Source organism: Tupaia chinensis, unplaced genomic scaffold (genome assembly GCF_000334495.1).
Source record: "Tupaia chinensis unplaced genomic scaffold, TupChi_1.0 Scaffold145093_1, whole genome shotgun sequence".
NCBI classification, from domain to species: domain Eukaryota; kingdom Metazoa; phylum Chordata; class Mammalia; order Scandentia; family Tupaiidae; genus Tupaia; species Tupaia belangeri.
In genome coordinates, this window is record NW_006204954.1 from 1,350,706 (window position 1) to 1,418,032 (window position 67,327).

The window sequence follows — 67,327 nt, forward strand, 5'->3', positions numbered from 1 at the left end:
CCATCCCCCATGGGGGGTGATTTCTCGCTTTCTGTCTGTCTCTCTGGCAAGTGCATGTGCCCTATAGTAAAAACCTCTAAAAAAAAAAAATAGAAAAATAAAGGAGAAAAAAGGAAAACACATAAGCAGGCTATGGTAGACATTGCTAGTGTTCATTACTATCTGGCTCTTCTCTTCTATATGGACACATGGATAAATACACTTCCCAGCCTGGATGTAGTTAGGTGAGGTATGTCCAACGGGCTGAAAGCATAACTGATGGTATGTCACTCTGGGATGGAGGCAGTGAAAAGCAAGCCCCTGTATCATCCTCTAGGTAGCCTTCCCTTTTCTTGTCAACCCTGAAGTCACATGTTTAAAAGGAGTGTTCATAAGATGGTGGCACCTCTATCAGTTTGGTATTGGCTTACAGTTCTCCCTGTGTCTCTCATGTTTCTGTACATCTTATAAGCAGAAGCATGGACTAGCTTCATTCTCAACTCTTTTTTTTTTTTTTTTGGAGAGGTTTTTGATATAGGGTGTGTGTGCTCACCAGAAAGACAGAGAAAGACGGAGAGACAGAAAATGAGAAATCACTCCCTGGGGGAGTGGTAGCAGGATGGCCATGCCACAATTCCTTCTCCTCCATTCTCCTCTTGGGATCTTGGGCATGCATGCACATGTGCCCTGCATGAGTTTAAGCTGCAAGATCCGGGACTTGAACTGTGGTCAACTACATGGGAGTCCATCGACATAGCCATTACACTAACTGCTGGTCACACAGGATTTTTTAACACAACCCACTGAATGTGCAGGTGTTACTGGGTGCTCTTCACATCTCTCTAGGAACTAGGGCTTCAAGACACAAATTCTGACACACTGTTTATTGCTACTGCTGTGAGTAATAAAATCCCTTTTCCCTCATCTAGAAGTGTCTTCTTCCAGCACCTATATCATCATGGTAAGCTAATTTGGTAGCCTGCAAGTAGGCTAAGCCTCAGCCCATTGTGATTCTCAACATCTGGGTTCATGCAAGACTAGGAACAGAGACCCTCACCAAGGGACATGCTATGGGAGCAAGAAATAGATCTTTTTTTATTTGCAGTGCATACTCACACTTAGGGATTATTTATTTGTCACTGGAAACAAAATAAAACAAACAAACAAAACCTAGTTTGTCCTGACACTAGGCTAACTGGCCTCCTAAATCCTTAACCACTAATCTTATGTAGGAACTCAGCACTGGCAGCTATCCTACCACATTACCCAAGCTTTCTATTCTCTAAAACTTCATGTCTTTTTCATTCTCCCAAAATATCTTGATTTATAAATTTGGCTAGTTTAATTCCCCTCACTAGCATCAACTAATTTTAAGCTGATAGCTAGCATTGCTTTGCAGTGAAAACAGAATAGGACAAGAATTCCCACATCTTCTCACCACTAATTCTTCCAGGCTACTAATATTTACATACACAAGCTCTCTGCTATTGTTGCTACGGAAGAAGCATTCCTATTCCTACCCAAGGCCAACCCCTACCCTTGGGTTCTGAATCCTATTCCCATTCATCTTTTCAGTGATTTCATATACCAATCTCCTGTAAACTAAGCCCGCTAACTCTGGATCACTTCCTCTCTCTCCAGTAGGTTATTCTCCAGCAATACAGAATTAAAAAAAAAAAAAAAATTCTCCATTGACCTTACATTCCTTTCCAACTGCCACTCCATTTTTCCATATCCTATTACCTCAAACATCTTATAAATGTTCTGTAATTGCTGTCTCCACATTATCTCAAAATCTTGTGCGAATCCATGCTAACCAGACATCTTTCCCATTATTCTACTACAACTGCTGTTGTAGAAGTCATCCATCTTGCCAAAATCCCGTCATCATCCCTCTGTCATGGGAACTGAACTCTTGGCAGACTTTGCAGCGAGGACCACGCCCTTCTTGTAACACGTCATTTTCTAGTCTTCTGATAAACTACTTGCTGCTTTCTAGTTTCTTTCACTGGCTCCTCTTCTTCTGCTTGATCTTCAAGTGATGAGTATGCTAGGGTTTTGAGAAAATAAGTAACCTGACAATGCAGGCATAGATGTTTGCAGTGGAAACAGTGCCAGACCAATGGAAATCATACAATCAACTCTAGAAAAATCCATGCCTCATCTATACAGATGAGGAAATTGAAACTTTTAAAAGGTCAACCTAGGCCCACTCCACAGTACTGTCCTGGTTTGATGATCCAGAATCATCCAAAACAGTGCTTTTCCTTCTGACCTACCATCAGAAGGCCAATAGTAGCCTGACACTATGTGACGATACCTGTCATTCACCTCACTTCATCTCATCACCCAGGCGCTGTATCATCTCTCGTCATCACAGGAGGGGTAGGAAAGATATTTTGAGAGCCCACATCGCATAACTGTATTACAGTATATTTTCATAATTGTTCTATTTTATTATGTTGTTGTTAATCTCTTACTGTGCCTAATTTGTAAGTGAAAATGTATCAGACATACATAGGAAATATGTATGTATAGGAAGAAGCATAGTACCCATGGTTCAGTACTGTCCCTGGCTTCAGAAATCCATGGCCAGAGGGGGGCTATCCTGGAAGGTATCCCCATGCATACGGGAGGACTACTGGATATCAACTTCATTGCTGTCTCCCATTTGCTATTGTTGATTGTCATGCTTTCCTCCCTGAACTGTCCATGGGTGACTCTTTACTCTCATTTAGGTATTTGTTCAAAAGTCCTGATTACTTTGGTCACCAAATCTTAAGTCCTCCTATGCCCCTGTCCTGTTACATCAACCTGTTTTATGGCCTTCACAGCACGTTATTACCTTCAACTACAGTCTCCAACTCAATATTTGCTTACTTTATTTTCTATCAACCCTCTACCATAACAGAATATAAAGTCCACTGGAAGAAGGGTCGTCTTGTTCTCTGCATCCTCACACTCAGAGCATGGCTAGGAAATACTAAGCCCTTGGAAATACTTCAGGATGGATGAATGAATGAACTAATTGCACATTAAGAAACTGTACAGCTCCCAGGGAGGGTCTGCAGGAAATGGAGTCACCCTAGCCAGCCAACTTGGATAGCGTGGCTGTTAACAGACTTGAATCATTCTCAACTTTTTAGGACTCTTCAGCAGCCTGCCTCAGTTTACACTATAATTTATTCCCAAGGCATAGATGATCCACTGCGTGCTTTAAAAACTTAAATGCAAGGACCAGCAGATGACCTAATGGTTAGGTCGTGGGACTTCCACGTTGTTGACCGCGACTGGAGTCCCAGACTGTGTAGCTTCAAACTCAGGCCTGGTAGAGTGTGCGTGCTTGCCTAAAATCCTGAGAGAAGAATGGATGATTGCAGCATGGCCATCCCCCTTGGGGAGGGGGGAGGGGTAATTTCTCGCTTTCTATCTCTCTGTCTCTGTCTGTCCTGAGAGCTCAGGCGCCCTAGAGCAAAAAGTTTCTCTTAAAAAAACCAAAATCTTAAATGCAGAAAGATTAAGTGACTAAAGTCACTAGTAAATCAGTGCATGAGTCAGGAGTTGGGAGATAACATTACATGAAACCCTTTCCTTATTTGCAAAATGGTTTAATCATTTCTTTAAATGGCTCCTCCTTAAATGGGAAGAGTAAAATTTTCCCTCCATCCACACTAAGGGGTGGAGAATGCGAACCAAAACTTGGGTAGAGGTGGATTCCAAAGTTGAAAATCATCCAAAAGTTAAGGATGAACCCACGGTTCCCAGAGCCAGGGCCGAGCCCCGACCTAGGTTTTCTTCCGGAGGCGCAGCGTTAGGAGGCGCAGCACTGAGCGCGTTCTCGAGTTCCCTGGGCCAGGCCCGCCCCGCGCCCATTAGGCGTCGCCACCATCGCCTGATTCCTGAGACCGGCTCCCGGGACTCACGGAACTCGTGTCCGGCAGCTGCCGCCTCCTCCTCCTCTCCAGGCTCCTCCGGCTTCGGGGTCCGAGAAAGGCCCCTCCCCTGCAGGGGGGCTGTGCCCCTCAGGTTTTCTCTAAGCTCCCGCGCCGCCGCCGCAGCCCAGAGCCGCATCCCACTCGCCGCGGCCCTGCGGCCTGGGGCGCGCTTGGCGGGATCCATGCATTCTCAACTTTTTAGGACTCTTCAGCAGCCTGCCTCAGTTTACACTATAATTTATTCCCAAGGCATAGATGATCCACTGCGTGCTTTAAAAACTTAAATGCAAGGACCAGCAGATGACCTAATGGTTAGGTCGTGGGACTTCCACGTTGTTGACCGCGACTGGAGTCCCAGACTGTGTAGCTTCAAACTCAGGCCTGGTAGAGTGTGCGTGCTTGCCTAAAATCCTGAGAGAAGAATGGATGATTGCAGCATGGCCATCCCCCTTGGGGAGGGGGGAGGGGTAATTTCTCGCTTTCTATCTCTCTGTCTCTGTCTGTCCTGAGAGCTCAGGCGCCCTAGAGCAAAAAGTTTCTCTTAAAAAAACCAAAATCTTAAATGCAGAAAGATTAAGTGACTAAAGTCACTAGTAAATCAGTGCATGAGTCAGGAGTTGGGAGATAACATTACATGAAACCCTTTCCTTATTTGCAAAATGGTTTAATCATTTCTTTAAATGGCTCCTCCTTAAATGGGAAGAGTAAAATTTTCCCTCCATCCACACTAAGGGGTGGAGAATGCGAACCAAAACTTGGGTAGAGGTGGATTCCAAAGTTGAAAATCATCCAAAAGTTAAGGATGAACCCACGGTTCCCAGAGCCAGGGCCGAGCCCCGACCTAGGTTTTCTTCCGGAGGCGCAGCGTTAGGAGGCGCAGCACTGAGCGCGTTCTCGAGTTCCCTGGGCCAGGCCCGCCCCGCGCCCATTAGGCGTCGCCACCATCGCCTGATTCCTGAGACCGGCTCCCGGGACTCACGGAACTCGTGTCCGGCAGCTGCCGCCTCCTCCTCCTCTCCAGGCTCCTCCGGCTTCGGGGTCCGAGAAAGGCCCCTCCCCTGCAGGGGGGCTGTGCCCCTCAGGTTTTCTCTAAGCTCCCGCGCCGCCGCCGCAGCCCAGAGCCGCATCCCACTCGCCGCGGCCCTGCGGCCTGGGGCGCGCTTGGCGGGATCCATGTTCTCCCTCGACCGCAGAGCGCTGGCCTCACCAGACCCGGGACGCCTGGACCGGAGCGAGAGGGTCGGCCGGGCGAGACCGCAGGGTCGAGGCTGCGCTCTGCTCCGGGCGGCTCACCCCGGCAGCTTTGCCTGGCCCTCGGGCCCTGCCCGGGAAGAAGCCGCCGTCAGGTGTGGCGTGCGCAGAGGTATGGGGCGTTAAAATCCTGGAAAACCTACAAGCCCTTTATCAGCTCTAGTTCACACTCCACCCATTCTATGTAGTTAGTTCTTCCCACCCGCCAGAGGTTTTTGCTATAGTGCGCATGCGCTCGCCAGACAGCGACAGAGAGAGAGAAAGCGAGAAATCACCCCCCAGGGGGGATGGCCACGCCGCAATCCCTTCTCCTCCATTCTCCTCTTGGGATCTTGGGCACGCACGCACACACTCCCGGGCGTGAGTTTTAAACCACCCGGTCCGAGACGCGAACCGTGGTCGACTACGTGGGAGTCCAGTGACATAGCCATCAGGCTAACTGCTGGTCCCTATGTAGTTAGTTTTTGAGAAATGTCGAGATTGGGCGTATAACATTATTGGAACTTCAACAGCAAGTCATTTCTAAATGACTCTGCACAAATTCTTTTGAATAAAATAGGACTCTTAGTTTCTCATGTGATAACCTTGCTATTATTCTTTTTTTTTTTTTTTTTTTTTTTTTCGCTATAGGGTGTGTGTGCTCGCCAGACAGACAGAAACATAGAGACAGAAAGCTAGAAATCACCCCCTAGAGGGGATGATCACGGATCCCTTCTCCTCCATTCTCCTCTCAGGATCTTGGGCACACACGCACACGTGCCTGGCGTGAGTTTTAAGCCACCAGGTCTGGGACGCGAACCACGGTCGACTACGTGGGAGTCCAGCGACATAGCCATTATGCTAACTGCTGGTTCCCATGCTATTATTATCTTTACTGGCTGATTCTTTGAGAAAATGAAATAATATGGAAGAAAGCCAAATAAATCTGGCCCTCCAAAACACACTTAAAAGAGCGATGATTTTCATTTCTTTTGTATTTTTATGAATTATGAAATGTGTTTGTTTTTGTTTTTGGTATAGGGCCAGGGCACTCAGCAGGAGTGACAGAGACAGAGAAACAGAAAGCAAGGTGGGGGGATGGCCATGTCACAATCCCTTCTCCATTCTCCTCTAAGGATTTTGGGCACACAGGCACAATGTACCTGGCATGAGTTCTAAGCTGCTGGGTCCTGGATCTGAACCATGGTCTACTTCATGAGAGTCTAGCAACGTAACCATTACACCATCTGCTGGTCCCAGTGTGTTTCATTTCAGTATAAATGATAAATTTCAATGTTTATATCAGACCTGTCAGCTTTTCCTTTCAAATTATTGTGCTCTAAATTTGAAACATTAATTTCAAAACAGTGGACCAACCCATGACATGATAGTTAAGTGGCTGGATCCCACATGGCAGATAGGCAGTTCAAGTTCCAGACCAGACTAGTGTCTTGAAAAACATCCCTGTGACTGTACCTGTGTGCCTAAAATCCAGAAGAGAGGGAGAAATGGAGGAGAGACTGTGGCATCACCATGCCCCATGAGAGATGCTTTATCATTCTCTCTCTCCCAGCTAGCACATGTGTCCTCTGGCAATTAAAAAAAATTCAAGTGACCAGCAGATGGCATAATGGTTACATTACTGGACTCCCATGTAGTTGACTGCGGCTCAAGTCCTGGACCCGGTGGTTTAAAACTCATGCCAGGCTATGTGCTTCTGTGCTCAAAATCCCAAGAGAAGAATGGAGAAAGGATTGCATTGTAGCCATTCCCCGGTAGGTGATTTCTCGCTTCCTGTCCCTCTGTCTCTCCAGAGAGTACACAGGTCCTATAGCAAAAACATCTCTCTCAAAAAAAAAAAAAAAATGAAAAATTCAAAACAACACATTCAATTAAAAAAAAACTGACAAAATGTAAAATGTTCTTTACTGTATTCAGAACATCATCTATAACTTCAAACTTTCCTTTAAAAAAAGTGAAATGAGGGAACCAGGAGTTAGCGTAATGGCTATGTCGCTGGACTTCCACATAGTCGACTGTGGTTCATGTCCCGGACCCGGTAGCTTAAAACTCACGCCGAGCGCGTGTGCGTGCATGCCCAAGATCCTGAGAGGAGAATGGAGGAGAAGGGATCCGTGACCATCCCCTCGGGGGGGTGATTTCTCACTTTCTGTCTCTATGCCTCTCTCTGTCTGTCTGGCAAGCACACGCACCCTATAGCAAAAACCTCTCCACAAAAAAAAAAAAAAAAAGTGAAGTGAAGTAAAAAAAAAAAAAAGTGAAATGAGACTAATGTTTTGTTACAGGGATGTGATCAAAACAACAGCAAGTAAACTGAACTGAATATTATAAAGAAATACCAGACTGTAATAACATCAAAAGTATCTATAATATGTAAATGGAAACAGGACTCAAAATTACATGTGTATATATAGTATATTCACAAGTAAAATTTTAAAAATCAGGGACCAGCAGTTAGTGTAATGGCTATGTCGCTGGACTCCCACATAGTCAACTTCGGTTCGAGTCCTGGACCCGTTGGATTAAACTCACGCTGGTGCCATGTGCGTGCGTGCCCAAGATCCCGAGAGGAGAATGGAGAAGGGATTGCGGCGTGGCCATCCCCCCTGGGGAGTGACTTCTCACTTTCTATCTCTCTGTTTCTCTCTGTCTGGCAAGGGCACGCACCCTATAGCAAAAACCTCTCCAAAAAGAAAAAAAAAGAAAAAAATTTAAAAATCAAAAGAAAACACACATGCAGAATAATGACAGTGGAAACAGTGCCAGACCCATGGAAATCATACAATTAACTATAGAAAGATCTGAATTATGTTACCCAAGTAATTTATGGCATGAAAATTGATTCCGAATTCTAAACCAAGAAACTTAATTTTGTTAAAATCCTATCAGTGCCAGGAGAAAATGTATCATTATTTTATGCTACGTAGCCTTACGGTAGTGTGTGGTATTTTACCCAACTCTAGCAGAAAAGACAAAAATCCCAAAGCATTATGTCGATCTGTGCGTGCGTGCCCAAGATCCCGAGAGGAGAATGGAGAAGGGATTGCGGCGTGGCCATCCCCCCTGGGGAGTGACTTCTCACTTTCTATCTCTCTGTTTCTCTCTGTCTGGCAAGGGCACGCACCCTATAGCAAAAACCTCTCCAAAAAGAAAAAAAAAGAAAAAAATTTAAAAATCAAAAGAAAACACACATGCAGAATAATGACAGTGGAAACAGTGCCAGACCCATGGAAATCATACAATTAACTATAGAAAGATCTGAATTATGTTACCCAAGTAATTTATGGCATGAAAATTGATTCCGAATTCTAAACCAAGAAACTTAATTTTGTTAAAATCCTATCAGTGCCAGGAGAAAATGTATCATTATTTTATGCTACGTAGCCTTACGGTAGTGTGTGGTATTTTACCCAACTCTAGCAGAAAAGACAAAAATCCCAAAGCATTATGTCGATCTTAGCCTTAGTTGGACCTGATTTCCTTAGTTTCCCTGAAGGGTTGGCCCAGATGAGAAGCTACAAAGTAATCTGTGGGTGATGTTTTCTTTTTCACTCTGCTTCAATAGTAGATTGCATCTCAACCAGACAGCTAATTGTCAGTATGGTGGTACATCAAAGACACTGCCCTATATGATCTGGCCCCGCTCATCTCTGTGACCTGGAACCTCATACCTCTCCCCATTCTTGCTGTTTCTCTAGTGTTTCCCACTACGGAACCATTCTGTTTCCATTTCCCTCTGAATTTTTTTAATGGTTTGATCCTCCATATATATCATTAAGGTTTCAAGTGAAATGTCACTTCCTTAGATCGCCCTGCTCTAAAACAGTCTCCCCTACTTTTACTCTCCAAATCCCTTGTTACTGCTTCCCTTGGTCATAGTTGTCACCATCCTTCCTGGATTGGGTTGTTGTAATTTCCCATCAACCTTAATCACAGGGCATGGCAATACTAAGAAATGCCCTAAGGGAGCTGCTGTATTCCAGATATATTCCTCCTTACTCTGTTAAGGAGCAATACTCCAATTTCTCCTGAGTAGTTTGGATCAGCCACCCCCGCCAGCACCATAACTCCCTTGTCTGTTGACCTGGAGGGATAAGGAGCCCCAAGTGGCTGGGTGGCAGACTTAATTTCCAGTTCAGTGGAGTGAATCATTGTTGTGTCTCCTGGTAGAAGCAGTATTCTCTCTGGAATTCAAACCTTTAGGCCATCAGAGCATGGAAGAGAAACAGGAAGCAAAATTTTTGCTAAGGAGTTACTAGGGGTAATGATGTGTGGTGCCACTCTCATTTCTACCCCTTCATTCCTGAACCTGTGAATCCCGGCCATTGGAGAAACAATACTATATATTAAACACTGATTTAGAGCCTGTAGAGCCTTTGGGAGAGAAAAAGAATGAATTTACCAGGATGAAAGAATAGAAAAGTAAATAAATAATCTCTATTGGCTAATAGGTCAAAAATTTTATTACTAAATATCAATTAAATGAATTGTCTATATGAAATAATTTACTCTAATGTTGAAAACTATAAACAAACTTGAGGCAAGATACCAATAGAAAACAACTCATTGTGGTGCTCTCTACTTTTCAATACATTAAATAATCAATATTTTATTTAACTTAATTTTGCATAGAATTTACATAAGTAAACACTAACAAAAACCATAACACTATTACTTTATATTTGCCATAGTATATAATATATGCTAATATGCCTAATTTTAATCTAACAATAAAAAATTAAGTTATCACTTTGGCCAAGGGCTGTTAAGAGATCCTACTTAAACCAGCTCTAAAATACTATTTCCTTATATATTTAGATAATGAATTAAAATGCAAAAAAGTAGGAAAATAGAAAACATAAATATAGGAGAACAAAAGACTCAGTTCCTTACAGCAGTAACAGAAAATGGCTTCCATCTTCACATTCCAATTAAATAATTAATTGCTTTTTGATAAGAACTTATTGATAGCACAAAAGTGTTGGAGCAACTACTTAAGCTAACTACTATTAAGCTTACTTCTTTTACAAATATTAATAAAAATGTGACAGAAATATAACTTAGTTAAGGGAAATGTTTTACACATTAATCTTTTGATTTGCACATTTTCTCTTGAAGATCATAATAAAAATAAAGTGACTATCTATCCTTTTAAATAGATTTGTAGAAGGTACAAATATAAAGGCCAAGAAATGAAATATTTCTATTTAAAAGTCCTCTTACATATTAAACAAAAAAAGTACTTTGAATCTTAAATTTAAAAAGTACTTTGAATCTTGGACTAAATATTTCTTAAAGTGAACCAAGTGCTTATTCAAAAGACAAAGGAGTTTTAAGCAGAGAAAACTAAATGAGTGATCATATGTTAAGCAAAAAATCCTTTTAACACTAGATCCTTTTAATATTGTGATATTTTCCTGGAGGTACCAAACCATTCATGCTAGCTCTGCTAAGCCAATATTCTTCATAGGACTGATGATAAGTTTTAATTATGAATGTGTGTGAGGCACCTAGGATCAAATATAGCAGCTCAATGTCAATAAAGTGACTAAGTGCTAAAAATTCTTATGCTAAAAAGATTTATGTGAACCTAGGAGCCTTTATACATATTCTTATATTCTCGATAGAAATAATAAAGAAATCACTTTCTAATCGCATTCCTAATTTTTCTTTCTAAAATTATCTCTAGGGGCTGGCTCCACAGCAAAGTGATCAAAAGTAATGGATAGAGAGCTAGATCTCAGACACTGACTAGTTCAAATCCCAGCTCCACTGCCTTGAAAAACAAACTGGGTGCATATGCATGCAAGCCTCAAATAACGACATGATGGAGAGGTGGAGGAAAAAGGGATTGTGGAATGGCAATGCCTCATTGGGAGGGCTTTCCTCTCTTTCTCTCTGGAAAGCTAACACACCCTGGCAAGAAAAAAATCTCTAACAGGATTGATTTCTCATTGATACATAATAGAAGTCAAATTCTCATGGTTCTTAAAGAAAGTATACATAAGTAAATTAGTATATATTCCAAGTCCTTATAAGAGGAAATGTAATTTGGGGAAGGACTGCCTTCACTAAATGAATCTGTTAAAGAAGAATAAATTCATTGATCATAAAATAACAAGTTTCAATTAAAAAGTAATGATAGAATGTTCAACGTTCATTTAAAAAATACATCAAGGGTGTGTCTGGGATTGTTTGGTTTTGTTTTCTTTGATGCTGAGTACTTTGTCATTAGTCCTGATCTGGAATGAAAGAGAAAACACAATTAAAATGCAGAAAGAAATTTTAAAAAATCATTTTGCAAATATTTTTTAAACTGTTATTTGATGATTTGTAAAAGCAAATTTTAGGGCTAGCAAATAATATGGTGGTTAAGGTGGCTGACTCCCACATGGATGATGGCATTCAAGTCCTGGGTCCAGCAGCTGGAAAAACACATGGGCACATGTATGTGCATGCCCCAAATTCCAAAAGGAAAAGTGGAAATGAAGGGATTATGGCATGGCTATCCACCATGTGGGTGCTCTCTCTCTTTCTCTATGTCTCTCTCTCTCCCCTCAATGAGCATATATGTCCTCTAACAAGTCTTTTTTTAAGGTTTTTGCCACAGGGAATGCATACTCGCTGGAGAGACAGTTAAAGGCAGTGAGAAGAAAGTGAGAAATCACCCCAAAGGGGGATGGCCATGCCATAATCTCCTCTCTTCCATTCTACTCCTGGGATTTGGGGCATGTACACACATGTGCTTGGTGTGATTTTTGAAGCCACTGGGTCCAGGACTTGAACCATAGCTAGCCATGTGGGAATCCAGAGCTTTACCCATCACACCACCTGTTGCCCCCAACTCCAAGCAAATTTTAAATAAGCAAAATTTAACATCTTTTAGAGACTACACCTCAAAGCATGACAGTTCTTAGCTAGCTCTATTAAAAGTTCAAATTAGCCATACCTCTTTGGTCTTGTTACATTCTTCTGTACTCTGTTTGAGCTACCTTTAGAAGGAAGAAAAATCAAACAATTCCATAATAAATAACATGAAATAACTGAAAATCTGAATAAAATTTAAAAAGTTAAAACTGACCAACTGAAGATAAAAACTTCCTTGGTACTATATAGTTAATAATGGGTTGTCAGAAAAATTAGAACTCTTTTCCTATATTTTTGTATGCAAAAAGACATCATGACTTTATACATACTGGAAACTAACCTTATAGCATAATTTCTTACACTTTATATTTGAAATATGGCTGGAGTCAGCACTACTAAAAATGTTAGAGGTTTTCCAACTGGAATTACAGTTAATTTGCCACTGTGCCTTATCACATGTTCTCTGAAAGAATTTCTTTTTTGATTAGGTCATTCAACTCCTTAACCTTTGAGTTCTTTCTATGCCAAATCAAGATCAAAACCAAAATTTTACCCTAAATCACAATCTACTAACTTGAATTGATTGTAACCTATGGTAAGCATACTAACATTTTCCTAAATAGCAGAAAACAGAAACTACCTCTAGCATGTATTTCAGATTTAACAATAATCTCATGAATGTTATAAAATATATTTCTAGAAAATCAAGTTCTTTAAAAAGACTATAAACTGGGAACAGTAGATGGTGTAATGGTTTTGTCGCAGAACTCCCACATAGTCGATTACAGTTCAAGTCCTAGGCCTGGTGGCCTAAAACTCATGCAGTGTGTGCGTGTGCATGCCTAAAATCCTGAGAGGAGAATGGAGAAGGGATTGCAGCATGGCCATCCCCCTAGGGGGTGATTTCTTGCTTTCTTTCTCTCTGTCTCTGGTGAGTGCACATGCCCTACAGCAAAAATCTTTCTTTAAAAAAAAAAAAAAAGACGAGGACTACAGACTCACCAGTACTTCCACTTTCTTTGGGTTGATTAACTGGATTAACTTTATCTTGTCTTAGTTCTTGGATAATACCTTTATTTAAGCAAACATCCACGTGCACATTGAACAGGGTAAGATCTGAAGTCTTTTGTTCTAAGTTACAAACAGGACAAACTAGAGCTTGGCCTGTTACCTCTTCGTGTAAATAAGGCTGGGGAGATTCTTGCCTAGTTAACTCGATGTCTTTATTTTCTGATGAAATAGTACAAGAATTCTGATGACAGTGTTCAGTATTAAAAGACTTGCTTAGAAGACTAGAACATTCCTCTTTGCTGTGCTTACTACTTAAAGCATCTATACTTTCTGCTTTGGGTAAGTTATCCACAGTCTCTACCAAATCTATACAATCTACTGAAGTGATTTCTGTATTTTTCTGATGGTTTTCATAACCTTGCTTCGCACAAAGTGAGAAAGAATATTGTACATTTTCTTTCTCATTAATTTTGGTAGATGAAACATGTGAACATGAGAGTATTTTGGAGTTTTCACTGATGGAAGGTCCATCAAGACACGCATCTACATGTTTATTAAAGGCTTCCAGACTGATGCTTCCTTGCTCCCTGAAGCAAACAGGACAGGTAAATATCTGACAACTATCTGAATTCTCCGATGCTTCTAAATTCTCACTCATTTTCTTTAAAACTTGGAATGGTTGTGATGTCTGTAAATTTTGTTTATTCACAGTTTCACATTTCAATGTATCTTGGTGGTTCCATTTCCTTTCTGATCGTTTTTTATCAAAGAAACTCTTCTTATGAGACATTTCAAGGGGTTTTACGAACTGATCTTTGTCAGTTTTCTCCATTATACACCCAGTGGCTGACGGCGCTTGGTTTCCAGGCTGTAAGAAGCCAATAATGCTCTTTTGTTGGTGCTTCTTATTTTCTTCATTTGGAAAACCAGATATTCGAACACCTAAATTAAACCAGCCGCAATTAATCAATTTCAATTCAACAAAGCAAATTCACTCATAGTGCATAAAAATATTTTACATAATACTGTTGTCACATATATATGACAAGTTGGTTTCAGAGAAATACTAAGAACATTAGATTTATTTCCTAAATTAAACAATGCTTTTTCGAAACTGGTATTAGAAGTGGAAATTTACTTCCCTTTATAAAATGAAATGTTGCTAAATTTTAAATAGCTACTGGAGTTGGCATTCCTTTTTTTTTTTTAAGAGGTTTTTTTTTTTTTTGCTATAGGGCACGTGCACTCGCCAGACAGACAGAGAGACACAGAGAGACAGAAAGCGAGAAATCATCCCCCAGGGGAGATGGCCATGCTGCAATCCCTTCTCCTCCATTTTCCTCTCAGGATCTTGGGCACACACACACAGGCGCCTGGCATGAGTTTAAGCCGCCAGGCACAGGACTCGAACCACAGTCGACTATGTGGGAGTCAGCAACATAGCCATTACGCTAACTGCTGGTCCCGGAGTTGGCATTCTTGTATGTCCCAGAGTTGGCATTTTTATATGTCCTGGAGTTGGCATTCTTATATAGGGCTGTTAATTAATATAGGACACATGCCTTATAGCAAAAAGAAAACTCTAAAAAAAAAAAAAAAAAAAAAAAAAAGAAAGACTAAGTAACTGGACTGGCCCCATAGCATAGCAGTGGTTAAGGAAGCCAAATCCCATATGAACAGCCATAGTTCAAATACTGGCTCTGGTGGCTTGAAAAACACACTGGGCATATGTACGTACATGCCCAGAATCCTGACAGGAAGCAAAAATGAAGGAAAAAGGATCGTGGTATGACCACACTCAGCTGAGGGTGGAGGGAGGGGAGTTGCTCGCTCTCTCTCCAGTGAGTGCATGCTGCTTCTGGCAATTAAAAAAAATACTAAATAACTACTCAGAGTCAATTATATAGACTATTTAGCTCTTTTTTAAGAAAAGCTTTTTTAAAGAGCTGTTTTAGGTTCACAGAAAAACTGAGCAGACAATAGTATTCCTGTATCTTCCTGATTCTACACATGCACAGCCTCCCCCACTAGCAACATCTGTGCCAATGTATGTTTGTTATGGCTGAGGAACCTACACTGACACACCTTTATCACCCCAAATCCACAGTTCACCTTATAATATACTTTTGGCATTATACACTATAGATTTGGACAAATTTATGGCATTTATCCACCATCACAGGATCACACAGAATAATTTCCCTGCCCGAAAAAGTCTCTGTGCTCTATCTAGTCGTCCCTCCCTCTCTACTAACCCTGACAATCACTAATCTTTTTGCTGTCTCCATGGTTTTGCCTTTTCCAGAATGCCCTATAGTCGGCATCATACAATATGTAGCCTTTCTGGATTGCCTTCTTTCAGTTAACAATATGCATGTAGGGTTCCTCCATGTGTTCTTCATGATTTAATTGCTCATTTCCATTATTTGCTGAATATTTTTCTATTGTTTGGATGTACCACAGTTTGCTTTTTCATTTACATACTGATGAGGATCTTGGTTGCCTCCACATTTTGGCAGTTATGAATAGGCTTCTATAGACATCTTCTCTTTGCCTCTTTTAATTAACATACTATAGTCAATTAATTTCAATGTGCACTATCTTTCATCTAGGAAAGGAAGGCTAATAATCCAATCTTAGTAGAAAAGTGGGCATCTGGAGTGCTATCTATAGTACATTCTCTCCCTTCGTTCACATTAGAAATGGCTTGTTTGATTTTTGTTTGTTTTTACCAGGTAGTGGCTGGAGATGTGATTTCATAGCATCACAATTCCTTAGTTGTAATTCTGAAGATAAAAAAGTTCTTAAAATTGTTAGGTAACAATGATAATCAATGAATGAATTACTGTGAGGTTATTTAGTCTTTATAGTCTGAAATTTTTTTGTTTTGCTACAGAAACATCAATGTATTGATACTAGAGTGTTGCTCTAGGTCTCTCAAAGATTATTAGATAATATATTCAATATGCACTGAATATACTCTAAAATCTGATAAGTTATGAATTCTGGAACATACCAAGCTTCATGGATTTTAGTAAGTAATAAGAAAAAGAATTTTAATTGGTTCTTATTGGACTTAAAACTAATGATCATGGTTTTACACATATCAGGTCTTAAGAATTAAGATAAATAGCAGCATAGTAAGACCTTCCCAAATAGCTTTAAGAAAGAAGATAGAGGGGTCAGCAAATGGCATAGCAGTTATGCAATGGACTCCCACATGGCCAACCGTGGTTTGAGTATGGGACCCAGTGGCTTAAAAATCACATGGGGTGTGTGTGCATGTGTGCCCATGATTCCAGGAGGAGAATGGAGAAGGGACTGTGGTGTAGACATCTCCCTGGGGGCGACTGCTCACTTTCCCTCTCATTGTCTCTGTCTCTGTCTCTCTTTCTCTCTCTCTCTCTCCCTGGTAAGTGCATGTACCCTAAGGCAAAAACCTCTTTAAAAAAGAAAAAAGAAAGAAAGAAAGAAAATGAAGTGCTGATTCCATAGCCTAGTAGTTGAGAAAGTGGATCTTCCATGGCTGATTGAGAAGCTTGAGTCCCGGCCCTAGTAGTTTAAAAGGCAAGCTGGGTGCATTGCATGTGTTCCCTAAATCCCAACAAGATGGAGAAACAGCGAAGAGGGATTGTGCTGTGACCCTGACCCATTAGAAGGGTGCTTCTCCCTACTCCTCTGTTTCTCTGTCTCTCTCTGGTAAATACATATCCCCTCTGGCAATTTAAATAAATAAATAAATGAAATGGAGGTAACAATATTTCCAAAGTTGATTATTTGGGAAAAATCTAGTAGATTTAAGGAAAAACAAGAAAAGGAAATCATACCCATAAGTCTTAATCTCAAGGGATGTGGAAAATCAGCATCAATTTCCGTTCTTAGCAACTCCTTAGCAATAGCAAATATTTCTTCTGCAGTAGAAATAACAGATGAAACTGTAGATGCACGAGTTTTTACTTCAAAATTCACATTCTTTAGCTTAATGGTAACCGTTCTACCCTATAACATAAAATACATTATTACAAATGGCATTGTAACTTCCAGAAAAAAGCTATTTACAGGTTAGAAAAATTCAGAAAGGTCTCATGGGCATATAAGAATATGAAAATTTAATTAACTATTTACAAAACATGGAAATGAAAACTCTCATAAAGAATAATGAAAATCTATAAGCAATCTAAAAATCCTGTTTTAGCCCATAATTATTACTGCCTTCCCCAACTGAATTTTTATTAAACACTTTTATTTAAAGGGTAAAGCTAATTGATCTTTTTTATTTTTAACTCTCTTTAGAAGTAAATTTAGTACCTAAAGAGACAGGGGAAAAAAATATTTCAAATCTTTGAAAAGGTCTCACAGACAGCTCATACTTGCTGTGCGCCTACTATTAATATGTCAGATACTATGCTACACAACCTGTAAGCAAAACCTCCCCTTACAGTTAGTGTTGCAGGGTACCCACTTGCAGCTGCGGATGATGAAAAGGTTCCGGAGATGTACCGTGATGCTTGCACAACAGTATGGATGTACTTAATGCCACTGAACCATGAACTTAAAAGTGGGTAAAATGGGCGCCAGCAGGTGGCACGGTGGTTAAGGGCGCTGGACTCCCACATGGCTAACTGTGGTTCGAGTCCCAGACCTCGTGGCTTGCTTTCTCACTTTCTCTCTCTGTCTCTCTCCCCTCTCTTGTCAAATGAAAATATATAAATAAGTAAAGTTAAATAAAATAATTTTTTTAAATGGGTAAAATGGCAAATTTTATACTATATGTATTTTAGTATCTCTTCAAGGTGAAACTTAATTCCTGCCCTCCCTCACTTGAAGATGGCTTAGACTCACTGACTCAGTTCCAAAGGGAAAAATAGTAGCCTCCCAGTGAAGAGGTGTAGCAAGGACTACCTTAACTAAATGATGACACGTGCCTATAACATGCTGCCTGAGAGGACGAGAAGGGGATTTCACCTGTGTGGCATTCTTTCTAAAATCCCATAACTCTGGTCATGAAAATACCATAAGACAACCCAGATAAGAGGGCATTCTGTAGGATGACTAGCCAGCATTCTTTAAGACTATCAAGATCATAAAAAAGAAGGAATGATTAAGAAATTGTCCCAGACCAGAGGCAATGAAATGTAGTCCCTGAATTGAATCCTGGAACAGAGAGAAGACATTAATGGAAAAGTAAGTAAAATCCAAATAAAGCCTGGAGTTCAGCTAATAGAAATACACTAATGACAGTTTTTAGTTTTGACAAATATACTATGGTAATGTAAGATATTATTTTGGAGGAAACTGGTTGAGAGGAATATTTTGAAACTTTATATTATTTTACAACTTTTCCATAAATCTAGTATGATTCTAAAAAGTTTACTTAAGGGGCCAGCAGGTGGCATGGTCGTTAACATGTTAGGCTCCCACATGGCTGGCCTCGGTTCAAATCCTGGACCTGGCATCTTGATTTCTCACTTTTCCTCTCTCTCTGGTCAAATTAAATGATAATAATAATAAGTAAAATTAAACAAATAATTCTTTTAAAAAGGTTTACTTGATTTTTTAAAAAAGCAGTCCTCTTGTATTCAAGGTATGATAGAGAAGGATTATAAGAAAAATGCTCATCAGACACTCCACTTTATGTAATAACTTTTTAATATTTTATAATATACTCCACCTCTAGTTTGAGGGTATTGGCAAAACACTAAATATGAAGTGTTTTGAGTGAAGATTATAAAATAGAAAGTTTAATGCCTTCTAGGCTTTTGTTCTCAATGTGTCAAGCAAACGAGATTAGAGCCTTGAGACAAAATGACTGTTCTAGAAGGTAATTGTCCATGTGAGAAAAACATTAAGGGATGATTGGCAAGGTCTTTTATAATATGTGAACAGAATTCTAGGAAAATTGTTTCCTTTGCCTTTGCCTTATCCTCTAATACCAAGGCAGCATTTTGTTATCAAAAAAAAAATTAAAAAATAAACACACCACATCAAAAAAAAAGTACCTTAAGTCCTTCTTTCTGCAGATCTTGAGCAAGTTCACTGCAAAGTTCTTGGCACAAGCTGTACTGTTCTTCTGTTTTACTTATCTCGCTGAATGTCCTAGAAAGAAAAAGAATGATGTTGATGTACCAAGTAAACTATAATTCAGGATCATTTGGGAATGATGTAGTGTGTTTAAATGACCTAAGATTAAGTTGAATTTTCTGTAATATGAAAGTACAAAATAAAGTTTTCAGATAATCTAAAATGTAATTAAATAAAAACAACATCTAAGATAATAATAAATAATGGAAAACCATTTAGATAGGTAGTCTGATTGGCCAAGAAGCAATTTTATGCTCTTGTTCTCCCTACATTATTCTTATAAAAGATGAGAAAAGTCACCAACAGATAATGATACCTGCCCAGAACTTATACCACAATGGGGTGTATGTGTATATAGAGTGCTACAGCAGATTATTTTAGGAAAGTACAGATGAGAACATCATTCCAGTTATTGTATATATATTTTCTGGATAGGAAATATTTTCAAATAGGCCTTAGGGGTTGGTTCACAGTGCCTAAACAGAGTTGTTTAATAAACAACTGAAAATAGAGAGCTGGTAAGATTAAATGTAGAAAGTTTGAATCTATCTGCAAACAAGTGTGGAAACAAGTTGAAAGATGATACTAACGTAGATGAAGAAGGAAAACACTGAAGACAGATAAGAGTGATAGATACAAAACTCCGAGCAAATTGCTGTTCTGTAGAGTCCCCTGCTAGCTACATCCCCAGCTACTCAACTATCCTCGTTAGTGGAAGTCAATGTTGGTAGCATCTCCTACTTATTAATTCCACCAGAAATATTCCACATACAAGCAAATAAGCAAACATTAACCCTCAGATACAAAGATTATATAAATAATAGAATATCAGACATACAATTTAGCACCTCATTTTTCACTATTTTGGTAAGAGTTCTCTATGAGTAACTAATTTTCTCATTTTTACATGGCAGCATAATACTCTAAAGATGTAAGTTTCATTTAAACAATTCTTTACTCATGGATATTTATTTTCAATATTTTGCTATCTTTTATAACGTCTTGAATAGCCTTGTATACATAGAAAATGACATGTGATTTCATTTATGGAATGAATGCCTAAAAAAGAATTATGGGATTGTGTAACTGATCTGATTCTATCTGTGATTCTGATAGATATGAGGGTCTTGAAAAGTTTGTGGACAACGTATAATATGAAAAAACCTTGGGACCAGCAGTTAGTGTAATGGCTATGTCGCTGGACTCCCACATAGTCAACCGCGGTTCAAGTCCCGGACCCGGTAGCTTAAACTCACTCCAGGCGCGTGTGCGTACGTGCCCAAGATCCCGAGAGGAGAATGGAGGAGAAGGGATTACAGCGTGGTCATCCCCTCTGGGGGGTGATTTCTCGCTTTCTGTCTCTCTGTCTCTCTCTGTCTGGTGAGCACATGCGCAAAAAACTCTGAAAAAAAAAAAAAAGAAAAAAAGAAAAAACCTTGCATGTATTTCAATTTTTTTGTACCAAAAAAACCCTTCATACTTTAAATGTTTTCTATGAACTGCAAGGCATGCCTCCATCAGGGTCCCCATGCTACAGTTCATCCCCAGCCCCAACCAGCCTGGATCATGGACGTGTGCGTGTGCCAGGCATATATAAAGTAGCCCTGGGAAGTGAATCTGGAACCTTCCTATGTGGGTCCAGTTGTATGAACACTATTCCACTGTCTGGTCACTCTACGAACTTTCTGAAGTCCTTGCATACTATAGATTTCTTGTTTTTGTGATATGACAAATAATGGATCCCAAAGATGTCCAATTTGTGAACCTAGTACCTTACACTGTAAAGGTGGCTTTGCAGATGTGATTAAATCATGATGGGAAAAATATCCTTGAGTATTTGAGTGTGCCCAGTGTAAGCCTAAGGGTCCTTATAAGAAGAAAGCAGGAGGACTGGAATCAGAGAAAGAAAAGATGCTGGAGACAGGAGCCAAGGAATACAGGCATTCTTTAGAAGCTCTTGGTGGAAATGATTCTTTCCCAGAGCCTCTAGAAAGAAAGTAGCCCATAAGCAACCTTAATTCTAGGACTTCTGACCTTTGATATGGTAAAAGGATATGGTAAGAGAATAAATTTCTGCTATCTTAAGCCATTGAATTTTTACTATTTTTAAAGTAAGAGCAAAAAGAAACTCTACACCTCCTCTAGAGTTTACATCTTTTTCACTACCATAGTCTTGCCAACAGAATATGTCAGAATCTTTACCAAGCTGATTAAGTAAAAAATGTTATCTCAGAGAACTTTCAATTTATATTTTTTTAATTATAAATGAGGATAGGAATATTCACTTGTTTTAAGAGCTGTTTGCATTTCCTTTTCTGTTGATCAATTATATCTTTATTCCTTTTTCTTTTGGTTTACTGGCCCTTTCTTATTGATTTTAAGAGTTCTTCACATATTAGTAAGCTCTTCGTGTGTGATATGAACCTCAATTTCCCTCTAACAAGCTCCATAGTAAAAATGATGTTCCAATGCAACTTTCAGAAAACAAAGGAAATGGGGCAAACAGCTGATGTGGTGGTTAAGACACTGCACTCCCACATGGTTGACTGCTGTTAGAGTCTCAGGCCTGGCAGCTTGCTTTCTCACTTTCCCTTTCTCTCTCTTTCTAGTCAAATTTAAAATAGTAATAATAACAAATAAAGTTAAATGAGTTTTAAAAGAGTTTTCAGAAAGGAGAAGAGAATATATTTGTGTATATCGAAAGCAATGTTCTCAACAGAAAACAATAAAATGGAAGAAAAAATTTCCAACTAGAATCTCACTTTAGGAGGCTTCTTTTTTTCTCTCGTCCTTTGATTTCTTTTATATAAATCACAGCTTAAAACAGGAATTTTTAGCAAACTCATTTACTGAGTGCATTGCCTTATAATAGTCATGCATGATGATCACTGCAATGATGATCACTATTGTGAGCAGCGACTCTGATCACAAGTAAAATATGAGACATACAGATACAACCTGTGATGATGGCGAAACGTTGCTGCTTTGATAAGATCATTGAGAGACTTTACAAATAATGATATATTTCCCCAAATAAAGTTCCATTAAGATCTCATGTGACTTCTAAACAAAACATAAACCATTAAATCAGATCATCACTAAGCTCTCTTTCAACAACAACATTTTATTAGTTGATGCCTCTGCTTATTCACCAATAGCTGTGTCTTAAATTTCCCAAAGGAACACTCAACATAATTGTTCTTGTAAATAAAGCTAGAGATTTGGAATCACAAAAGGCTTAATTTCCACTGAATAGGATTAAGCTAACATTTAAAGAAATAGTTGCAGTCAATATTATAGCAAACATAATGCAGCACTGTACTGGGATATTCAGAAGTGTGAACTGCTGACAACGGTCATTGAGGTTTGACATACATTTTAAAATTTCAGGGTTGCTTTAATAAAAATTAATTTAAAACTTAGTTTAAAATAACATGAATTACAGATATTAAGTAATCAAACATTACCTCTCAACGCTCATACTCTTCCTCTCTCCATCCCTTGAAATAATAAAAAAAAAAACTTTATATTCTTTCTCAAAGAAGACTGAGTTCTTAATCAACAAAGAGAATTTAACATAAAAATTACCATTTAGAGATCTCAATTTTTTCATGAACATTTATACATCCTAAGAAACAAAGGAGTTTTTAATCTGAAAATAAAACTATCACCAAAGAACAGAGATAGGTAAGATGCTAGTACAATTATACATATCCCAAATCAAGTCTATATCTTTTGAAGAGAATAAACTTAATAAATAGGTAGATACTATAAATTGCTCCGATTAAAAGCCTGAATATCGGGACCAGCAGGTGGTATGGTAGTTAAGGTACTGTATGATCCCACATGGCCGAACATGGTTCTAGTCCCAGACCTGATGGTTTGCTTTCTCACTTTCTCTCTCTCTCACTCTCTGGTCAAATTGAAATAAATGAATGGGTAAATAAAATTGAATAAGTAAGCCTTAGGGAAAAAAAGCCTGAATATCAAACACTACAATACAAAACCAAGAGGAAGCGGTAATGTAATAGCTTGCAGTTAGAGGGTACAATTATAATTCCATCAGTTATCTAGCTTTTGATCCAGTACATTAACTTCTCTCTCCTGTAGCCTATTCATTGTTCATTTATAACGCTATATAGAACCTCAGTCAGAGTTTGGTACACAGAAATAAGGTGAGGATGGGGAATCTGAACCAACTAGTTTGGCTGGATTCTAGCCACTCTTACAGGAGCAGTAGAAACCAAAACGTTCAAACAATATGTAAATGATTCATTTTCCAAATAGTTACTAAACCTAAGAACTGTGCTTATTACTCAAGCACAGTTCTTTTTTTATTTGCCTTTTTTTTTTTTTTTGAAAGTTTTTTGCTATAGGGCACGTGCGCTCACCAGAAAAAGAGAGACAGAAACAGAAAGCGAGAAATCACCCCCTAAGGGAGATGGCCACGCTGCAATCCCTTCTCCTGCATTCTCCTCTCGGGATCTTGGGCACGCACGCACACAGGCCCAGCATAAGTTTAAGCCACCGGGTCCAGGACTCGAACCATGGTCGGCTACATGGGAGTTCAGCGACATAGCCATTACGCTAACTGCTGGTCCCTCAAGCACAGTTCTTGAACTTGGGGATATAGTAATGAATAAAACAGAGTGTCTGTATTTAAGAAATTTATATCCTAGTGGAGAGAGACAGATAAATACATAAATACATATGGAATATTTTAGGAGACATAGTCAGATTTAAAAACAAAGGAGAATAAGGAAATAAAAAGAATATGGATAGAGAGGAAAGCAGACTTTTTTATTATTATAAATTGCCTATATATTTCACTTAAAAGCCTTCCCTGCATCTCTAAACACCACAGGTTAGTATATATTATGTTATGTCATAACTATATTCTTTTCAGGCATCATGGAAATCAAAAAAGGATAATTTTAAAAAATTATTTAACTATTTATTATTAATATTTTCCATTTTGATTAGAGAGAGACAGAGAGGGAAAGTTAGAAAGGAAGCCACCAAGTTTGGGACTCAGACTACAATGGGCTATGTGGAAGTACAACACTTTTAACTACCAGGCCACCTGCCAGTCCCAAAAGAGGACTATTTTAGGTTTAATTAAAAAAATTTTATTTACCAGCAGTTAGCATAATGGCTATGTCACTGGACTCCCACGTAGTCGACCGCGGTTTGCGTCCCAGACCTGGTGGCTTAAACTCACACCAGGCACGTGTGCGTGCATGCCCAAGATCCCGAGAGGAGAATGGAGGAGAAGGAATTGCGGTGTGGCCATCCCCCCTGGAGGGTGATTTCTCGCTTTCTGTCTCTCTGTCTCTCTCTGTCTTTCTGGCAAGCACACGCACCCTATAGCAAAAACCTCTCCAAAAAAAAAAGTTTAATTTCCTGTTACCTTCAAATACTAGATTATGTATGGTGCTATGATATCTTTATGCTTCATTATAGCCACTCAAGATCAAAGTCACCTAACTGTGTACTCAGAAGAATGAAGAGCAGGAAGAGATAAGTTATCAATACAAGTCTTGCAACTGCTGAAGCCCAAAACATAGGAGTGATTCTTTTACTTTTCTCCCACATCCAATCTGTTGACACTAATTTAAACATTATATTCTGAATTAAACTAGACTAAAACAATTTTAAAACATACTATCTTTATAGCTTTCATTTCAACAGTTAAAATAGTAGTTACAACAAATGATAAAGAAAAAACAGAATGACTAGATAGATACATAGATAGATAGATACCTTGCCAGGTGTGTTGAACCTAGACCCAGGGAAATATGAAGGAAATAATGCCAAGATGTTTCAGAGAAGAGGAGAGAAAGTAATGCCCTCTGTTGGTAGAGGTCTGTGCAAGTAATAATTCCAAGAGCCTTTAACATTTTCTCTGTAACTTTTCCTATTCCAGAAACCTAGAAAAGAATATTTACCATTAATAGATTTTTTTCATTAAGAACTGAAACAATAATCTCATTATACTTTTTATCATCAATAAAGGAATAAATAATGTAAATATCTTCACAAGTCATGCATGAAAACGGCTTTTATTATGTCTTAATCAATTTTCTAAATTAGCATTCCATAGAATTTTAAAAGGAGTCCTTGTGGTCATATCAACTTGAGAGGATTGGTGGGATGAACAAATTTAAATGGAACCTTTTAGTATTAGATTTATGAATCTTTAATATACTCCATATACGTAGTGACCCATCAAGGGGAGGTATACTCCAAAGTTATTTGACCCTAGATTTTTAGGTTTTTGCCACAGGGCACGTGCACTCACTGGAAAAAAATAGAGAAAGAGAGAAGGAAAGTAAGAAATCACCCTCGGGGTGGTGGGGTGGGGGTAGCCATGCCATAATCCCTTCTCCCTCATTCTCCTCTTGGTATTTTGGGCACACATACCTGGTGTGATTTTCAAGCCACCAGGTCCATTCCTTGAACTATGATCATCCATGTGGGAGTCTAGCACCTTAACCTCCACACCACTTGCTGGCCCCACACCCTAGAACCTTTCTTAATAGAAGGAACTATTTGTATTTTTAAAAAACATATTGAAAAGGGAGGCTGGTAGGTCGCGTAGTGGTTAAGGGCGCTGGACTCCCACATGGACAACGGTAGTTCAAAGCCTGGACCTGATGGCTTGCTTTCTCACTTTCTTTCTCTCTCCCTCTTTCTCTCTCTCTGCCTGCCTGTCTGTCTGTCTCTCACTCTCTCTCTCATTCTGTCCCTCTCTGGTCAAATTAAAATAAATAAATAAAAAGTTAAATAAAATAATTTTTAAAAAACGTATTGGAAAACACTGTTATACAGTTCTGCCTTACATATATTATTTAATAATCATTATTATATTATATAATTTGATGTAGCCCTTCTATTGAGCATTAAAAAATACTTTACACTTGTTCATATACATTAGGTTAAGTAAAAAAAGGAAGTCCTAGGATATTATATACCATACAGTACAATTACTGTAAAAAAAAAAAAAGAATCTAGAAACTCTAAAGAATAAAATATATCCTCTCTGGATCCCCCGAGGGGTAACAGTACCATTTTTAAAATGGTAAAGTATTTTGATTTAATTTTTGTCAAAAACAATTCTAAATTTCTTCAAATTATCATTCCTATTAATTTGGCCACAAACTGAATGTTAGAACTAAGAATTAAGTTAGAGCTACAGGTAATTTTAAAAAAATGTTTCTTCTCCTTGGCAGTTCACTCAAAAGTCTGTCATGTATTCATTCTTAAAAGTTCTAGCAAATAAGCTTCCTAAATCTAACTTTTAGGGCTTCAGAGAAAAATTTCTTATGTCCAAATTCAATTGTCCATCATAGTTCTTGCTTGTTACTTATGATTTTAAAATTTTATAGCAAAGGACAATTATAAACAGCCTAAATACTCATTCTTCAGAATTCAGAATATATATACATAGATAATAAATTTTACATCAAATCTCACCTTTCTAATGGGTAAGTCCTTGATGAAGTCCATCACAGCTTGTCTGTCAGGAAGAATCTGGTACTGTCCATTTGGTTTATTCTTATCACTGCATACTTTTGCTAACATTGTATTTGGGGCGATGCCTTTAAAAAAGACACTTTAATAACTCAAAGATGTTGCTATGCATGACTTTTAAACATGAGAGACAGAAAAAAATATTAAGTGCAAAGTATCTAAAATGATATGCAATACTACTTTAAAATAACGCTTCTTAAAATCTCTAAAGTTTGCATTCATGATATAAAGCATGTGCATGCCCACTAGAGAGAGTAGGAGTGAGAGAGCCACCCCCGGCAGAGCCTCATGCCACATGACTCCTTCTTGCTGCTCTTAGGATCCAGGGCATGTGTGCTGGGCACATTGTCAGACCAACCAGGAGATCTGGACCTGCAGTCAGCCGTGTGGCTTCCAGCACCGCAGTCCAGCTTCCCACTGACTGTGCTACCAGGCTGAGTCTAAAACAGTTGATTGCCATCTATTTCCCCAAGGCTTGCTATGGTTTTAAGAAAAGGAGTGTTGGGACCAGCAGTTGGTGTAATGGTTATGTTGCTGGACTTCCATGTAGTCAACTGTGATTCAAATCTCAGACCCAGTGGCTTAAACTCACGCTGGTCGCGTGTGCGTGTATGCCCAAGATCCCAAGAGGAGAATGGAGGAGAAAGGATTGTGGCAAGGCCATCCCCCCTTGGGGGATGATTTCTCGCTTTCTGTCTCTCTTTCTCTCTTTCTGGTGAGTGCATGAGCCCTATCGTGAAAACCTCTCCAAAAGCAAAAACAAACAAACAAACAAAAACACAGAAAAGGATTGTTAGTTATTGTGACAGTAAAAATGAGAAATATTTATTTCAGTCTGACATTTTAAAATCCAAGAGTCATTTCTGAGCTGAGTAATATTAAGTGTTATTACTAGTTTCCTTATTACCTTTAGTAACAATAAAATGTTACTTTGGGTCAATCAGTGGCATGGTGGTTAAGAGGGTTGGAAACCACAAGGCCAACTGTGCAGTTTGGGTTCTGGACCCAGTGGCTTGGAAAACATGCTGCATACCCAAAATCCTGAAAGGAGAAATGGAGGAGAAGGAACTGAGATGTGACCATGCCCTATTGGGGGGGTGCTTTCTCATTCTCTCTCTCTCATTCTCTCTGTCTAACTCCAGTAGGATACTGGCAAATTTTAATTTAAAAAAAAAGAAAAGAATAAAAAATTATTTTATAGTGATTTTATATCTACTTCTCAGAAAAGATCCAGTATATCATTTAGGATAAATGTTTACTCTTTAAAAAAAGATTTTTTTTTTGGTATAGATTAGCCACAGTTAAAAATTAGCCACATTGCAGTGTATTTAAAACAATAATGCTTATATTTTTCAAACTTTTATTTAATTATTTTTAAAGAATTATTTTATTTAACTTTATTTATCCATTTATTTATTTATTTATTTGAGAGGTTTTTGCTATAGGGCGTGTGCGATTGCCAGAAAGACAGAAGCAGAGAAACAGTGAGAAATCATCCCCCAGAGGGGATAGCCATGCCGCAATCCCTTCTCCTCCGTTCTCCTCTCGGGATCTTGGGCACGCACGCACATAGGCCTGGCGTGAGTTTACGCCACTAGGTCTGGGACTTGAACCATGGTCCACTACATGGGAGTCCAGTGAAATAGCCATTGTGCCAACTGCTCGTCCCTATTTTATTTTTTAATTTGACCAGAGAAGGAGAGAGAAAGAGAGACAGAGAGACAGAGTGAGAGAGAAAGAGGGGAAGTGAGAAAGCAAGCTGCTAGGTCCAGGACTCAAACCACAATTGGCCATGTGGGAGTCCAGGGTCCTTATCCACCACTCCACCTGCCAGCCCCATTTTTCAACCTTTTAATGTAACAAAGCAAATGTCACTTTTCAGAAATACATTTTACAATTTTGTTCCTTTTAAACATTACTTATTTATTTATTTATTATTACTATTATTATTTTAAAGTTTGCTATAGGGCACATGTACTCATCAGGAAGACAGAGAGAGAGGGAAAGTGAGAAAGCAAGTCACCAGGTCTGGGACTCAAACCTTGGTTAGTCATGTGGGAGTCTAGTACCTTAACCACCATGCCACCTGCTGGCCCCAGATATTTTACAGTTTCTAGGCACAAATGATTAAGATAACTTGAAGCAGCTATATTAAAATATATTCATTAAACAGTTCATTTCAATTTTTATATACATTTTAAAATTTATCATTCATTTTTTGTGTTGGTATAGAAAGGAAAGATAAGCCAAATCAAAATGAAGTTTTTACATTATAATTCAGGATCCTCACAATAAATATCAGTTATTTTGCTAAGACACAGTGATGCCCTCATGGGTTACTAACATCTATAAAGCTCTTTTTCCTTTTACCAGATGGTCCTAGATTGCCACATTGCTAGTTGGTATCTCTTTTGTCCCCTACCTTGTGGCCATCTAGGTTGTCTCCTGAAATGTAATCTTGGATAGGACTGAAGTCTTCCAAGAAAAAATTAGTAAATTTAATATATAAAACCAACCAAAGTATATTTCATGCTTAAAGAAAGATAGCTATATCAAATTTATGATAGTTTTCTTGGGGGGGGGGTCATGAAATCTGCTTAGTTCCAGTTTACCTATGGGTTCACAGCTACTCTGAATAGGTAACATTGTTAAAAGTTAAGGCAAAGAATGAATACATAAAATGTTATGATATATCTTATAATGAGAACATTAAACAGTCTGCAATGATAACCATAGTGGCCATCCATATCCTTTTAAATACCTGCACTGGCTGTCAGTGATGTTTTTTGCTCAATTCTGAAACGAATTTCCTTGACCACTTCCTCAGCTGATGATCCAAAAACAACTGAGTTTTGAAGTATTTCAGGATATTTTTGTTCTTCAAAGTTCTCTTGTAAAGAATTTCCTGGAGGCTGCAAATCAGGAGGACTGTCTTCGAAAAGTAGTGGAGACATGGATTGTTCATGATCATTCAGTTTATTAACTTCTTTTCCTGGTTTATCTAAATTACAAGCAGGGATAATAACTCATCTTCATTTAAAGAAGTACATACTTCATAAATTAGGTCTCCTTACATTATTTCTGAAGACAACCCAAATTTAGTTTAGTTGTGTTGCTAGGAACCAAGAACAGAAATGCTATCATTTATATTTAGTAACTGTTTTAAAAGGAAAACATTGATTCCAACCTTTTTCTTTTCTTTTTTTTTTTTTAATTTTAAGAGAGATTTTTACTATAGGGTGCATGCACTTGCCAGAGACAGAAAGCAAGAAATCACGCACTAGAGGGGATGGCCACACTGCAATCCTTTTTCCTCTATTTTCTTCTTGGGATTTTGGGTACACAGGCACATGCCCCAGCGTGAGTCTCAAACTGCCAGGTCCAGGACTCAAACTGTGGTGGATCATGTAGGAGTTCAGCAATGTAATCATTACAACATCTGCTGGTCACCCAAGTTTTCTTAAAAAGAATATAATCCAGCTACTTGGGAGACTGAAAAAGAATGATCAAGGTTTTGAGGCCAGCTGGGTAATACAGTGAGACACTGTCTCTAAGAGAAAAACAAAAAAACAAACAAAAAAACCTATCCAGTTCAACAGTATACTTGTAAACATTTTAAAGCACCTTACGTAAAATTTATTATTTTTTGTACCTAAGTTCGCTAAGGTTTGTACTAATGTTGAAACCAATTCTGCATTTCAATTCACATTACTTTTTTCTTTAAAAAACAGAAATCCTGGGACCAGTAGGTGCTCTGGTGGTTAAGGTGCTGGACTCCTGCATGGCTGAATGCAGTTCAAGTTCCAGACCTGGCAGCTTGTTTCTCTGTCTCTCTCTGGTGAGTGCATGTGCCCTGCAGCAAATTAAAATAACAGTAATAATAATAATATAAATAAAGTGCAATAAATAACACCCCCCCCGCCATCTTTTATTCCTCTCAAGAGGAAAAAAAAACTTTTAAATTAGAAATGAAGAAAAAAGCATTACACAATATAGAAAAATTATACTAAAATAATTTTATCTTTAGATAAAAATTAATTTTCTCTATTCATGGAAGAAGCTTTTCAGATGTTAAAATAATCTAAATTTTCTTCTTTCAAAGGCAGATTGTAGTTTTGACTTTGACTTGTTATAAAGTATCACTTTTATTAAGGGCTCACTTGCAATAAATTGAAATCACCTCTGAAAGTTATGCTTCTTTAAATATATATATTCTTTTTTAAAAAAATTTGCTAGAGGGTGCAGGTGCTCACCAGAGAGAGACAGAGACAGAAAAAGCACCGAAGGAGAAAGAACTCCTCAGCAGAGTATGGTCACGCACACCACAATCCCTTCTCTTTCATCTCCATCCTGTCTGGATTTTAGACATGTACATACACACCTCTGGAAATGTCCAGCAAGCTACCAGGGCAAGGACCAGAACCACAATTGGCCATGTGAGATCCAGCCCCTCCAATGACGAGACTGGGCGCCTGGCCCAATATATAAATTCTTAAGTCTGATCAGATTAGTAGAGTAGTCTTAGTTTAAGGGTCAGAACCTTTATTATTGCCAATAGGTTGTAAATTATTAGTAAAAATTAAAGTAAAAAATACAATCTGGGTACCAGTAGATGGCATAATGGTTATATCCCTGGAGACCACGTAATTGACTGTGGTTCAAGTCCCAGACCCGGCAGCTTAAAACTCGTGCTAGGCACGTGTGAGTGCATGCCCAAAATTCCGAGAGGAGAATGGAGAAGAAAGAATTGTGGCATGGAGATTCCTCAAAAATCTACAAATAGAACTACCATATGATCCAGCAATCCCACTCCTTGGTATCTACCCAAAGGACGGAAGAATACTTAATAGGAAAAGTGTTTGCACCTTGATGTTTATTGCGGCACTATTCACAATTGCTAAGTCATGGAAACAACCCAAATGTCCATGAACAGATGAATGGATAGAAAAACTGTGGCACATATACTCAATGTAATACTTTCATCCATAAAAAACAACAAAACCCTGGCTTTCAACAGGAAGTGGATGAATATGGAAGACTAACTGCTGAGTGAAGCAAGCCAGGCTATGAAGGAGGGGCATTGTATGTCTCTACTTAATATACACTGAGTGTCCACACTCTATGACAAAAATTAATTGACTAAAGGATATAGAAACACAGTATATAGATGTAAATACCAGATACAGTGTATGTGAAAGAGGAGGGTTTGAGGAAGGACATTTGGGGGAGGGACAGGGAGGCAAAGCATTAATGGCACAAAGAGATGTGGTATTATCTGTTGAAGATATTTTATAGTTTTATCAACTGTACTAGGGAGTAATGTTCACCTGCTGAAATATCCACTTTGTAAGACAAATAATAATGTGATTAAATGTATGGAAGAAAATGAATGAAAATTTATATAGATATAGATATTTATCTATATCTATCTATCTATCTATCTATATAAATTTAAAAAAAAAAAAGAATCATGGCATGGCCATCCCCCTAAGGGGTGATATCTTGTTTGCTGTCTCTGTCTCTCTGGTGAGCACGTACACACTTTAGCAAAAATTTCTCTCAAAAAAAAAAAATGCAATCTGGCTATCACCTCATTTTATTTACATTTTTCATATATGGCTGTAAAATGTACTTATATCTATACTGATACTAATAATGTTTTTATGAACAAACCCATTAAGAGTACTTTCTGGGCTTGATGTTAGAAAAACAGTTTAAATATATTTACAACTACTAAGATTAACAACAGAGCTTTCTGATCCCATTTAATAACTTTATTATACCCAACTATTTTCCAAATTAAGGTAAATGCAGAAGTAAATTAAGTAACAATTAAATTTCTAGTTTCCAGACACATATAAATGCAAGCTACCTGAAAAATAAACTAGGCCCTTCAGGAAAATTTTCTAAAGATAATGTAGATAATATGATAAGCACCCGATTAGTTTCAAAATTTAAAGTATATAATGTGAATTAAGTTACAGACAGATGTTTTCCAATAATGAATTTCCAGGCCACATCCACAATAAGCATTATTTTCAAACTTATCTTAACTGTTATTTATGTGCTTTGGTTCCTTTCCTTTTCCATATCCTGGTTTTAAAATGCAGTGATTCAAAGGAGATTAAGGGTATGAAACAGCTGAAATGCTGAGCCCCTTTTCCATCTAGCTGGGGGAACGTCAAGGTAAAGATAACTGTAGAAAACCTGCAGGCCACGTAAGGTCTGCCACCCTCATAATCCCTTACCCTAGAGTTCCTTTATGCCGTGATTTATACCTCAAGCATCGTGTACCACCTCACCTGCAGGTGTCACTGTGATAGCAGAACACTACACTACCGCAGGAAACACAGAATGCTGCCTTCTGGGACATTCATAGAATGGCTGCAGAACAGTGTGGTTACCTTTCTGAAAGAACATCTTACTTCTCTGTGGGCCCTGGCTGTGTAACTAACTGCTAAAGTGATTTTTTATTTGCTTTCTGACAGAAATATCTTTATAATTGCCATAACCGAGGTAATCAGAATATAACACTAGGGGCCAGCAGGTGGCATGGTGGTTAAGGGTGCAGGACACCCACATGGCAGACTGTGGTTCGAGTCCTGGACCTGGTGGCTTGTTTTCTCAGTCCCCAACACCTCTCTCTCTTTCTCTCTCTCTCTCTCATACTTGCTCACTCTGATCAAATAAGAATAAAAATACATAAATAAAGTTAAATAAAACAATTCTTTAAAAAAGTGACACTAGGATTAAAGCATTCCATCTATGTGGCAAATGCTAAAACATGTGACGTATTTCAATTCTTTACATTGCCTGGCACTCACTATATCCACATTTATATGTCAGAGTAAGCATAAAACAACCATTATTCTTTTATTTGTACATGGAAATAATGGGTAAGAATATATTTCCAGTAACTACTTTTTAAAAAGGGGGAAAATGGCAGAAAAAAAATATCTGAGACTTTAGAGAAAGCTCTATCAATCACCTGCCACAGCTCCAATGCACTGGTGACAATTTCTCATCTCATAATGTGAGATTGGATGTGCCTGAAAGTACAGCCCAGCGGGACTTATATTTGAAGAAAACAGTTAAACTATTTCAGTTGCTTAAAAGTATGAAATACATGAAGAGGATACAATACAAATAAATATGTTAAAAACAACAGATATGGGGACCAGCAGATGGCATAAGGGTTACATTGTTGGACTCGCACATAGTCGACCATGGTTCAAGTCCTCAAACTGGTGGCTTAAACTCAGGCTGGGCGTGCATGCCCCAAATCTTGAAAAAAGAATGGGGGAGAAGGGATTGCAGCATGGCCATCCCCTCCCCCCCACCCCCGGATGATTTCTCACTTTCTGTCTCTCTGTCAAGCACATGCAACTATAGCAAAAATCTCTCTAAAAATAAATAAATAAATAAATAAAGTTCAAAGCAATAGGTAGTAAAAATTCACAGCCTCACAGTGAATTTGGACAAAAAATAAACAAGAACATTAATAGAAAATGAAAATATTTTATCTTAATTCCCAATGTAAATTTTGTTTTAATACATTGTAAAAGTAATTGTTACAGGAGGACCTCAGGGGATGCTGTGACATCACTATTTAATGATTTTCTTCTCTTTTGTGATAAGTAAGGAACTAATAAAATGAGATTTTAAGGACATGAAGTCTTATGTTCCACATCCCCACACAAAATGTTATACCAACAAAGGAAAAATCTTTTGTTCTCAGACTCTGTGTCTTGAAATCATGATTACTATTTAATGTTTCTATTAAAGAAAAAAGAAAATGACCTACCTTTAAGCTTTAAATATGAAAAATCTAGTTATCTGTTGATGACAATGTACACAGTAATATCTTTAACTTGACAAATATGCACTGCATTCATGCTGGGAAAAACCATGTTATACATTGTAAAGATATACAGTGATTAAATGTAAGTTAAATATATATATGCATGTGTATATATATATATATATATATATACATATATACGCACACACACATACATATAAAACAAATGAAAAATCAGAGATTTAAAATATAATAGCAAATTTTCTGAATTAAACATGTAGACTATCACTTTTAAATCAAATGACTTAGTTAAATCTCTAGATTTTAAGAGTCTGCAGAGTCACTGAACAAATCATAGGTAATGAGAGATGTCCATAATAAACTTGCTCCAAATGATGTGAGCCTCCAACAATCTGAGAGAGTTAGAATATTATGCTATTGTGGAGTTACCCTTTTTGCTTCAGGGAAAGTTACCAGTAGGTTTCTCCACCACTGTCTGACCCCTCTGACACAGTCAATGAGTTCTAAACATGAAACATGTTGAGCAAAAACATGAGGATTGTGCACAAATCTCTGTCACCTTTTCATCCAGGTGAACTTTTTGCCTAGGCTTCCAGGAAAGCTCACACACTTAGAAGTCATACCTTTGACAAAGGATTGGAAGTAATATGTATAATATGTGCACATTTCTTGCTTTGGATAAGTAATAAAGGGATCTCTTGGGGGAAAAAAATCCTCCTGGAATCATGAAATTTGTTTCATTACTAAAAAAAAGAGTCATAATAAATAATGCCTAAAGCAAAGAAGGGAGTGGAAAGTCAATTTTGGCAGGATTGAAAATAGCCTTATTGTGGGACCAGCAGTTAGCATAATGGCTATGTTGCTGGACTCCCACGTAGTCGACCACGGTTCGTGTCCCAGACCTGGTGGCTTAAAACTCACGCCGGGCGCATGTGCTTGTGTGCCCAAGATCCCGAGAGGAGAATGGAGGAGAAGGGATTGCGGCGTGGCCATCTCCCCGGTGGGGTGATTTCTCGCTTTCTGTCTCTATGTCTCTGTCTGTCTGGCGAGCGCACGCGCCCTATGGCAAAAACCTCTCCAAAGAAGAAAAGAAAACAGCCTTACTGCTATAGAAGCAGAGTATAAAAATTTGGAGAAATGAAGAAAAATAAAATCAGCCAATATTTTGATATGTTTGAGGTTAATCTTTTAAAATCTAACTTGTGTTAACAACAACAAAAACAGGGACCAGCAGTTAGCGTAATGGCTATGTTGCTGGACTCCCACGTAGTCGACAGCAGTTTGAGTCTCGGACTGGTGGCTTAAACTCATGCTGGGTGCATGTGCGTGTGTGCCCAAGATCCCAAGAAGAGAATGGAGGAGAAGGGAATGCGGCGTGGCCATCTCCCCTGGGGGGTAATTTCTCGCTTTCTGTCTCTCTGTTGAGCACACGTGCCCTATAGCAAAAGTCTCTCCAAAAAAAAAAAATGCTCCTTAAAACAGATAACTTCTTTAGCTTCAATGCAATCCAAACTCTTTGCTACTAAGATCTTGAGAAAATAAAATGAAATGAAATCATTCTGTTCATGAACTCTGTAGGCTCTTAAAAACTAAAGATTTGGGACCAGCAGGACATAATGGTTACATTGCTAGACTCCCACGTAGTTGACTGCAGTTCGAGTCTCAGACATGGTGGCTTAAAACTCACGCTGGGTACACGTGTGTTTATGACTAAAATCCCAAGAGGAAAATGGAGAAGGGATTGTGGCATGGCTGTCCCCCTGAGGGTGATTTCTTGCTTTCTGTCTCTCGGGCAAATGCATGCACTCTATAGCAAAAATCTCTCTAAAAAACAACAACAAACCCCTAAATATTTAACATCATCAAGATGACAGTCTACATATTTAACTGAGAAAACTCACTTGTTTAAGTCTCTTCATTTTTATAAAGGTATATATAGTCTTATCCCTTATATATGTCAATGGGTTAAATAGATTAATTCAGAATTTTGTGTTTGTTTGTTTTTAGTTTCATAGCTTTAATGAATTGCTTACCATTTTCCACAGAGTTTCCCATTTTGATAAAATATCTTCTGTCCTCGGGCCAATTTTGTCTTTCCTGTAAGTGTTTTGTTATATTCAAGTAGGCTTCGTCAAGACTCATGGCCATAAAGTTGGGATCATAATCAGCAAGTATTTCCTTAACCTTCAAAAGAAACAAAAATGGTTTACATTTTGCTGCCATAGCAAAACCTTCTGTCATATACAGCTAATAAGAAACATTAATATTCTTATTTTGCAACTACAGTAACGATCCTGCAATCAATAGTTCATGGATTTAAGGAATAAATAATTTAATACTAGGGCATATTTCTCAAAATTCTCTTTTGCATTAAAATAGATCTTAAAGGCGGAAGACCATGAAATACCTTCATCTGATGCAACCTCTACTTAGCCACTTCCATCTAGATACAGTAAATGATATTAATAGATCTCAGACAGCATTGGTCTGGTAGGCACAGAAAAAAATGCTTCAGGCTTTGGGTAGCTGGTTGAACATATTACTGAGAATGATTAAGCCCCTACTCTCTCTCATTTTTAATAATGGTTTTTGTTCATTTAAAAAAGAATAATCTTGGGACCAGCAGAAAGTGCAATGCTTAGGTTGCTAGACTCCCATGAAGTTGACCATAGTTCAAGTCCTAGAACTGGAAGCTTAAAACTCATGCCAGGTGTATATACGTGTGTGCCCAAAATCCCGAGAGGAGACTAGAGAAGGGATTGCAGCATGGTCACCCTCCCTGGGAGGTGATTTCTAGATTTCTGTCTTTCTGCCTCTCTCTTTCTCTGGCAAGCACATGTGCCCTATAGCAAAAACCTCTCTTAAAAGAAAGAATGATCTTACACCAAGGAACTATGTTGCTTTGGAAAGTTGTTATTGATCAGTTATGTAAAACAGTCACACAAAACTCCCCTCAATACATACATTAACATCTGTGTCCATACAGAAAAAGTAAGCTCTTTTATTTATCAGGATCCAGAATGGAAAAGATGACAAAATCTGTAGTATCATTTCATGATTACCATTAAATGATGGGAAAAGGTTGGAGTTGTATCTTGGGATATAAGAGCAATGTTTAGGGGGCCAGATGGTGGCATAGCAGTGGCACAACTGGACCCACATGGGAAAGCCTTGATTTTCAAGCTGCCAGATCTGGAACTCAAACTACAGTCGGCCATGTGGGAGTCTAGCACCTTAACTACCCTGCCACCTGCCGGTCCCATGATAATTTTATTATATAACACCACGGAGTTGTTTCCCTTTCTCTTTCTTCTTTCTTTTTTAAACCATTTAAATATTCATTTTAATTAGAAGGAATTGTTGCCAAAATAAATGTATACATGTTGAATATCCATAATCTGAAAATGTAATATCTAAATTCCAAAATTCAGAACTTTTTGAGCACTGACATGATGCCTCAAGTAGAATATTCCTTATCTTACCTGATGTGATGGGTCACAGTCAAAACACTACAATAAATAATGCAAAAAGAATTGTATAAAATTACCTTTATGCTATGAATATAAGGCTTATGAATTATAAATGAATTTCGTGTTTAGACTTGGGTGCTATCCTCAAGGTATTTCATTATGTATATGTAAATGTTCCACAATCCAAAAAAATCTGAAATCCATACTATTTATGGTCCTAAGCATTTTGATAAGGGATACTGAACTTATTTTAGAAAACATAGAGCTGCTAGGGCCAGCACATGGTGTGGTGGTTAAGGCACTGAATCTGACATGGCCGTCTCTGCAGTTTGAGCCCTGGACCTAGCAGCCTGAAAAACATACAAGGTACATGTGTATGTGTGCCCAAAATCCTGAAAAGAGAACAGAGGAGAAGGGATTGTGGTGTGGCTATCCCCCTTGGGGGTGATTTCTCACTTTCCCTCTCTTGTCTCTCTGGCAAGCACATGTACCCTTATGGTAAAAATCTAAAAGAAAATAGAAAAAAAAAAGAAATCATAGCTGCTAAATTATTATACTTCCATCTAGCATTTGAAAGCTATCACTATATCACAAGAAAACCTTTTGTTGTTTCATAAAGAGGAAAGCTTTTTAGCTTAATATGATTATGAACAGCTGAGTCAAGGGGAATTTAGAAAATGGTGATATAAAACTTGGCTCAGTTTTACTCAGAGTGCCTTAATTAGCTCTGTTCTTATAGAAGAAACCCTTTTAAAAATATACTCAAATAGAATCTTTCTAGTGAAAATGAAACTCTGGAAAGTCTGTAACTGGCAGCCAACTAAGATTTTGAATGAGAAGTACTCCCTAGAGACAATGCTGACTACTAATTTCCTTTACATAGGGTACTGCTATAAGAACTAAAATAGACATATTCTTGCAAAAATCAAGCACTTATAGTTCCAAGACCAGTTAAAGCTATTATAATATTTTGGATTTTTTAATTGGCTTTTTCTTATGCTTTCTAACCAAACCATAAATACCGATGTATCTACAGTCAGTGATGAATTTGTGCTGTAGCTCATTTACACATAAGAACTCACCGGTTACTCAAAAACTAGCTAGATCTTGTTTAAATTTAAAGATTTCTCCAACTTATGTAAATAGACTAAAGTTAGCAAAACAATTTAATTCACATGGTCATTATTGAGTTAAATTAGGACTTTAAAAAGCTTCTTTCTTATGAAGTCTCTGTAGATTTCTGAAACTTATTAAAAATTTTTAATATTTATAGTTCGCATTTTATCACTTTTTTCAGTTAGGAAGACAGTAAATTAGATAAACAGTAACTAAATGTATGTGTACTTTTTCACTCCTCAACCTAACTAGAGATAGGGGCAAAGCACTTGTTTTCACAATTTTCAAAAGAATAAAAAATAATTGTTTTAGAAGTTGGGGTGGTGTGTCATTTCCAGAGGAAATGAGGTGGAAAACAAATAAGAGGAGGAAATTTAAAGGCCACTTGCTTGGCTAAATGGTAATAAGTGCGAGGCCTTAGTTTCTTAAGTGTTTTCATTCAAACAGTAACCTTTAACACACAGCATTTAAGCAAAGCAGTCTAAAAGCATTTGATGTAACATTCTAAAATTTTAACTCAAAAATTTAATTCTAGGAATGCAAGACAGGCCAGTTGTCAACAAAAATAGAGAAAATGGAAGTATTTCAGATATGATAGGCAATTTTAATATATAATCAAATCTTTATACTTCAGAGGTCTTTTTCAAAGCAATGAATCACTTTCTTTTCTCTTTAATTGTCAGCCTCTTAGACATTAAATGCTCATAAAGAAAATGCTCATTAACACCTTTCCTAGATTGTGGGGTAAGGAAAGCAGCTAATCAAGTGAATTTTGTCACTATTTAACAATACTGATACAAAATTATGTAAACTGTAAAGTGCTTCTGGAAGAAAGTAGGTATTGCACATAAGAAAAATAGCTAAAGTTAATTTTATGTTATAATTAAGCCAATTCAAAGTCTAGGCAGATGAGAAGAGTTTTCTAAGCAGATGAAAATATATTGAAAGACAAAGAATTGGGAAACAGAATAGTACCATATGCAGCTCAGTAGTCAGTACACAAGCTGAAGAAGATAGCAAGCAAGATTAAAGGGATAAGCTAAGCACAAATCACTGTGTGCTAAGTCATTAGGACCTCGCTCCGTAGATGACAGGAAACCAGTAAAAGGATGTGAGTTGGGGTCAGACATCATCTTACCTGTTTACTCACAGCTCGGTATTTGTCAAAGTTTGGGGGCACTATAATTAGTTGTGGGCAGAGTCTCTTAGCAATAAATCCTGGCATGGCTGCACGAACGCCAAACCTCCTTGCATGGTAATTTGAGGTAGACTGAAAGAGAATTGACCACATGGGGAAAAATATCCAACACTAAATGGACATATTGATCAATGCATTCATAAGAAATACAGATGATGTACATTTTTAATTCAAGGACATTTCTTTTATAGGCCACTGTATTGAACCAAGCTTTGACTTTATCTTATCATATTATGATACCATGACCCTCTCCCATTGCCTTCCCTACATTTATAATGTAATATCAGGTAATGAGCAAGACTATATTAATAAAAAAAAAGTTCTTATATTTCCAGTGGCTAAACATCATTGGTTTCAATGGCTGTAAAATATTATGTATCAAAGTTCACATAATACTGGGTGATACTATGTGAAAGGAGTAAAGGAGTAATAGGGTGAAAAGTATAGAGTAATTAGTATAGTACAAATAGTATAGACATTGTATAAAGTCATAGTGTAGAAAGTAATTATCAATAGCAATAGTATAAAAGTATACTTTCAGAATTTGTTCTACTTGGAAATTTGAAAATTTTTCATCTAGAAAATCAAAGGTCTAACATATGATCAGCCAAATTAGGTCTCCAAAACAAAGCAATTAACATATATACAAACCTTAATAATTAAGTTTTTTTTTTTTAATTTCTCCCGTAAGTTACCAGAGTGATGCATAAGCTTGCTGAGAGAGACAAAGATAAGGAGAGAGAAAGCACTCCCAGTGAGGTATGGGAGTGCTTCTTCCTCCATTTCTCCTTCCTGTCAGGATTTTGGGCATGCATGCACATGTGCCCAACATGTTTTTCAAGTTGCTAGGGCCAGAATTCGAACCACAGTTGGCCATGTGGAATCCAGATCCCTAAATAATGTGCTTCAAGGGAAGTCCAAGTTTTATTTCTTAATATCTTTTTTTGTGAAAACCTTTTTTCTTTCTTTTTAAAAGTCCATTCTGGGACCAATAGATGGCATAATGGTTATGTTGCTGGACTCCCACGTAGCTGATTGTGGTTCAAGTCCTGGACCTGGCGGCTTAAAACTCATGTTGGTATTTGTCTGTGTGTGCATGCCCAAAATCCTGACAGGAGACTGGAGGAGAACAAATTGCAGTGTGGCCATCCCCCCTAGGGGGTGATTTCTCACTTCTGTCTCTCTGTCTCTCTCTGTTTCTCCAGAGAAAGCATGTGCCCTATAGCCAAAACCTCACTAAAAAAGAAAAAAAAAAGTCTATTCATTTATTTCTTCCATGAGAGAACAGAACAAAGAGAGAAAATTAGAAGGCAGGTACCCCCACCCAAATCTTGACATAATCCTTTTTCCTCCACCTTTCCTTTCTGTCAAGACTTGGGTATGCATCTTCATGTGCCTGACAAATTTTCCAAGTTGCTGGGCCAGGACTCAAACTGCAGTTGTTCATGTAGGATCTTAGCTTAACCACCACATTTCAAGGCCAGCCTGGCCCCCACTCTTTTTTACTGTTGGAGTGTCAGAGACTATGTGCACTGGAAGTGGGAAGAGAGAGACAGAGAGAGAGAGAGACAGCATCCCTCAATGGGTCATGATCTAGGAACAGAGAATAACTCTTTTTGTAAATTTTTTTGAATATCCAAACCCATTTATTCCCAGTTTTAATTTCCAACACATTTTCAATCACAGACAACTATCCTGGTCATCTTTACCTTCTTTGGTTAGGGTGGGAAAAAGGAAGAACAAAATAGTAATCATAAAAAACAAAGGTTCCAACTCATGAGAAAAACTATTTAATTGCATTCTAAATGTGCCATATTAATGAAATATGTTATTTTAGAACTAGGTTTGCTAAACCTTTTCTGTAACAGTCCAAGTAGAATCACTTTAGGTTTTGCAGATCATATGCTCTCAACTCCCTCCCAACCCTTTTTTGAATCTTTCTTCTTTCTTTTTTAAACCATTTAAATATTCATTTTAATTAGAAGGAATTGTTGCCAAAATAAATGTATACATGTTGAATATCCATAATCTGAAAATGTAATATCTAAATTCCAAAATTCAGAACTTTTTGAGCACTGACATGATGCCTCAAGTAGAATATTCCTTATCTTACCTGATGTGATGGGTCACAGTCAAAACACTACAATAAATAATGCAAAAAGAATTGTATAAAATTACCTTTATGCTATGAATATAAGGCTTATGAATTATAAATGAATTTCGTGTTTAGACTTGGGTGCTATCCTCAAGGTATTTCATTATGTATATGTAAATGTTCCACAATCCAAAAAAATCTGAAATCCATACTATTTATGGTCCTAAGCATTTTGATAAGGGATACTGAACTTATTTTAGAAAACATAGAGCTGCTAGGGCCAGCACATGGTGTGGTGGTTAAGGCACTGAATCTGACATGGCCGTCTCTGCAGTTTGAGCCCTGGACCTAGCAGCCTGAAAAACATACAAGGTACATGTGTATGTGTGCCCAAAATCCTGAAAAGAGAACAGAGGAGAAGGGATTGTGGTGTGGCTATCCCCCTTGGGGGTGATTTCTCACTTTCCCTCTCTTGTCTCTCTGGCAAGCACATGTACCCTTATGGTAAAAATCTAAAAGAAAATAGAAAAAAAAAAGAAATCATAGCTGCTAAATTATTATACTTCCATCTAGCATTTGAAAGCTATCACTATATCACAAGAAAACCTTTTGTTGTTTCATAAAGAGGAAAGCTTTTTAGCTTAATATGATTATGAACAGCTGAGTCAAGGGGAATTTAGAAAATGGTGATATAAAACTTGGCTCAGTTTTACTCAGAGTGCCTTAATTAGCTCTGTTCTTATAGAAGAAACCCTTTTAAAAATATACTCAAATAGAATCTTTCTAGTGAAAATGAAACTCTGGAAAGTCTGTAACTGGCAGCCAACTAAGATTTTGAATGAGAAGTACTCCCTAGAGACAATGCTGACTACTAATTTCCTTTACATAGGGTACTGCTATAAGAACTAAAATAGACATATTCTTGCAAAAATCAAGCACTTATAGTTCCAAGACCAGTTAAAGCTATTATAATATTTTGGATTTTTTAATTGGCTTTTTCTTATGCTTTCTAACCAAACCATAAATACCGATGTATCTACAGTCAGTGATGAATTTGTGCTGTAGCTCATTTACACATAAGAACTCACCGGTTACTCAAAAACTAGCTAGATCTTGTTTAAATTTAAAGATTTCTCCAACTTATGTAAATAGACTAAAGTTAGCAAAACAATTTAATTCACATGGTCATTATTGAGTTAAATTAGGACTTTAAAAAGCTTCTTTCTTATGAAGTCTCTGTAGATTTCTGAAACTTATTAAAAATTTTTAATATTTATAGTTCGCATTTTATCACTTTTTTCAGTTAGGAAGACAGTAAATTAGATAAACAGTAACTAAATGTATGTGTACTTTTTCACTCCTCAACCTAACTAGAGATAGGGGCAAAGCACTTGTTTTCACAATTTTCAAAAGAATAAAAAATAATTGTTTTAGAAGTTGGGGTGGTGTGTCATTTCCAGAGGAAATGAGGTGGAAAACAAATAAGAGGAGGAAATTTAAAGGCCACTTGCTTGGCTAAATGGTAATAAGTGCGAGGCCTTAGTTTCTTAAGTGTTTTCATTCAAACAGTAACCTTTAACACACAGCATTTAAGCAAAGCAGTCTAAAAGCATTTGATGTAACATTCTAAAATTTTAACTCAAAAATTTAATTCTAGGAATGCAAGACAGGCCAGTTGTCAACAAAAATAGAGAAAATGGAAGTATTTCAGATATGATAGGCAATTTTAATATATAATCAAATCTTTATACTTCAGAGGTCTTTTTCAAAGCAATGAATCACTTTCTTTTCTCTTTAATTGTCAGCCTCTTAGACATTAAATGCTCATAAAGAAAATGCTCATTAACACCTTTCCTAGATTGTGGGGTAAGGAAAGCAGCTAATCAAGTGAATTTTGTCACTATTTAACAATACTGATACAAAATTATGTAAACTGTAAAGTGCTTCTGGAAGAAAGTAGGTATTGCACATAAGAAAAATAGCTAAAGTTAATTTTATGTTATAATTAAGCCAATTCAAAGTCTAGGCAGATGAGAAGAGTTTTCTAAGCAGATGAAAATATATTGAAAGACAAAGAATTGGGAAACAGAATAGTACCATATGCAGCTCAGTAGTCAGTACACAAGCTGAAGAAGATAGCAAGCAAGATTAAAGGGATAAGCTAAGCACAAATCACTGTGTGCTAAGTCATTAGGACCTCGCTCCGTAGATGACAGGAAACCAGTAAAAGGATGTGAGTTGGGGTCAGACATCATCTTACCTGTTTACTCACAGCTCGGTATTTGTCAAAGTTTGGGGGCACTATAATTAGTTGTGGGCAGAGTCTCTTAGCAATAAATCCTGGCATGGCTGCACGAACGCCAAACCTCCTTGCATGGTAATTTGAGGTAGACTGAAAGAGAATTGACCACATGGGGAAAAATATCCAACACTAAATGGACATATTGATCAATGCATTCATAAGAAATACAGATGATGTACATTTTTAATTCAAGGACATTTCTTTTATAGGCCACTGTATTGAACCAAGCTTTGACTTTATCTTATCATATTATGATACCATGACCCTCTCCCATTGCCTTCCCTACATTTATAATGTAATATCAGGTAATGAGCAAGACTATATTAATAAAAAAAAAGTTCTTATATTTCCAGTGGCTAAACATCATTGGTTTCAATGGCTGTAAAATATTATGTATCAAAGTTCACATAATACTGGGTGATACTATGTGAAAGGAGTAAAGGAGTAATAGGGTGAAAAGTATAGAGTAATTAGTATAGTACAAATAGTATAGACATTGTATAAAGTCATAGTGTAGAAAGTAATTATCAATAGCAATAGTATAAAAGTATACTTTCAGAATTTGTTCTACTTGGAAATTTGAAAATTTTTCATCTAGAAAATCAAAGGTCTAACATATGATCAGCCAAATTAGGTCTCCAAAACAAAGCAATTAACATATATACAAACCTTAATAATTAAGTTTTTTTTTTTTAATTTCTCCCGTAAGTTACCAGAGTGATGCATAAGCTTGCTGAGAGAGACAAAGATAAGGAGAGAGAAAGCACTCCCAGTGAGGTATGGGAGTGCTTCTTCCTCCATTTCTCCTTCCTGTCAGGATTTTGGGCATGCATGCACATGTGCCCAACATGTTTTTCAAGTTGCTAGGGCCAGAATTCGAACCACAGTTGGCCATGTGGAATCCAGATCCCTAAATAATGTGCTTCAAGGGAAGTCCAAGTTTTATTTCTTAATATCTTTTTTTGTGAAAACCTTTTTTCTTTCTTTTTAAAAGTCCATTCTGGGACCAATAGATGGCATAATGGTTATGTTGCTGGACTCCCACGTAGCTGATTGTGGTTCAAGTCCTGGACCTGGCGGCTTAAAACTCATGTTGGTATTTGTCTGTGTGTGCATGCCCAAAATCCTGACAGGAGACTGGAGGAGAACAAATTGCAGTGTGGCCATCCCCCCTAGGGGGTGATTTCTCACTTCTGTCTCTCTGTCTCTCTCTGTTTCTCCAGAGAAAGCATGTGCCCTATAGCCAAAACCTCACTAAAAAAGAAAAAAAAAAGTCTATTCATTTATTTCTTCCATGAGAGAACAGAACAAAGAGAGAAAATTAGAAGGCAGGTACCCCCACCCAAATCTTGACATAATCCTTTTTCCTCCACCTTTCCTTTCTGTCAAGACTTGGGTATGCATCTTCATGTGCCTGACAAATTTTCCAAGTTGCTGGGCCAGGACTCAAACTGCAGTTGTTCATGTAGGATCTTAGCTTAACCACCACATTTCAAGGCCAGCCTGGCCCCCACTCTTTTTTACTGTTGGAGTGTCAGAGACTATGTGCACTGGAAGTGGGAAGAGAGAGACAGAGAGAGAGAGAGACAGCATCCCTCAATGGGTCATGATCTAGGAACAGAGAATAACTCTTTTTGTAAATTTTTTTGAATATCCAAACCCATTTATTCCCAGTTTTAATTTCCAACACATTTTCAATCACAGACAACTATCCTGGTCATCTTTACCTTCTTTGGTTAGGGTGGGAAAAAGGAAGAACAAAATAGTAATCATAAAAAACAAAGGTTCCAACTCATGAGAAAAACTATTTAATTGCATTCTAAATGTGCCATATTAATGAAATATGTTATTTTAGAACTAGGTTTGCTAAACCTTTTCTGTAACAGTCCAAGTAGAATCACTTTAGGTTTTGCAGATCATATGCTCTCAACTCCCTCCCAACCCTTTTTTGAATTTTAATTGGCCAAAGGGCATGTATGCTTACCACGGAGAAAGACAAAAGGAGAGAAAGTGAGAAAACACTCCTCGGAGTGTTTTGAGATTTTAGGTATATATACTAGTGTTAGTGTGTTTTTCAAACTGCCCTCCAAGACTTGAACCACACAGTAGGACATGGGGGATCCAGCTGTCTTAACCACCAAGCCACATGCTACTGGATGACTCACAACTCTGCTCTTTTTAATGACAAATTCACTCATTTAATGAATAAATAGGTGTGAATTGTTCCAATAAAATTAATTTACACAAAAAGTTATTGATGCTCAAATCTGCCTGCAGGTCATGGTTTGAAAACTTCTGCTTTTGGGAACCAGCAGTTAGCGTAATGGCTATGTTGCTGGACTCCCACGTAGTCGACCACGGTTCACGTCCCGGACCCGGTGGTTTAAAACTCACACTGGGCACGTGTGCGTGCATGCCCAAGATCCCGAGAGGAGAATGGAGGAGAAGGGATTGCGGCGTGACCATCCCCCCCTGGGAGGTGATTTCTCGCTTTCTGTCTCGATGTCTCTCTCTGTCTGTCTGGCAAGCGCACATGCCCTATAGCGAAAATCTCTCAAAAAAAAAAAAAAAAAACCTTCTGCTTTTGAAAAACTTTTTTTCTTTCTTCTTAACTCCCTTTAACTAGAATAGTTACTTATGAAAAGCTTAATTTGCAATAATAAGATACAACTTACAAGGTAAATTATTAAACAACTCTTTGAGTTTTCTTTTCATTTAAATGTTAATAAAAATCAGTATAGCCACTGGTCACTTAATGACAGAGTAGATCCTTCCTACACCTAGGTTGTTAAGCGAATTGGTCCAAAAACTAGGAGCTTAAAGGCAGATTTTTGTGGTGTGTTGTGGTGCCATAGGGTATGTACTTTTCAACAGTTATAACATGATTATCACACTAGAATAATGTAATTCTATTCATATAAAAAGTGTATGTTAGATAAGCACCAGAAAGCAAAAAGACATACTACAACACAGTAATATAAATCTGACGTAATCATTTTTATTGATTCTGAATACTACTATGGGTGCACAATAAAGTACAAACTTACAAATGAAATATGAAATCTTGCAGGATTGCAAGATTAATATTCCCAGGTAGGGAATATTAACTGACTACGGGAATGAGATAAAGACAGAAAAAGGAGATTCCTGAGACTCACACAGACTGAGAAAGGGGATCTCTATGCTGGAGAACTTCTCTTATGCCTCAGAGTCATTACCGGTAGGCTGATAAGCGAGGAGTGGCTATCCCTTAAGGTATGCTGAAAGGATTCAGTAACTGAGCAATTATATTGTACCCAGAAAAATCACTGAGCAAACTGGTAGATTGCTGTAAGGACTTGCATCTTCATGAACAAGTAAGGCTTACTTGAATAGGCTATGAATTTTCTTTTTTGTTTTTCATCTTTTCCTACTTACCAACATGCTCATTGATCCTACAGCAATGGGTTTTTCCTTCAATTCTGGATTGTCCCTCATTTCTACAGCTGCGTAGAAAGCATCCATGTCAATGTGCACTATAGTATTGCTCAAATTTCGGCTCTGTTCTAATTCCATTGCAAATCTGTCGACCTTAATTTTTAAAAAGTAAATATACTTTTAGAAAACATAATTTTGAAATATCAGTAAGCACAATATTAATCTTAATTTAGTAGGTATCTCTACCTTGTGGTCTATCCATCCAGCCAGCTACTCATTCACTCACACACTGGTGTCTATTTTACTATGTTTCTCAATACGTATGTTATTACAATCTATGAGTGTTTATGTATATTTTACTTTTGTTTATTAAGGTTGGTAATTGCTTTTGTTTTCACAAGCAGGGACAGCCTGTTCTCAAACACCATTCCCTACTAGCTCTTTCATCTCTCCAATACTTCTAGGCATACAACAGGAACTCAACAAATGTTTATTAAGTGAACAAACTATCCCAATTGCTTTTGCCAAAAGATTCTATTGCTTTATAAACTTGGAGAATAATATACTGTAACTGAAAACTTCAACGTAGGTAAAATAAACGACTCCCATTAGACTTAAAATCCTAAATGTCTCAAAATAGAAACAAAGGAAATTGTAACAAAAGATCATACCTCTTTGGCATATGATGTTTATGATAAACAGTAATGTACAACTGAACATACTGAAGCATAATATAAACATTTCCTATGAAGAACTGCTTTTACAAATGCTAAAATTTAATAAATGTTAGTCTATACAAATAAAAAGTGAAAACTTAAGCTGTAACTTATTCTTCATGAACTTGAAGTATTTTAGTCTTTAAAGAATTTTAGTCTCTTCAGAAAGGAAAAGTTAGATTGATAAGAGAAAAGAAATAAAAGGGGTAGAAATAATCAGAGGAAGCGGGTAAGAAAAGGATTTATTAGCAGATAGTTCTAAATGTTCCTTCCTGTGTGTGGTTGGAAAAAGAGGTACAAAAAGCTATATACTCAGTTTCTCAGACAACCCTGCATCTGGGTGTGATTGTGTGACAGTTTTGATCTATGTAACATGTAAGGAAATTGCCAAAATCATTAAAATAAAATCATAAGAGAGGAAAGCTTTTAAGTGAGCTGGAATACATAAAGGGCATGGAACAGTGCCTGACACATGGTACAAGTTCAATAAATGCATTCTATTATTTAAAGGTTCTATTATTTAAAGAATAACTGCATAACAAAGCAATCAAAAACTGAGGGGAAAATTGCTAGAAATATGCAAATAGGGTGATCTCTGGAATAAAAGCAACGTCCATCAAGTGGCGACCTTACAGCAAGTTTCCTCAAAGGTGGAGAGCTACGACAAAATGTGGCTCTATTCCTCATGCTCAACTTCAACCTTCCCGACCCTCTGCCCACCTTTTTTTTTTTTTTCACAGCCTTGCTCTAAGCATTATTGTCACACTTAGCTGCCTACTAGTTGCAGATTAAAATCATAATTTCTCTTTTAGAAACAATCACCTTGAATCAAATCAGTCTCCAGTAGCAATAGTAAGGCTCTCCAGAGGGCCTGCTTCTATTTAGGCTGCAACTCACTGAATGATGTGGAGTGCTCTATGCCTTCCTCAGGCTGTTCCTTTGCCCAGAATGACTTTCCTAGCTCTTGCCAAAAGCCTTCAAGGATTGGGACCAGCAGTTAGCTTAATGGCTATGTCGCTGGACTCTCATGTAGTCGATCACCTGGACTCGGTGGCTTAAAACTCACGCCAGGCACGTGTGCATGCGTGCCCAAGATCCCGAGAGGAGAATGGAGGAGAAGGGACTGCAGCATAGCCATCCCCCTTGAGGGGTGATTTCTCGCTTTCTGTCTCTCTGTCTCTCTCCGGCGCGCGCCCCCCCCCCCAAAAAAAAAAACCCCCAAAAAAAAAAAAAAAAAAAAAAAGGCTTCAAGGATCGACTCAAATATCTCTCTGTAACTTAACTGGATCTCTGTTCTCTGTGCCATAGAATTTAATGTTCCCTTATTTGCTTTCCTGATCTTACTGTGGCATTTACTGTACTCAATACTGAATTGTGAGCTCCTTCAAGAGGAAGACCTTATCTGCCTTTAAATTCTTTCCCTATAAGAAAAACAAGGAGGAGAAACTGGTAGGAGAAAAGGCATACAATTTATAGAGATATATTAAATTTGGTTAAAAATGTGAAAGACGTATTTGTAGAAAAATTTTGGAGAAGGCTTTTTGTTGTGAGACAACATATCTAATAAATGGAACTTTATTACCTGAATTTATCATCCTGATACAAAACAATTTCTTCTAGGGCTGACCCCATAGCACAGTGGTCAAATGAGTAGCATCCTACATCGCCAAATGTTGTTTGAATCTTGGCTCTGGCAGCCTAAGAAACATGCTAGGTGTGTATGCATCTGAGCCCAAAATCAGTGGAAAAGGGGGGATTGTGGTATGACCACGCCTCATTGGCAGATGCTTTATTTCTCTCTCCTACTCTCTCTCTCTTTCACAAGTACACTCTGGAGAGCACATAAACTCTCTAGCAATTAAGAAAACAAAACCATTTATTCTAGCATCTCAATTTTGAACTAAAGAATAACATTCTGACTAGATGCAGGCCTACCATGGAGACAGACTATTAAGAATAACAGTAGACTAAAAAAACAATTTTTATTAATCCAACAAATATGCCTAAAATATGAGTCAAGTGAGAATAAGGGAGAGGCATATGAGATATATTGACCTGGAATCATCTAAAAAATAAAAAGATAAATAGAAAGCAAAGCAAATGGAAAAACTAATCTCTCAGACTCATATATTAATGCTACGACAGTTTCTTCAGCAATCTATTCTCTTCCTTATGCTTAAAGCAAGCATACAGCTGCCAAAAAGAACCCTCCCCACAGCATGACTCATACATTCCATTTTCCTTCACTATCTCTCCTTAGTCACCCTTCTCTGAACTCTTCTCTTTCTACATCTACCAGATGTACACCACCAGTGCTTTTTAACACTTCTTTTACTGAAATTTTTACTCATGTTTTTCTTTCTTGCATTTTCCCTCCCAATGACTTTCTACTTCTGTTCTGAGTCTCAGACATGTATGTTGTTCTTTTTTTGCTACCATCCAGAACTGACATGTGCCACAGGAATTAAAAACAAGGACTTGGTTTGGGTCACAGATTTGCTACTCATTAATTACTTGATAGTGGGCAAGTTAACCCCTCATCCTTAGTATCCTTACTAGTACAGTGATAATAAAAACATGAAAGGGTACTGAAAGAATTAAAGAGCTCCTCAACTAATGTACTTATCTAGGAATATGGTAAAGGCTAAATAAGATTACCTATAGTTTCTTTTTTTTAATAGTATTTTTTTTTTATTTTTCTTTTTTTTTTTTTGGAGAGAGTTTCACTATAGGGCGCGTGCGCTCGCCAGACAGACAGAGAGAGACATAGAGACAGAAAGCGAGAAATCACCCCCCAGAGGGGGATGGTCACACCGTAATCCCTCCTCCTCCATTCTCCTCTCGGGATCCTGGCCAAGCACGCACACGCGCCTGGCATGAGTTCTAAGCCATCGGGTCCAGGACACGAACCGCGGTCGACCACGTGGGAGTCCAGCGACATAGCCATTACGCTAACTGCTGGTTCCCTTTAATAGTATTTTTTAAAAGAAATATTTACTTATAGGACCAGCAGTTGGCATAATGGCTATGTCACTGACTGCCATATAGTCAACCACGGTTCGATTTCCGGACCTGGTAGCTTAAACTCACACCAGGCGCATGTGCGTGCATGCCCAAGACCCTGAGAGGAGATTGGAAGGGAAGGGATTGCAGCATGGCCAACCCCCCAGGGGGGGTAATTTTGGGGTAATTTCTCACTTTCTGTCTCTCTGTCATTAGAGAGAGAGAGAGAATGAGAAAGCAAGCCACCAGGTCTGGGATTTGAACTACGTTCAATCATATGGAAATCTAATGCCTTAACCACAAAGCCACCTGGCCCCAAGATTACCTATAATTTTAAAAACAGAAATCATAGGGCCAGCCAGCGGTGTGGTGGTTAAGGTGGCTGGATCCCACATCCAGTGTCTTGAGAAAAAAAAAAAAAATGCTGAGATGTGTGCATTTATGTCCAAAATCCCAAAAGGAAGGAAAGGTAGAAAAGAAGGGACTGTGGTGTGACCATTCACACACACAGATTTTGAATATAATAAAATCTATAAACACATTAGAAAAACATATGGGCTTGATTGTGAGGAATAATTTTCCAAGCATAATACCATAATCCATTCTACATCTCCTTTACTTAAAAAGATCCCCTATTTCAATCACATTTGGGAGACTATTTTTAAAATGTTTTCAATTTTCTAGACTTAGTAGTTCCCTAAGGACTATTGAACAAACTGAGTTTATAAAATCAGCTGTTAAAATGGTCAAAATGCAGTAATTTGCTGTATAGTTACATGTTGCTATATGTTACATTAAACTGAAATTTAATACATTATAACATGGATTCTCTATGTATTCTGTGATCCTAAATTCTTACAAGATATTTGGCAGTTACCAAAATGTCTGTAAGAAGTCTGATGAGGGTGGCAGACAAAGAATACTTAAAGAGTATCTGACAAAACACCCCGAGAGTCCTTGCTTGCAGAGGCTGCTTACCACACTTGACTTACCCTATCACGCATAATAAAATCTAGTCCCTGAAAATGTTATGACTCTGAAATAGTAGCACATTTTCCATGAAAACATCTCTGTTCTTTCAAACCTTTTTGACTCCTTAGGACTTCCTCAATCCCCTCCTATTTATACAACTTCTTTTAGAGGAAGCAACAAATGAAACAATTCAACAATCAACATAAAACACATTTCCTGTCTTTCCCTTTGCAAAAGATGCGGGAGCACCTCCCATGAAATAGTCAACTGAAACAGGAACAAAATCTGAAGTTCTTATATACAATGGAAGGTATTTTCTATTCCTTCAGATTATTAGCATTTAATTTAAGGAATTTTTAAAAACACTATAAACAGCAAAAATTATATAACACCATTCATATGTATTTTATCTTTAAAAGTTTATTAAAGATATTTGTAGACTCTAGATCAATGAAACTTACCCCCAAAATATACAAAAAGTAAATTGCTTAAGGATTAATATTAATTTCAAAACAATGTTATTGTGAACAGAATAGAAATTTTTAAAGAGATTTCACAAAATTGGCCCGGCTACAGTGGTAGCACAATGCTCTGCACTTCTGGAAGCCATATGGAAGTTTTGCTTCCCAGGCTAACTTAAGCATACCGGGCATGCATGTGTGTGCCTAAGATCCTGGCTAGCTGAAGTAGGGAATGTTGTATGAGACTGTCAAGGTGCTTGTCTTTTTCTCTCTCCTTTGCTCTCTCTCATGAAAGAAATAAACTTTAGAGGCCAGCAGTTGGCATGGTGGTTAAGGGCACTGGACTCCCACATGGTAGACCAGTTTGAGTCAAGACCTGCGGCTTGCTTTCTCTCTTTCTCTCTCTCTCTCTCTCTCTCTCTCTCTCTCTCTCTCTCTCTCTCTCTCTCTCTCTCTCTCTCTCTCTCTCTCTCTCTCTCTCTCTCTCTCTCTCTCTCTGGTCAAATTAAAATTAAATAAATAAATGAAGTTAAATAAAATAATTCCTTAAAAAATTCATATACAGCTGATATCTAACAGATAGTGCAACTTTTTGTTTCATTATAATATAATTGTTTTAAGTTACTTTCTAACTTAATTAACCTGTTTCCCCCAATTTTTTCTTATAGAATCAGCATTACAAAAAATAGGACACAATTATACTATAGCTCTTTCTAGCTGCAAAGTATATATATAATAAAAGCAACATGGCTTCGTTGTGGTGGCACATAAGAGTGAAGCTGGAAGCCAAATGAGAGGTCTGAGTTTGGCCAACCTCAATACGCTGGGCATAGTTGCACATATCATAATCCTAGCTAATTGGGAGGCTGGAGCAAGAGGATAGTAGAACAGTGAGATCCTGTCAAGAATACCTATTTTTATCTGTCTCTCTTCCTCTCTCTCTCATAAAGGGAAAAAATAATAATAAAAGAAAAATAAAAGAACATAGGTTATGGGTTAAATCTTAGCTCTGCCAACTACCTGTTCCATAAACTGGGCAAGTTACTTAACCTAATTAAGACTCCATTTACTCTTCTGTATAATGGATGTAATGATGTGTAGTTGTAATGTAAATAACTACAAGCCTAGCAAAGTGAATCATGTGCTTTTGCTGAATGTGTATGTTTTACAATATAAGGAATGTTTACATGTCACCTCATTTTCAGTTATGAAATGATGGCGCTGCATCTGTCAATAACTATTTTACTAGCTTACATTTTATTTAACTAATACCTGTAATTGTGCTTTCCTTAGCTGCTGGCTAGTGATTTGAGCTTTCTGTTGCATCATATTTTCAATGCGTTGGTTGACTTGCTTTTCTTTCTTGAGCTCATTTCCATAAAATTTGGACCCCTATGGAGGAAAACAAAACAAAGCATAAGAAAAATGTTTGACAATATTCTTTTGTAGTATTGTACAAAAGTACAGATTCTCTAATCAGAATGATTGAATTAAAAACTTAGCTCCAGGATCCTTTACTTGACTATCCAAACATTACTCGATCTTTCTGCCTCAGTTTCCTTATCTGTAAAATAAATTCATTGGTAGTTACCTAAATCATGGGATTGCTAGGAGGCAGTACTTAGCATAGTACAGGCTTTCTGAGTTAAGAATGGATTTGCACTTAGAAAAGGCCTTACTTAGTCAGTTGGGTTACTGGTTATCTCCTTCAGTAAAAATTATTCCTCAAAGTATTAACAAAAAGTTCATGTTAAATCATTAAAGGAAGTGTGGAAAATACTTTAAAAAAATACCTATCATTTGATCACTGTACTTAGTATCTATTCATTTATCAGGTTGATAAACATTTAGATTATTTCTATTTTTTTGGCTATTATGAAAAATGCTGATAAGGACCAAAGGAAGATGGGCTGCCTAGAGACACCCAGCACAACTCCTCTCCACTGGGAAAGATAAAAACAGCTGATAAATAGACAAACTTTGCATAGAAGAGTGACAAAGGAGCACTGGAATATAGCAAGGAGGTAACGAGAAGTGTCTGAGGCACAGTGACTAGAGATGGAGACACAGAGAAGAGGAGCATCACGCCAGGAAAAACCTGGTCCAGAGGAAAGCACCCCACTGTGAAGGAAAGGGAAGCAGAATATCCTCAGCAACCTGTCACCTCAGGTCTTGGCTACAGGAGAGTGATATATTAGGTTGTCGGGAAAGTCATGAGTATTTTTCTATGCAAAAATGCATCATGACCTTCCCAATAACCCAATAGTAATCATAGATCTGGAACCCACTGAAGGGAATCTATGCAGGGGTTCTACACCAGAAAAAAATAAAAATAATGCACACACATAGAATCCCCACCCCTTGGGACCAGAGCTCCAATGGCATAGTGCCATTTTAGGAGCAGAGCCACAGCTAAACTGCATCTAGCCCTGGGGTTGGCAGACATTGCATCTCCATATCCCTTAGGCCCCATTGTTGCCCATCACAATTAAGGAAAAGGCTACAAAGTCAGGTCAGTGGTTAGTCCAGTGATGTAGCAGTGAACCTGAGAAACAAGGAACTAGAAAAGCTAGGACAAATTTTACTCAAAAGTAATAGAACGAAAAAAATAATAAAGACCACAGCATAAATAAATGAAAGACACACTCTCCCTAAAAAACTTGCAAAAGATCAATGAATCAAAATGGTTTTAAGGAAAAAATTGATAAACCATTAGTTAGGCTAACTAGAGACAGAGAAAAAGAAGATCCAAATAAATAAAATCAGAAGTGAAAACAAACTAATACTACAGAAGTACAAAAGATCATTGACAACTATTAACAACAACACACCAACAAGCTGAAAAACAGAAGTGATCAATAAATTCCCAGACACATATAATCTACCAAGTTGAATAAGGAAGAAATTAAAATTCTGGACAGACCAATAATGAGTAAAAACACCGTATCAGTAATAATTCTCCCAACAAAGACAAGTCTAAGACCAGATGGCTTCATGGATAATTTCTACAAAATCTTTTAAGAAGACCTAGCATCAGTTTTTCTATATTCCAAAAGATCCAAGTGAGTGGAACCTTCCAAACTTATTCTACAAAGCCAGCATTACCTTGATATCAAAAGCAGATAAGAGGAACCAGCAGTTAGTGTAATGGCTATGTCGCTGGACTCCCACGTAGTCGACTGTGGTTCGCGTCCCAGACCCAGTGGTTTAAAACTCATGCTGGGCGTGTATGTGTACATGCCCAAGATCCTGAGAGGAGAATGGAGGAGAAGGGATTGCGGCATGACCATCCCCCCTGGGGGGTGATTTCTTGCTTTCTGTCTCTAATGTCTCTCTCTGTCTGTCTGGAGAGCGCACGCGCCCTATAGCAAAAATCTCTCCAAAAAAAAAAAGCAGATAAGGACACAACACAACAGCAACAGAAAGAGAGAGAAGAAGAAGGAAAGAAGGAAGGAAGGGAGAGAAGAAAGGGAAAAAAAGAGAAAAGAGAAGAGAAGAGGAGAGGAGAGGAGAGGAGAAGAGAAAAGAAAAGGAGGGGAGGGGAGGGAAGGGAAGGGAAGGGAAGAGAAGAGAGAAAAGAAAAGAAAACTTTGGACCAATATTCTTTTTTTTTTCCAATTTCACTCACTTTTATTGGAATGGGAATATATACATTATTTTCCAATAAATGCTCACTGCTTTAAATTTACAACTACCCTATTTGCAGAAACTTTAAAATCATTTTGATTAAATGAAAAAAATACAAAAAATCCTTTGTCCTTATAATTCAAAGTATATTTAAAATAATATTTTCATAGCAACCAAAATCTTTAACCAAAATTTCAGAACTTTAGTTTTTTCTGTATAAACAAATGGCCACATTTAATTATCTTTAAAAAAGTATATATGGTGGGTCTTTTTAAATAAGGCAGATTCACAACTGACATAGTTTTCGTTTCTGAGCACTCAAAGCTTTGGCCTTGACTTATTATATTTACTGTATCTTTTTAACCTAGACAATTACTCCAATTTGAAAAAAAGTTTAAATAGATTTTTGACATTTAATATTGGTAATGCTTACTAAGATTTAATAATTCCCAACAATGAGAATCAGAACATGACCCCCAACTAAAATAAAATTATACAGGACTTACTACATGGTAGAATCTGGTATTCAACATCAACATTGTTAAAATAGTGTTTCTGAATTACAATGTATTTTTTTCACATAGCACCTCATCAAATATTTGGTAAACATTCTGCAATCCTGTGATTCACTTAAGGCGGCATTGAAAGATCAGTCTTAGGCATCATCAAGACGAGGAATGCTGTCTACTGGTTCCCATGCTCTAAGGGAGTTTGTATCTACATGGGCACCATCATGAGACAGTGCTGTTTTTCCAGAATCAACAAAAAATAGCTACACACTGAAAAAAAGTCCTGCTTTACAAATGGTCTGTTAACTGCACTTGTAAAACTAAAAAAAAATTCTAAATGTCAGAAGAGATAAGGTTATTCTATTTCCTTATTCCAGGTAATTCTGTTTAAAAGATACTAAATTAAGTCCAATTGTATCTTGTAAAGTTTTAGTGTAAAAATGAATGTATTAAAACCCAGGAAAGGGAACAGCAGTTGGTGTAATGGCTATGTTGCTAGACTCCATGTAGTGGACCGCGGTTAGAGTCCCGGATCTGGTAGCTTAATATCACGCTGGGCGCGTGTGCGTGCGTGCCCAAGATCCTGAGAGGAAAGTGGAGGAAAAGGGATTATGGCATGACCATCTCCCTGGGGGGGCGATCTCTTGCTTTCTGTCTCTCTGTCCCTCTCTGTCTTTCTGACCAGCACACACACCCTTTAGCAAAAACCTCCCAAAAAAAAAAAACAGGAAAGTTTAATTTTCACCTAACTGTAACAAAATAGCTCATTCTGGTGAGTTTTCACAAGTTGTACTCTTGACCCGAAGAGTCACTTTTTTTTATGCTATAGGGCTCATTGGTTACTGGAGAGAGCCATCTCTCAGGGTAGATGGCTGTGTCACAATCCCTTTTCCACTTTCTTCTCAAGATCTTGAGCACACACACACATGCCTTGTATAAAAGGGGATGGGTATGCAGTACCGGATGAGTCAGTTCCTCCATGAGAAGTACTTGGTGTTGATGCCAGATAGGGGACTTTCTTCAAAGGAATCCTCCCCCTTCAAATCCTCTTTTCTTCTTGAACTCTATTTTCATCTTCTGATGACCTGTTCTTGGAGTCCGAAAAGCCTTCACTATTTTATGCACTTCTAATCCGCTGTCCGATTCTTTCAGACATTTTATTTCTGTTCCAGGAAACCTTCTCTCAGATACATTACTTTCCTCTGTTGCCACCTTCATATCAGCTTATATTGGACCCAAGTTACCATTTTCAGGAACAGCTCTTTCTACATCTCTTGTCAAATTCATAGTCTGGAAGTCCCTATAACTGTGGAAGTTTTTAGTCCTTCTTATTCTTGCTAACAAAGGACTCTCTCTGTAAGGTAGACCTCACAGAACCATAAGTAGCTGCATAAATAGCTGCTTCATGGATGGTTTCATGGTACTGAAGCTGAAGACTAGAATTTTATTCTTGAAGGTGATTATGCTGAACCACAGATGTTAGGAGTAGCACAGCGAGATGTGCTCAGATCACACTGATTCAGTAATTAGAGTAGCTCTTCTTCAGTTGGACCACCTATATCCTTCCTTATCTTTACTTTTGTTCACCATCAGATCAATATTCTTCATGAACATAGATTAAAAAATTATCAGGCCAGCCAGGTGGCATGATGGTGAAGGTAGCTGAATCCCACATGGCCAACTTCATGGTTCAAGTTCCAGAACTAGCAACTTTAAAGATATACAAGGCATGTGTGTGTGTGTGCTCAAGATCTTGAGAAGAAAATGGAAAAGGGATTGTGACACAGCCATCTCCCCTGGGAGATGGCTCTCTCCAGTAACCAATGAGCCCTACAGCATACAAACAAACAAAAATCCTCAACAACATATTAGAAAACTAAATTCAACAGTACATCAAAAAGATTTCATGCCATGAACAAGTAAGATTTACGTTGGAAATGCGACGGTGGTTCAACATATGGAAATCAATTAATGTGATACATCGCATCAGCAAAAGGAAGTAAAAACCATATGATAATATCAATTTATACAGAAAAGTTATTTGGTAAAATACAACATCCATTAATGATTTAAAAAATTCAATAAAATAGGTATAGAAGGCACACATATCTCAACATGTTAAATGCCATATATGACAAACCTATAGCTAATATCATCCTAAATGAGAAAAAATGGAAAGCTTTTTTTCTAAAACCTGGAACAGACAAGATGTCTACTTTCTCCACTCCTATTCAACATAGTACTGGAAGTCCTAGGTAGGGCAATTAGGCAAGAGAAAAAAATTAAGGACACTGGAAAGGAAGAAGTTAAATTGGTCCTCTTTGTAGATGACATACACAGAATAACCTAAAGAATCCACCCAAAACCTCTTAGAAATGAGTAAGTTTAGTCAAGTTGCAGGATACAAAATAAACAGAAAAATGTAATAAGCAACTGGCTTAAAAAGAAATCAAGAAAGCAATCCCATGTATAATGGCCATAATAAAACAAAATAAAATGAAAATAAAAATAAAATACCTAATAATGAATTTGACAGAGGAGGTGAAATATCTCTACAATAAAAATGATAAAACAAATTGATAAAATAAATTAAAGAAGTAATACACAAAAATATATACCATGTTCATGGATGAAAAGACTCAATATTGTTAAAATGTCTACATTACCCAAAGTGATCCACAGATTCAGTACAAACCCTACCATAATACCAAAGACATAGAGAAATAGAAAAAAAAAAATAAAATCAGAAAATTTGTGTAGATTCCTATAGGACCCTAAATAGCCAAAGGTAAATGCCATGCACATTGCCATACACATTGAAAGAAATAAGAAACATACCTTTGTGGCTTCCATTATAATTTTGTTAATTTTCTCTTTATCCAATCCTTCCATTTCCTGCTTTATTGTCATTAAGTCCTATCCTGAGCAGAAGATCATCTTTGTAATTGTCATTCTTCTCATTTGTGTTATCCATGATGTAAACTTAAAGTTAAAATTGTTTTTAAAAAGTCATCTGAAAAAGCACACAAAATAAACACTGTTTTTAAAACTGTCCATGGGCATAGGGAGAGTGGAACAGAAAAGTTAAAACTATATACAAATCAGAAAAACTTTTTTTTTTTTTTTTAGGTTTTTGCCATAGGCAGGATGTGCTTGCTGGAGCAAGACAGAAAGACCAAGAGAGAGAGACAGAGAGGAAGTGGGAAAATCATTGTCCAGGAGTGATGGCCACATCACAGTCCCTTTTCCTCCATTCTCTTCTAGGGATTTTGGACATATGCACACATGAGCCTGGCATGATTTTCAAGCTGCCATGTCCTGGGCTAGAACCACACTCGACCATGTGGGAATTCAGTGCCTTAACCAAACTGCCACCTGCTAGCCCCAGCAAAAGAAATTTTTTAAATGACAGCTAAGAATTTTTAGCTCAGGGGGCAGGCCAATGGCTGGGCTCAACTCCCACATGGCCAACTGCAGTTCGAGTCCCAAACCTGACAACTTGCTCTCTCTCTCTCGTCAAAATTGAAAAATAATAATAATAAATAAATAATTCTCTAAAAAAAAAAAAAAAAAAAGAACTTTTTTTGTTTGAGAGGCTTTCGCTATAGGGCAAATGCACTTGTCAGACAGACAGAGAGAGACATAGAAACAGAAAGCAAGAAATCACCCCCCAGGGGGGATGGTCATGCCACAATCCCTTCTCCTCCATTCTCCTCTTGGGATCTTGGGGACTCACACACACGTGCCCGGCGTGAGACTCACACACACGCGCCCGGCGTGAGATTTAAGCCACCGGGTCCAGGACTTGAACCGCAGTCGACTACATGGGAGTCCAGCAACATAGCCATTACGCCAACTGCTGGTTCCCCCCCAAAAAAGAATTTTTAACTCAGAAAGCCTCAGGGAAAAAAAGCGTTGAGGTAAGTGAGGAAAATAGGCTATGAAATAGTATACCATAACAGAATTTTAAAAGGGTACTCTCAATTTTAAATGTATATTCTCCTCCCAAAAAAACTAGTCAAATGAGAATCAAAGGTACACAACATAATGTTCTTTGTTGAAGATGATTATGGTAATATTCTTGATTTGATTATAACACACTGCATGCATGCTTTGTTGTACCACACAAAGATGTACAATAAATATAAATGAAGTTATAAAATAAATCATAAACTTAAAAAAATTTAGCTACTGAAAAATTGTTGCTCAGCTATTTTAACATGATTATTTCAGTATTACTATACTCATGGGGAAGAAAAGAATTAACATTTACGGCAAGCTCTGTGCCAATTATTGTTCTTGAGGCCTCATATATGAACCTCATACTAGCCCAGAAAAGTAGATATTATTATTCCCAATATAAAATGATAAGAAATCTGAGTCATATAACATGTCAAATAACACAATTTGCTAACAAATGATGACATCTGTGTTGAAACCCATGGCACAGCCCAAATCCATGTTTTGACCCAGATTAATACACTGTAGAGAAAATTAATACAAAATAAGCTATACTACACATGTTAAATTCAACAGTATTTATTATCTACTGTATGCAGAGCCCCATTCCTAAGACAATTAAAAAAAAAAGGAAAAAAATCTATTCACTTAAAAAATTATTACCTTGTACAATGTTATATCATTTCTAAGATTGGGAGTCCTTTCACATAATAATTCTTTAATATCTTTTTACCTTCAGAGAGATTTTTGCTGCAGGGCGTGTGAGCTCGCCAGAAAGACAGAGACAGAAAGTGAGAAATCACCCCACAGGGGGGATGGCCACACTGCAATTCCTTCTCCTCCATTCTCCTCTTGGAATTTTGGATGCACATACACACACACCTGGCATGAGTTTTAAGCTGTTGAGTCCAGGACTCAAATCGCAGTCGACCACATGGTAGTTCCATGACATAATCAGTATGCCATCTGCTGGTCCCACATGCATCATCTTTTTTTTTTTTTTTTTTGGAGAGGTTTTCACTATAGGGCGTATGCGCTTACCAGACAGACAGAGAGAGACATAAAGACAGAAAGCGAGAAATCACCCCCCAGGGGGGATGGTCATGCCGCAATCCCTTCTCCTCCATTGTCCTCTCGGGATCTTGGGCACGCACGCACACATGCCCGGCGTGAGTTTTAAGCCACTGGGTCCGGGACCCAAACCACGGATGACTAGTGAGAGTCCAGCGACATAGCCATTACGCTAACTGCTGGTTCCCACATGCATCATCTTTTAAAAAACATAACAGCGACTGGTGGACTAACAGTCAGGTAATGGCTATGTCGCTGGACTCGCATGTAGTCAACTGCGGTTCAAGTCCCAGACCCAGTGGCTTAAACTCATGTTGCGCATGTATGCGTGCGTGCCCACCCAAGATCCCAAGTGGAGAATGGAGGAGAAGGGATTCCAGGGTGGCCATCCCCCCTGGGGGATGATTTCTCGCTTTCTGTCTCCGTCTTTCTGGCGAGCGCAGGCGCCCTATGGCAAAAACCCTCTTCCAAAAAAAAAGTAAATAAATTAAGAAAAAAAAAAAAAACTAACAGCGACCATGTAAACAGATTTGGTAATTCTCATGTTTGGAAAAAAAAAATGGAATTTCAGCAAGAATAAATGAATTGTTCATCCTAACTCTGTAATAAGCAGAAGACTTGAGATTTGGAACACAAGTCTTCTTACTCCAACAGTAATGTAGTTACCATGACATCAGTCGCTTCCAACTTGGGTTTCACTTATGTTATAAATGAATGGCCAGATGAACTGCTATGGCTTTATAACAAATTATGTGATAGTGACTTATTTGAATGACTGAGAGCTTATTTACTCTACTATCCCTTGAGAATCTTTCCTTACCTTAATAATATTTTTTTCCATTTTTGGCACCAGCAAAATACAGAGAGAATTTTGGAAGATACTTTGAATATCATGACACTTCGTGACAGTTTCATTAGAGGGGAAAAAAAGTGTACATTCTAATAGTTCTCAAATGTTGTGTGCTAGATCCATTTGGAGTGCTCTTTTTAAAGTGAGATTTTTTGCTATAGGGCACATGTGCTCACAAGAGAGAGGGACAGAGAGATGGAAAGCAAGAAATCACCCCCCTGGGGGAATGGTCACACCACAATCCCTTTTCCATTCTCCTCTCGCGATCTTGGACACACACACACACACACACACACACACGCACACACACACACACACATGAACCCAGAGGGAGTTTTAAGTCGCCATTCTGGGACTTGAATCACAGTCGACTATGTGGAAGTCCAGTGATAGAACCATTAGGCCAAATCTGCTGGTCCCCTGGAGTGCTTTTAAAAACTTTGATGCCCAAGTCTCATCCTATACCAAATAAATCAGAATATCTGGGCAGTAGAAGTCACAGAGGATATTTGTGTTTGTTTTATATTTTCTCCACTGGTGACTAGGTTATTTACTGAGACAAGGAATACAAATGGGCATATAAAGGATTAAAAATAGAATGCTGAATTTTATTTATATGTGGGTCATCAGATACTGTACGCAGGGAAATACACACTGCTTGAAATGAGGAACTTCACTAGGCAAGCACATGGTGTAAGACTTTTGCCTCTGGTCCTGGGGACGGGGAAGAGCAAGAAATTGAAATGGGAAGCCTCAGGTTTTAGGAATGCCACTATTAGCGAGCCATTCTCTTCAAGGAAACAAACAGCGTACATTTTCAATTTCTTTCTCCTTCCTTTTGCTGGAAGTACTTAATGCATTTCCTGCATGCTCTGTGCGAGCTACTGTGCTTGGGGCCTATAAGTAAGTAAGTGTAATTATCCAATAAGTCATTGAAGAGATTTAATTTTTTTAAATGAGAAGGAGAAAGGGAAGTATTTTTGACAAGGTCTTGCCATGTTGCGATTCTCTTACTCTAGCATGCCAGTAGATCTCGGAACCAAACCCAGGCCTCACCCTGCAGCCGCAGTGTAAGGTAGAGCTGCACAGCTTGAACCACCTACTGCTTGTGCTGCCACGGAGGGGCCCAGATAGCAGTATTTTAAAGACATGCCTAGGGATTCAACATGCCCTAAAGTATAGGAACCACTGGTAGATTGTCTCTCAGTGCCCGAAGAATATAAGCTGGTTTTACGTTTCTGATATTTCAATTTTCTTCATGACAACCATCAAAATAAGCTTAATATTACCCTATATTTCGTTTTGTGCTTCAGTAATCTAATTATTTGTGATTTTTCAAGTAAAGCAGGTACAGTTAATAAGCACATTATACCACTACCATGAAGGAGTGAAGAGGCTAAATGCAGACATTCTATTATACATTTAAGCTGCCTTGCCCTTTAAATGATGAAAGAGATGAAAGGAAAGAAAAATGTATTGAATGACTACTATTTCACATATAGTATACTAACTAGTTAACCAAGAAACTAAAAATAAGTATTTTGGTTCTTAATTGTGCCAGAAGAACTGAGCTATCAGCAATACTGGGAAATTGTGAGAAAGGTAAAGTTAATAGTACTCAGCTACATCCTTCCTGGTTATTCCTAGTTTCCATGCAATTTATGTCAAATTTCATATATATGTTTAATATTACCTATATGCCAATGTTTCCAGGTTTATAACATCAGTCAAAATGCCTGTATGCCACTTTAAATTTAACACATCCGAAATGGATGTTCTCATCTCCACTACCCACCAAATCAGCTCCATTTACAGTCTTCCTCATCTCAGCTGAGGTAAGGAATCCCTTCTAATTGCTTATACAAATAACCTTGGAGTTATTCTTGACCTCCCTTTCACATACCGGCATCTAAACTGTCAGGAAATCCTGTGGGCTCTACTTTCAACATACATCCTGAATTTAACCACTTCTCACTATCTTCACTGCTTTCACTCTAGCCTAAAACACCATTATGTCTCGCCTGGATTATTACAATACCTCTTAAATAGTCTCTCAGCTTCTACTTCCTGCCTAAGGTCAATTATCAACAAAGTAGCCCAACTGACTCTTTTAAATCACAAGTTAAATTGTGTCACTCTTCTGCTGAAAACTACAATGTTACCCATGTCTAAAGAATAAAATCCAAAGTCCTTAAAATGGTCTTTTGAAAACTACAATGTTACCCATGTCTAAAGAATAAAATCCAAAGTCCTTAAAATGGTCTTTAAAGCCCTGCAGAACTGGAATCCCTGCTGCCTATCTACCCTCAGATCTGTCTAACACTCTCCCCCTTGCTCACCTACTCTAGCCACACTGGTCTTTTCGCATTTCTTCAACTCTGCTGGGGACACACTAACCTTGAGGCCTTTTTGTACTGGCTGTTCCCTTCTAGAGAATGTTTAAGACAGATAACCCTCCTGACTAAACTGCACCTCCAAGTCTTTGTTTAAATATCACTCTCAATGACACCCTACCCTTACCTACCTGTTTAAAACTGCTGAATGACTGATTACCCGTCCCAACCTCTCTTCCCTAATGCCCTGGTGTTTTTTCATAGCCTTCTCCTTTTCTTTTCCTTTTTTTTTTTTTTTTAAGTTTTTGCTACAGAGCACATACAGTCACTGGAAACAGAAAAAGGCAAAAAGAGAGAAAGTGAGAAATCACCCTTCAAAAGGATGGCCACGCTGAAATCCCTTCCCTCCATTTTTCTCTCAGAATTTTGGACATGCACACGCATGTGTCCAGTGTGATTTTCAAGCTACTGAGTCTGAAACTCAAACCACCATTGGCCATTTGGGAGTCAAGTAAATTAACCACTACGTTTACTGTGTATTATTCACCTGTAAAAATGTGAGCTCCATGAGAGCAGGGAGGTTGTTTATTTATTTTTGCCAAAGGGTGCATGCACTTGTAAGAGAAGGACAAAAATAGCAACAAAGGGAGAAAAGGGAGAGGGAGAAAGTACCCCCCCCCAATGGGGCATAGTCCATCCCAAATCTTTCTCCTCTATTTCTCCATTCCTGTCAGAATTCAGGGCACATGCATCCAAACTCATCAGGGCCAGAACTTAAACAATGGTTGGTCATATGGGATTCAGCTCCCTTAACTGTTAGGTTTATGGGCCAGCCCTGTTTTTTGTTTGTTTGTTTGTTTGTTTGTTTGTTTTCCAGCAATATATCCACAGTGCCTCAAACAGTGCTTGGCACAGAAAAGGTGCACAATAAATATTTGTTGAGTGACTGAGGAAACTCAGTTTACATAATTTTCTCATTCTATTAGGTTGTTGGAATAGTCATGAGGTATTTTTTCTATGCAAAAATGCATCATGCCTTTTCCGAAAACCTAATATTAAAAAAAAAAAGATCACATAATCACATTAAAAGATCTGGTAAAACTGCTTTTCTGAGGTTACTAATTTAAAAATACCTGTAGTTTAACCTTGTTTCAATACTAAATATCCAAGTATATGAACTAAGCTATTTTATATACCTTATTTTCCTAAAATATTCAATGGGTAAATTGATTTGTTAAAGCTTTTAGAGACTTGTATTAGAAAGTAAGAATAATTCAAATTTAAATATTATAATACTTGCTAGACTTCATTGTAACTTATATTTAGTCTTTGGGAAATTAAGTTGCTTGGTTAAATTTAATTTCTTTGATGAAATCTTTTCCAATTACTCCTAAAGATTTAAAATTTTTATTTTATTTTGTTTCCCTGAAACTTTTTTTTTGTAACTCAATTTACATCCCTTCCCTAAGCATCATCACAGCACACAAAAATGTGATCTCCCATCCAGTATACACTGCATAGTGACTCAATCATGCACATTACAAAAAATTTTCCATTTCTAGTTCCTAGAAATATTTCCACCCCTCTTTCTGACCCTCTGTCCCTTCCCACCCTCCTCTCACACCACCTCCGGTGTCCACAATTGTCCTTCATTCCCTTCCCACCCACATTGCATTGATCACACAATTTCCTACATAATCTAACTACTTTCAATGGTGAGTTCACTCATTACTACTAAGAAAACCAGT

General features: G+C 37.8%; 2 protein-coding genes across 3 annotated transcripts in view; both read right to left on the minus strand.

The window, feature by feature from the left end:
- Nucleotides 1–4,098, minus strand: part of ANKDD1B (ankyrin repeat and death domain containing 1B) — a 67,876-nt gene extending 63,778 nt beyond the window's left edge. For both annotated transcript variants that reach the window (XM_014583909.2, XM_006167782.2), the window contains exon 1: nucleotides 3,903–4,098. In XM_014583909.2, coding sequence (XP_014439395.1) covers nucleotides 3,903–4,098 — 196 coding nt within the window. The remainder of the gene's footprint in view (nucleotides 1–3,902) is intronic.
- Nucleotides 4,099–9,636: 5,538 nt separating this feature from the next.
- On the minus strand, nucleotides 9,637–60,373 carry POLK (DNA polymerase kappa). Its single transcript, XM_027767981.1, is given in 15 exon segments — nucleotides 9,637–11,407; nucleotides 12,115–12,157; nucleotides 13,035–13,985; nucleotides 16,871–17,042; nucleotides 19,043–19,139; nucleotides 22,592–22,624; nucleotides 24,888–25,054; nucleotides 26,601–26,725; nucleotides 29,419–29,658; nucleotides 36,513–36,663; nucleotides 44,619–44,750; nucleotides 48,078–48,230; nucleotides 54,502–54,621; nucleotides 60,204–60,257; nucleotides 60,259–60,373. Coding segments are annotated over 15 exon segments (2,604 nt in total). The 5' UTR covers nucleotides 60,340–60,373; the 3' UTR covers nucleotides 9,637–11,322.
- Between the last annotated feature and the right edge of the window lie 6,954 nt (nucleotides 60,374–67,327).